The following is a 72,089-nucleotide window of genomic DNA, read 5'->3' on the forward strand; positions in this document are numbered from 1 at the left end:
ACCATCTAAGCTATGTAGGGTTACTTGTTTAATTATAAATAGGGATAGAAATAATAAAGACAATGTAGAAGCAGATGACTCATTTTTATTGAACGATACAAAGATTAACAGTTCTCTATTTGTTTTATGTGTTTCACATTCCTTGCTTTTTACCAAAGCCTATAATCATTATATTGTTTCATTAATAGACTTCTAAATCTGTCTGATTAGGTTCCAAATACAATGGACGTCACTTGTCCTGCGTTGTCTTTAAACGGATCTTCTAATAAAAAAAAAATAAAACTTAAAATTAATATTCATTCGATCTATAGATATTGACCTCTCCTCCCATCAAACCATGTAATAAATAAAGCCAACGTTGTAAACGACCTCGGAGTAATAATTAACGTGAACAAAAAAGAAGACAAATTGAGTTAAAGGAAGAGCAGTAAGAACGGAGAGCGCTTTTGGTTGTAGTACCTCTTTCGCCATTAATATCGCCAGTCAGATCAACTGCCACGACGTTCAGCCTCTCTTTACACTTGTCAGTACGAAGCACCTTTTTCATACCGTACTTAATTAAGCTTCTTGTCAGCCACAAAAAGAAGCTATCAATCAATGTCTCGTCGTTCTATAGCAACGGGTAGTTTGGTCATCAAAGATCTTTTCCTTTGCCATGAAAGAAACTCCTATAAGTGATGAAAAAGAGCGAGAAGTGTTCTTTTCTTTGGAGATCCAAGTTTTTCCATAAAACTATTCACGCGAATACCAGACGACAAGATAACGAAGGACATGAGGGATTTTCTTTGACAGAATAAATCGTGTCGTTACCCTTATATAGATAAGTCTGGAAGACAAATATAGAGCATTCAAAGGAATCGAATAGAAAGATGCCGGAAGTTTTAAATATTTTCCAAGACAGTAACTTGATAAGTAATCGTCTCAAAAAAACGAGGTCGTAAATGGGATTTAAAAAAATAAACAATTTTTAACTAACAATTAAACTAGCATATAGCGAAGAGAGAGAGAGATCATCAATTTACTGCTTCGTGTTTTCAATATTGAGTGAATAGCAACATTTTTGCAAACTTTGGACAGTGGTAGCTATCGTATATATACATAGTATATCATTACGTCTAAGCCATCTCCATCTTTTGCTTTGGCCTGTTCCCACAAACCTGGCGTATCAAGTGGGTATTATTGCTATCTTAATGCATTTTGCGGTATTACCGTTTCTATTCGGAAGAAATACTAGCTGGTATTTCTTACCGATTTAGATGACTTTTATCTTCCTGGTAAGGTACCTCTGTTTTTTCTTATTGGGATGCTGAAGTGACTGTTTCCATTTTGATTCCACAGAAGGATTTCCAGTTTTCTGTTTCTCCCGCTCTTATTCAGTATAGGAGGGTGACATCCTTCGAGGGTATGCCTCACATTTCAGGAATCAAGAACTTCCCTGTTCAAGGATACGGCAATAACGCGGTTCCACCGACTATTGTCTAGATAGTTACAAGACTAACCCTGATGTGAACGCATCAGGATTTTCGCGACGACCTGTTAGGATAAGTCCTGGCCATTGAGGGATTGCTCACTAATTTGAAAAGAATCTAAGTATAGTGGTATGTGAGAGCGCTGTAAATGTCGGGCAATGGCCTGATTTAGTAGGTATTTTCTGTTTTCGGAGGGGAGGGGGGTATGTCTTCCAGGTTGCATGCCTATACTGTTTAATTAACTCTTCCCCATCACCAACCATGAAAGGCATCACGTTGAATTACAGGTATACTGCATATCAAAAAACTTCCCCCAAGAAAACAATAATAAAAATATAAAAAAAACAAAAATTAAAAATATAAAAAAAACAAAAATTAAAAATATAAACGTTCTACATGACATATCACAAAATAAAATTTTCATACCCTCTACCAACATTCTTACCTCAAACACAGATAACATGCACCACAACTTACACAAATCAACTTTACCTGCTATTTTAACATCTGAAATGAAAGTCAGCCACAACTTGTTCACTTCATCTATCCAGACTTCGGTCACATGGTTGACGATTTTACATTCGTCAAATCTGATAGCATCTCAGAGAATGCCAGACTTGCTTGGCAATGGTGCAAAATCAGAAGATATTAGTATTTTCTGGTGTGATTACTGCTTCTGCTTTCCTGATCCAAACACCTGCTCTGATCGAATAGATGGAATCATGGAGACCACGGAACCACTTCAAGACTTTGTTAATCAACAAATGTGCCAAGATATTTCAAGAATTCAATTTCGTAGAAATGGCTCCAGACAAGAATTCCAATTTCATATTCGTCCTACACCACAGCGTGAAACAGCTGTAAAAAAGTCAACAAATCCAAATTAGACTTTAAAACTTTCCTCCTTTCATGATTCTTTACCAAGAAATGCCAAACTTTGCAACTTTTGCGATTTATTTTTCCACGTCTCATTTTATCACACACGTGATGGTAGCATCGTGACCTAATCCAAAGATAAATTGACGATTCAGCAAATCCTGGTACCTCCACCTGCTCGATAGATGACCAAGAAACAAATCACCTCCCACCATATCAAGAACAACTCCGAGCGTAGTCCTCAGGTTTGCCACCAGAAACCCATCAGAAGAATCCCGATAGTCCCAATATCAATAAGTTCTTCTGGTTCTGGTGATACCCTCCCTATGTACTAAAAGTTGTATTTTTGAATTGACACCCATTCTGTATTATATTTTAATCTCCTATACTTATTTATTATTATTATTACATGACACCTCCAGGGAGTCTTAGGACTCATCGAGGGAGGGTACCTACTCTACAGCTCTGTTTCCACCACTCAGTCCACCAACTACACCAACGCCATCTTCTACTTCCCACCACCACTAGTATTTTCACAGACAATCACAAACATCCATGCCCACAGCGGGATTCGAACCCGCAGCCTTTTGGATGGAGAGCGGATACGCTAACCACTCGGCCAACAAGGCCGGCATCTACTTTATAGCATGAAAGCCTATATTCAGCCCATTCCAATAAAAAAGTTATCCAAGTCAGCCATCAAACAATAGTTTGGTAATCCTCAATTCATTTATCTGAAGGCCGACTAGCAATACACATTTCTCCATAGCAGATCCTACCTATCACAACCCACATTTGGACACGATCCGCAGAAAACTTGGAGAAACTCTGGCTATTCGACATTTCTCAGTCGTTTAATCAGGTCGTGTACTGAGACAACACACTGGACAACGGTCTTATGATCGGTCTTCTGACCTTTGCAATTGGTTCGTCAGGTACCTCTATGATTATGTACTACGTGACATGGTGGATGGCTTCTTAGATTTCTCCAAGAATGCTGGAGTACCTATACTTTCCTGTAAGTCTATAAAAACGCTGGGACGACATCTATTTACTTTTCAGATTCAAATCTACCATATCCACTTTTCAAGTACAAAAACCTACAGCTGTTGAGGAAATACATCAAGAAGTTCTTTCCTTTAAGCACTTTCTCGCACGGAACTGATGCGTTACAGAATTTGCAACCTCTTGTTTACATGGTAATATCAAATGTTAATATTTCGATATATTTAAAATGCAGTATTAAAAACTTCTTCCATGTTTAATTTATTCACTCTGTTCGCGTATAAAAATAATGTAATCACATTTTACGATTTTCACTCACTCTAATTACCTTCTTATCAAGTATAACTCGAGAAATATTTTATCGCTCTTCACTACTGATGATCTGTTCTGTTTTAATTTAGTTTTAGGGGCAAAAAAGAATCATCTGGTAATTAAATTTGACTTCTATGTAATATGTTTAAAGGAATGATTAGTTACGAGAGAATCTGGAATCCTAGAAAGAGAGAGAGAGAGAACGAAAGAAACTTCCAAAGTTGTCAAAGTTTGAAATCTCTGTAAAACTACTGAAGCTCAGTCTGTTTCGGAAATCAAAAGGAATTAGATGTAAATGTACACATTTGCTAGTGCAGTTCATTTAAATTCGTAGCCTGTTGGTTAAATAAATAAAGCAGCTCAGCTAATTAAAAGTCGGCTGCTCATGCATTAAAAAAAAAAACTGACATACGTTTAAACAAACAATGCATACATTATTTGTAAGGATGCATCAAGATATTAGCAAATAATGGCTTCATATGTATGCTGTGTCGATTCTAAATAATTTAAGTCACTACTTATCAGTAATTTGTCCAGGAGACTCTAATTTTAAAAACGGCTTATATGCTTTACATGTAATCTGTTGCTTCATTTTCAGAATTTTAGTACAAATATGCTTTTGAATAATAATTTTTTTAACACAGTTTATCTTTCAAAGAAATTACATGAGTGTGGGGTACATTTTGTTACATGTTACTAAAATTATTATGATTAGGACCATGTAATACTATAATTAATGTTAAAATTAATTGTAATCCTAACAAAAACAATTTACAGTTAGTTTTACATATAAACAGTTAAACAGCTATTTTTTCGTTTTAACATTTACATTTAAATTTTACGTTTCATTTTTATTCACAATTCACATTAACAATTACTTTTATTATTATTATTATTGTGCTTTATGCATTCATTTCACTTTTCACAATAATAATTAAAATATAAATATAAAAAATGAAGAAATAAAGAAATAAAAAATCGACAGCTGCATCAATGACAATGAGGCTTTAAAATTTTACAACTTTAATAATAATTTTATTTTTTTTCAATGCAATAAATTATTTATTTATCTATTTTTTTCTGTTGATCTCGGATGAGATGTAATGTCTAAGCTTGCATCTTCTAGTTTTTTAATAAGCTTATCTGAGGATGACACTGGTTAGATATTTTATTATTTTTTTTTATTGATTTGATTGCTGTGTTGGAAGTAGGCTAATGTTTGGGAGGTCAAATGAATGATCTGAAAGGACTGATCAAAGTGAAGTTCCCGATATATTCTGGTGTTGTTGCATCTGTCTTGATGCTTCACATTCTTTTTATTGTGGTCTTTTTTGAACTAATTAGGAGACTTTTTTTCACTGTGGCAGTCTTTCTTGTCTTCTGAGCCTTTAATTTGTATCGGCTTTGAAGTTTGCGACTTCCTCAAGAATATCTTGGCATCTCTGATCCACAAAAATTAGTAATTTTTTTCTGTTTTTGCTTTTGTTGCTTGGTATAACATATTTTGGTTGAATGGTGTTAATATTCGGATAGGAAGATTGGCGTATTGTCTTGCTATGCGTTCAAGTCCTTGGCAACTGTTTTTTCTGCCTTCTGGCTTTTATGAGATTGTCTCTTGTGGACTTGCTTGTAAGACGAACTATGACTGGTGCAGGTCGTGGCAAGCCTTGTTTTTTGCTCTTCCTAGGAATCCAATTTACAGTCTGAATGTTGTTAAGCTGTAGTGGGGGGGATATCTATTACATGGCCTAATTTTAAAACTACTTCTCTGAGGTTTTCTGTATGTGCAGTTTCAGGAAAACCGTCTATGACAAGATCTTTATGTTGCTGCTGATTTAAACGTTCGTATTGTAGTTTTAGAGAATTAAGTTCTTGACGGAATTTGGTTGTCTCTTTCATCAGATTGTGTTGCCTGTCATTTTGTGCGTTAATGCTGATTTTAATGTCTTTTTACCGTTTGCAACACTTCTATCACTGCTAAATTATTATGTTTGACCAAATCTTCATATTCGCTAGATTTGTTTGTTATTTGTTTGTCAAGGAGCCTTTATAGTCTCTAGACTGTTTTCTATTAGTATATTTAAAGCGTTGAAATTATAGTACTCACCTGCATTTTTTTGTCTGTTCAGTTCATCGTCTGATTTTACCTCCGGTATAATCGGCTGCGTCGTAGGTAGCTGCCTTAGGTGCGTTTCTTTGTTCTTCCTGCAGAGTACACACTTCCATTCCTTGCGTATTGCATTGCATTTACGTTGCCATGTTTCTGAAAATCCGGCACATTTTAAGTGTAAAATCCTACTGTATTTCGTACAGGTTATATATTATTTTCGTCGGAGGATAAATCCTCCAGTCATTTGATACACTTCATGACTCACCTTTCTTCCCTTGAGCAACTATGGTGTGATTGTAAACATGGCGACGTCCTTTGTTTTTTGCTCGTTTTTGACTGCGGTCCTTTCTGTTCACTTTTCAACACTTCACAATTTGGTTTCTTCTTAGCCGATTTCGGTGAATTTTATATCACTGTCTTCGGCGCGACAAGTAGTTACTTGGGAATACTTTCACATTAAAAACAGGAGTTTGAACCACTTTAAAACTATGAAAAACAGGCGCAACGATACACCGTGCCTTCGTTCGTATGCCTTATGCCTACACAGCGCCCTCTATCTATCTATCTATCTATCGATCGATCGATCGATCATTATTATTATTATTATTATTATAGCCACTAGGCTAACCGCACAGTTAGCCTAGTGGCTATGTGCTTTGCAACCATATGCCTAGCGAAGGAGTGTCCTAGGTTCGATTCTCGTCGACGACGTGAGGAGCTCAAGGATCTTCCTCAGCCATAGCCAAGCTAGCCGGTCTTGGGTGTGGACATCAGGGTTTTTTCCCCCAGTTTATCCTGGGGTTTTTCCTCCCGCAAGCATAGGGCTACTCACCTCATCCTCAGGACGGGTATGACTTAAGAGCTCGATTCAGCTCTGTAACAAGCCAGTAGGCCTAATACGTAGTAGGGAAAATAATAATAAACCAAACAAATTTTCTTACTAAACTTCTAAAGTTCATTTCAACATTCAGTATAATTAGACCTTCAGCGCTTGTCTGTAAATGTAAAATAATTTATAGTCACACTGCAATACTCTGTCATATGAGGTTTTAATTGCTATGATACCATATTTGTTAATCTAGAATATCGATTCGTAATCACAACTTAGACCCCTTCTGAATTTCGGACTATTAATTATCTGCGTTATTCCTACGGTAATGCTGTAGATTCATTAATTACTCCGAATAAATTATGTGTTATCCCATATTTGGCATTCGAATTGCACATTCAGCTGAAATAAGGATAACTTAATAATAATAAACTGAGTACTTTTCTTACCGAAGTGTATTTTATTGAATAATGACTATATCCATGATCCGAAATAAAAAAAAAAGTGGTTTCACACAATGGTGTGTATGATGACGTCATTGATTTTCGAAACAAGCGAATGAATTTATATTGTGCCCTTTCGCTCAGACAGACAATTTGTTTCGTCATTTGTAGAAAGTTTATTTTGTTTCGAATCCTTTTGCGAAATTTAGTGACTAAAATGGTCAGAATCCAAAATTTGAGCAAAAGTTACTAAATGTAAAATTTCATTCAAATTCATTCATATTTAGATGATTTATATACATATTGCAGAGAGAGAGAGAGATGAATAAAATGATTTAAATATGACTAATTCATTTTGCATGCAAACCGCACCTAAAAACGAATGTCATTATGTGAATATCTTTTACATTCTTAAGAATGCATGAATAAAATGCATCTGTGAAAATTATTTCTAAAACGTGTGTCAGTTTTCTTCAAAAAAACTAAATTTTCCTCTCCAATGTAAAGCAGACGAAAATGAGAAAGAATATTTGAGTGAAATAATTAATATCGGATTGCTTTACAGGCGTAATTAAAGCCAACAAATGAACAGTCGTCGTTCTGTTATGAATCTCTAATAAACTATGCGCAAAGTTAAATTTCCAAGAAAGCGATTGCAATCTTCGAAATGATGCGGGTTAATGACAGTACTAAGACATTCTACCTCGAGATATTTAATTTTATTCGATTTAATGCTTGCATCTTAAACTATGAGTATGCATGAACGGACGTAATTAAAATTCTTATATTCTGACAATCTTGAAATTCTCTGTAGTTAAAATTTAAAACGCGTATTTTAACTTTATATAAATCGCATTTTGTTTAGAAATATTTCTTAAATTTAATGTAATGTAATTAACTATTCTGAGAACAGCTGTTTCAGAAAGTAGTTTTAATTATGCGAAAATACTGACAAGAAAAACTCATTTGCTCTTGTAAATTAATACAATCACTGATGAAACACTTTTCGATATAATTTAGGCCCATATTTAATTTATATGATGATTATAAAGAAATTATACAAGAAATGATATTTGGTTTAATATTTTATTCAAGTGTAAGGAAACAAAGTTTGCACATGAAGTATCTTCACTTTTCCTATTTGTACAGGGTGGCCTGTAAATCATGCAACATGCAGTAGAAAGTGCCTGTCTTTGTGAAGCGACTGCACGAGATTTTTTAACATCACTAGATTTTTTATTAGTTATGAAAAACCGCATCACGTAAATACCTTCCATTTTCGGCTTCACAAAAACGAGCCCTTTCTACAGTATTTTCCATGATTTATGGCTGACCACTATGTATATGGCGAAGCCATTGACTTCCCAACAATTGCCTCAATATCCCAGACCAATTTCGATCTTTATTAAGGTCCCATCAATGAGAGTTAGAACCAGAAAGATACCAAGGTTTAATCAATGCATAAATCACATATTTCCCATATGCAAGTAGTAAAACTGTATCACTGTGTTATAAAAACTCTGGATCAGAAATAACTTTAGAAAATTGCACTACCGGGTAATAAAGTACAATATATTTTGTAAGGAGTTTTTAATAATATTGTGATCCACTTTACTACTTGTATACATATATAGAAAATATATGTTTTTGCATTGATTTAACCTTGATATTTTATGGTTCTAGCTTGCACTGATGAGACCTCAATAAAGATCGAAACCGGTCTGGGTAGTGGTACTTCTCATGTTTTTGCATTATGGGATACTGAATCAACTGATGAGAAAGAGAAATTAATGGGCTCGGAGAGTAGTCGTGAAGATATTTCTTGCGCAAATATTTTACGCTTGGGTAAAGGATTAAACAAGAATATAATTTCTTGTCAAGCATCAAGTATAATATACAAGTTTAACACAGCGATAATTTTTTCTTATAATTATATGAGGATGTATTTCTCAAGTGCGTATATTCCTAGCGTCAAAGTAGTGTGTGTGTGTATATATATATATATAAAGAATGAAAAGAGTATATGACTGAACTAGAATAGTGGGAAGAAAAAAGAAAAGATTTGTTTTGAGAGAGCAAACCAATTTTTTTCTCAAGAAAAACTTCGTTCAGATTTCCTTCTGAATTTGAAACATAATTAATGGGTTTTTTTTTAATTTTGTCCAGTGCTGAGATTGACAAAAGATTGGTCAACTTAAAAACTTGCGCATTCTATTCTAGTTCGTGCATCTAAGCAGCTTGTTTGATGTTGCGGCATACTAGGAAAAGCCTGTCTTGGAATACGATAAATATTTATGAAGGCAAATGAAAGAACAATGTCGAATTCCGTATGAGGGATTAAAAGATTTTCAACGTGGTGCCGTTGTCATATAATTAAGAGGTTTTTCGTAAAGAGAAGGCGGTTAGGAAGTGTCATCATGGTAGATAACAGATGCGATGAGGATGTGGGCGTTTCTAACGCATTTCTATGGAGGATTTCTGTATACCGCTGATGCAGATAGAAGGATACTTCGGAGTTCTTAACTTCATGAATAATGGAAACGAGTACTCGAAACAGTCTTTTAAGGTTTTTGTCGTGTGTCATGCAGAACTCTGATTAAAATTCTTCTTTCCATTTCAAATGCGACACGGTAAAACCCATTGAGATGTTTTGCAAAACTTCTGTGATCGTGGGTGTTGTTTTTATTTCATTTTTTTTTCGTTTCAAATTAAAAGATAAGCCGAACCAGTCACGTATCTCTCAGTGGTTTCATCTGAATACAAAAAAGTTCTTTTTTAAAGTAGCTTCCTTCAGTTTGTATGTGAAAGAAGCATTCGTTAAAATAAAGCTTCCGTGAACTATACTCAGAATCAAGTTAAAGGCGAACGAATAGGCCAAGATAAGTCCAAGAGTGACCAAAAATACCTTCATAAAATCTCCAGAATTTTATCATTTGTTCGAAATAGTTTATTTTATCACATCTGGCTAAATGAAATTGTAGCTCCTTTTACACGCATTTCCTAACGTCAGTTCAGATCATCGTCTTAGTTTGCCTAAATACATGCACATTATATGTTCAGGTCTCGCAAAGCGAATGTTGGAAATTCTGTTTGAGATCTTCATGAAACGTTATAGACCATAAAACATCCATTATGTCAAATCCTTTTCTATTAGTAATATATAGACTATATCATTGCTTTGTGTGTGATGTGATTGTTATTAATGCATATAAAACCACTCGCCTCCTACATAAAAATTTCAACAGGTCGTGTGAAACAGATCCCAACATTTATTAATAATTACAGTTGTCTGTTATATCGAAACTACTTCTGTTTTCCAATTACCAAGTCCTTTAGTTCCAACAGTAATTACAGTCATTGACTGTGTTCATATATCCCACTCTAGCACATCGCATATATTTTTAATTTCGTTAAGATCCAGAAAATGGGGAAATAAGGGAACATAACTATCTTGTTTCTGCTGGTCAAGGAAAAGATTGATTGAAATAGTGTCATTTAAGGTTTTTGTCGTGTGTCACGAACAATTCTGAAATGATCATAGTTTGAAACCTTGGATTCAAATCCCACCTACGATGACAAGAATGCTCAAGGTTTTTTCCAACTGAATGAGAGTTATTTAGTCGCATAGAGGTGCCAGGATTTTTCCTGCGTGAACTCTAATTTTGTTTTATTCCACTAAATATGCAAACCGGCCAGAAGAACACAAGATTCGTAGCCTTAGTTGTTTCGAGTAGAATTTAAAAAAAAAATCACTGCAAACTTGTCAGTCATTGATCGATTGAAAGTCCATTGTGTTCAGCATACAAATGTAACATTGTAAGGTACATCCAGTAGGAAATATTGCTTAAACACACAACTAGTAGCTTTTCTGCTATCTAGTTAATGTCCATGCCATATGAATATTATCCTTCATTTCATTTTATGCATTTTGCATTATTGTGGAATGAGTGAGAAACAAAATATTTGTCATCTCATGGGGTTGTCGACCCCCGTCATCTGTGTCGAGAAACGTAAACTTTGATTCATTCACTCAGTCGCAGTACTTGGCTCTTCGCCTTATCACATTTTCGTGGACTCAGCTGGTCCTTATTTCTAGTTATGAAATGCTTAAAAAAAGGGGGGGGGAACGATTGCATTTCATACTTCCCTATGCATATCGCAAGCAGATAACTGATATCAGCGTAAGCTGTCTCTCACTCAATAGCTAGACGGTAGCATGACAATTACGCTCATTTTCTTCAATGGATTTACGATGGAAAAAAATTCGTTATTTATATATAAATAAAAACAGACCGAATGTGGATAGTTTCCAAACTCTGGATAAATATCAGTGAGAAAGCTACATCAATATAAGCTGACTCCCAACTAGCCTTCGGATAACTGCCTTATAAACCAGGAACTGGTTTGTTATCTAGACAGTAAGTTTCATCTTATGATAAAATTAGATTTGTTGAATCTCATGTATTTGGAATGGTGACAGAGCCAGTATGCTAGCCGTTAAATCTAGAACTCGGAGAAAGAGCAAGATAAGAGAAAGCAATATGAAATCACGGGTGTATGCAGCAGTTATTTGATATGCCCTCCTATTTTTATATTGAACTTCCTTAAGTATTTCTTCTATATGGTTTGTCCTTTGCGTTTTTTTGCAATGTTTCGTAATGTTATTCCTGAGACACCGAAATTCTTCTTTACCTTCTACTGTCTTCTTCTTCTGGTTTCCTGTTTAAGTGTCCTATTCGTAATCCACGGCTTCCGCGTTTGTAATCTTGTAAATGCTAACACTTGTCTGATATTGTATGTCCTTTATGCCCATGCAGCCTTTCCACTGTTCATCTTAAGCATGAAATCTGTTTCTTTTTTTAAAACCTTTTAAATATTTGAGGTCTTTATTATTTCGCTATTTCTCCAATATATAAGTCAATATATTCCTTGTGTTACTATTGCATCTTTGATTCCGTATTCTACATTTTGTTTTACTTCACATTTCGCGACAACAGTTGAGTACTGCATGTATAGCGTCTCCGTTTTGGTGTTTCAGAAAAGTATGTTACCAGAATATAAAACCATATTTACAAAATGTTGAAGTTAAATAGTTTTTGTTCCGTGAAGAAACGTTTTTAATGAGTCAACTCAGAAAAATCTACCGTAGAACACGCAGTAATGTCATGTTTTATCATTACTGCTTTTATCATTAGCCGTTATATCCCCACGTGCCCTCGAGGGTACAGAGGTCTGACAGGCGTCAGTTTACAGGCCCTGTGAAAATGGCCGTTCCTCAGCAGAGTGCCAACAGCATCAAACGATTAGTCCTCTTCCAACTACTAACCACGCTCAAACTTGCTTAACTTTTTGCGTGAGTCATTAGTAGCAGAGGCTCTACCAATCGACCAAGCTTTGCTGGCTAGAACACAGTAATATAGTTAGAATTAGGAACTCAAGATAACTGTAGCTCTGTGTTTGTGTCACCTCTCAAGTGCATCGAAGTCACCACTCACTCTGAATGCACTGAACTGCATGAGATAATTAAGAATGGAGAACGACTGCCAACCGATTTCCAAAATAATTTGGAATAATAACCAAGGGTCTCTCTCTCTCTGGAACAAAAAGGATATCAGAGGATTGACTCATTCAGTTTTTATCCCCTCCCCCTTCAGATGAAAAAGTATCCGACTACAGAATTAGGAATTATCTTTTTTTTTTTTTTTCGAGTTCCTCCCTTCACCGTTATTATTACTTTTGTTTAAACTATCAGTTTTTGATCGCAAAATAAATTAACGAATACTAGTAGTACTAGAGAGAGATACTTGAAAATTAGAGCACATCTAGTCGTGAAAAACACCGAGTAGCAAGTGCCAAGTAGTTGATCACGTTTCTCAGCCTTTTTACTAACGTTTGAGTGCAAATTTACAATATACAGTATTTGACTTTTCAGTTTATTACGTGTAGTCCTCTCTTCTACATGATGAGTGTACATTGAATTCGAATTGCGTCACAAAATATTTCAAATCATTTAACTGAAAACTATTTTTTTGTAACAAACTTCTACACTGCCTAAAGCCATAAGAAACCAACTGCTAACTATTTTCAGTAAATCATGTGCAAATCAGCGTGCTAATTGTCGGACATTTTGCAATTTTCGTCTGCTATTTAATGCATTCTTAATAAAAAAATAAATAAAATCGAAAATAAATGTGAGCCAATCTCTTGATTTGTTATGCGAACAAACCAAACTCCAAGTAGTTTATTTGCATTTAATCTGTGAACTTTTCGAAAAGAATTCTTTGATTTATAAATTGGTTAATTGTTCGATCTTCTTTTAGAAAATTCTTCGAGCAATAACTTTTGTTTTTCTGCTTGTACGCATTTATAACGTTTTATGTCCTTGTGTGCATGTGCAAGCGTGTTGACACTGACGTCTTTAAACGCAGAAATGGATTAAACGATTCTCTCTTTAGTCGTATCATAGAACACGGTCACGGTATTTACTCTCCGTTCTCTGGACAAATTAACAGACGGAGGTGTTCGGAAAGGCAGAAAACGAGAACAAAATAAAAGAACGAAATCCGTTGCCTGAAGTAGTTTTTTGTGACGCTTCAATGGTTAAGGAAAACGTAATCACTCCTTTCAGTTGTTGCTGGTATAATTACAACTTGTCCTTGCTTTTCTCTTGTCTTGACAAGTGTTTTTCTTCTTGGAGCGTGTTCGGGTATGGAATGCTCACTAGAGACCGAAAGGTCAGGCCAAGAGAAAAAAGGTTCCAATGAATATTTGAACATTTGATGACCTTTCGAATCCTTGTTTATTGTTAGGAAGAGGAAGGCGAGTACTGTGGTGATGTGGAATGAAATAGTTTAGTTGAAGAGCAGAGTTTCATTGAAAAATGACTCGTTTCACTGAATACCTCCTTTATTGGATTTTTTTTAACTCGTTCTTTCGGTACCGAGTTATATTTACGGCAAGTTTTCCTTTTCATGATATGGTGCTTGAGGTCTCTTGAGATGAGTGGAATCTAAATTAAACTCCTTGGTTTTAAAAATCACCAGACTAGTTTTTCCAAACACAATCCGAACGGTGTTTGTTGAGCAACACAATAAAATGTTTACTGTAGGGTCTCATCATAACTATGTCGTTGATGATGTCCAATAAAAAAATAAAATGTGTCCTGCCAGTTATTTGGTGAAGACGGCAAAAATAAATAAAAATCTTAAATATTTTTACTTGAAATAATTTGAGTTAAGAAACCCAAGTTTCTGAAAGTGATGGCATTATAACTTACGATATTACACTTCTTTTACTTACAAAATCCTGAAATGGACTGTACATGCGCCCAGATCACTTTTTTTGGTTTTTTTTTTTTTTTTTTTTTTTTTTTTTACACAGAAAAGTTCGGCGAATTTTCTCAGCAAAGAATTTCTTCCTACACTCCGTCTCTTCAAAATTCTAAATTTCTTTCAAACAACTGAAAAATCCCGCAGATGGAAATATCTTACTAGAGAGAATGCAAACCACGAATATCCTCTTCTCAAACGATTTCAGTTTCAAACCTCAAGTTCAGTTTTGTCTCTAAAATCATTTGTCTTCCATAATAAAAACACATTTTGTTTCTGTTAGGGAGAACATTTCCTCCCTGCCCAAGTCCTATTATTTGCCTGAAAGTGGTGATCCTCAGCGTAGCATGTCAGGAGTACCTAATCCTGGTAGGGTAACCCTAAGCGTGAAGGCCATTACACTGAGCCTAGCAAAATGCTAACAGGCGAAAAATGGCAAGACACAGCAGTTTTGTTATAAGTTAGCACTGGCATAGAGCTAGTTGATCAGCTTGGCAGCACTAGACATACTTGCAAGAGGAGTAGCCAAATGACGTAAACGGGTGCGAAACTGCAATGCAGAAAACGGGGAGATAGAAACTATTGGACTAATTCTCCAAGCATATTACTATGGAGAGAAAACTTCAAGCCGTGGTCCGGAGTCATTTTAATGGGCAGGGATGGGAAGAAACCCTGCATAATATGGTGAATGTTCATAACGAAGAGATGCAGATGATTTATATTACGTTATCCACAGAAAGAGTGTATATCAGGAGTATAAAAATATTACCTCTGCGGATTTTAAGTTGGAATGAGAACATTGCTTAAATTTGGGAAATTGGAAGAATTAAAAGAGCAACAAGGAAAAAATATGTAGGAATTCCAGGAGTTAAATCCTATGAAAGGGAAGTTGCAGTTATTGGGGTGGAACTGTAGAATCATAGTGGAGGAGAGAAAGGACAAAATGGTGTGGGTTTGTTACTAAAAGAAGTTTGGGGAAGGTAAAGAATCGCACCGCCCATTAATGTAATTCGAAACAATACAAACAGAAATCTTCCTTAAAACATTCAGTGCATATTTTAAATGAAGGTTGTGAATTAACAAGTGTTTCAAAATTGGTTTCAGGCGAATAGTAAGTAAGCAAGCAAGTAGGGAAAAAAGGGTAAAGATGTAATCAAAATAAATAAAAAAATGGAGACTAATTCCATTAAATCTATAGAAAGTTTGTATCTGATAATCGAGTTTTCCGTGATTGAAATCGTTCAGTAACCAATAAACTGACAACTTGAAATAGAAATTTAATTTATAAGATTTGCTGGCTTTTCTTTTTCTGCGAGAAGAACCACAATTATAAGTATTGGAATAAATATAACTGCAATGACCAATCAGATATCTGCATGTTCCCAGATGACAAACACTCCGATGTCATCCTCTTCGAATATTTGGTTTCAAATAAATATTTCTGCTGCTAAAAACCATGTAACTATGCTAGGAAATAATGCTGAAAATAATTAAGTACTGCAAGTACTCGTACTTAATGATTTGCAGCATTAAATTATCTAATCTTATAGTTTAAACTGTTCAGAAGTTTTCTTAGTCTACATTGTTCGAGTTGTTTTGATATTCCAAATTCGTGTTCACAATGAAGGCAAACTATGAATGATACTAACTACCAACAGTTAAAATTAGTTTCTATTTTACGAATTTTTAATACGCTCACAGCGCGTTATCATTTTAGAAAGTGTTCTTTTATTCATAACAATGTCAGTCTCTAAAGAAACTTCAGATTTCCATTTTTAGTTTCAACCAAGCATTTTTGCTTCTTTGCTCCATTTGGAACCGAACGGGAAGTTAATTCAATAAACTCAAGTGAACGCTAAATTTATGTCACAGTCACTTTTCTTTAATATATCGACAACTTTCATCTTATATTTAACTTATCACCCGTCAATTTATAAAATTTTGAAAATATGTTAAGTAACTCAACATTCCCGAGTACATTTTAGTGCCTTCATTTTAATATATTAAATACCCAGGAAATGAAAGGTGAGCATTAAAGCTTAACTGCAGCAACGTCGCTGCAGTCTTTGGAAACCGATAAATTTATTAACTGATTAACTGAAAACAAGAATCTGCTGTTAAAGTACAACATTTTTATTATGCCCGGTTTTCAAAGCTTATCTAACAATTCGAGTGACAACGAACTTTCAAATCCAAGAGAATTCTGAATTTAAAAAAAAAAAAAGTTATTTTATTTTATTTAAACATAGAAATTACAAATCCATAATTCGTTCCCAATTTGTGGTATGTTGTTGAATCTTTCGCCTCGTTATCTGCTCATATTTTAATCTTACGACAACAATGAAGTAATGCTCTTGAAGAAAATACACATGAATAAAAATTAAGAACATTTCAGGCAGTTTTCATATTTTAAAAAATGTTTTTGAATTACTTTTGTTAAATATTTAAAATAGAGCATCCATAGCTCAGTTGGTTTTGACGATACCTTTTGGCTGGAAAGATGTGGGTTTGAATCCGGTCTATGATGGAAAAGAACCTTGTTAAGAACTTCATCTGAAAGTGAATCAGTGGATCTCAAATCGTAATGAGAGTCTTTCTTTTGGATCTTGAAAATAATTGGGTTATCTCACAAAACAGCCAGAAGAAAATGCTCAATATACAAACATAGGAGAGTACACGAATAAGGATTAACCACCCTATTCCTTCGAGTATTTGAAAATGCATCAAGGATGGAAATATTTAAAATATCATTTTGTGCTATTTATATTCAAATAGAGAATATCATGTCATGTTTTTGTGAAATGTCTTACGTTTTTCTTAACAAAATGAAATGTGAAACTATTTCACTTCTTGAAACATCATCATAATGTGCTAAAACATTCAATGATTTACAAACATTTAATATTAAGCTTTCGTACTGCTCTGTCTCTTGTAGGAACAGTACAGATACAACATTACAGTACGCGATTTCTACAAATAACTAACAGGAACTGGAAGAATTCGTTTTGATTACATTCAATGTACATTTCTTATAAATTATCCTTCTAATGGATGATTGCATACAACTTCATCTTTCCTTCTCACGATATGGTTGATAAACCAGATCTAGCACCCCTTAGGATAGAAGACACCGCAAATAAGGCACTGCTCTGAGCAACAAAAAAAATATCATTTTTTCATTGTGCTGCGATGAACTAGGCATACATTTTCTGTAACTTGTTTGGGTCGGCCATCCTAGAAGACTGCATTAGAATCTTGTTGAATTCCAATAGACTTTGCTTCTTCTTCGTATAAATAGGAATGTCTCGACTAAAAAAGCTGTGCACTACAAAATAGGATGATCCCAGAACAAATCCCAGAATAACAGGAAAGAAAATGACCGTCCAGAAAGCAAATTGGTAGAGGACTTCGCTGCAGTACTCTCCACAGTAATCAGTAATACAGTCTGGTCTGTACGATCCAAACATGATGTGAGCCGCTGAAATGGAATAAAGTCGGTAATGAGCATTAATAAATACAAAACCATACACTAGCAATAAAAAAAAAAACGTGTCAACAATTAGATATTTACTTATCGAAATAATTGCGTCTATCGCATTAATAGCATAGTACTGCAGGAAATGGGGGTAATGGATGATTTTCTTTACAGGGTAAAGATATGCGCAATACATCTCTAATACAGAGGCCGCACTGCGTGGCGAAGCGTCCCATCCTTCCAGAGGTGCCCTCGTTTTCACAGAAAAGTGCAGATCTAGACTGGAAAGTCGAAAAATATTCCAGAGGAAGGAAATGGCAAACCGCCTCTGTACCTTGCCAAGAACATTTTATGAACATGCCAAAAATGAGAAAGTACTATATGGTGCTGGATGATAAGACCCCCGGACCTGAAGGCATCCAACATGCAACTGGGGAAGAACAGAGGGCTTCTACAAGTAGAACTCTAGTTTTTATGATGTGTCCAGGTCAAACTCGTAAGGAAGCTTGGTCACGCATGTTGCTGGTTGGAGAAGGGAGGCTCCCTGTTTCACAAGAAACCACAGGATTGAAACTTGGAATGTTAGAAGTATGAACCAAAGAACCGGCTGGAAATAATAAAAATGGAAATGGAGCGCAAGAAGCTGGATATATTAGGAATAGGTGAACTTAGATGGACAGGAATGGGCCATTTTCAGTCAGGGGACTATATGGTGTATTACTCAGGACATGAGACAAGTCGTAATGGAGTATCTTTCTTACTCAGGAAAAAGATGGCTAGGTATGTATTAGGTTATAATCCAGTGAGTGACAGAATCATTTCTCTCAGAGTGAGTGGACATCCAATGAATATGACCATCATTCATGTTTATGCACATACTACAGAGGCATCAGAAGACATTGAATAATTTTATGGCAAGTTACAAGAAGTGATAGATGCAACACCAAAACGAAATTTATGGCTACTTATCAGAGATTGGAATGCAAAAATGGGAGAGACTGAGGAACAAGAAATAACAGGTCGTTTTAGTTTAAGTTTTCGTAACACTGCAGGGACTAGTTGAGTTTTGTGCAGAGAATTCTTTGTTTGTTGCTAACACCTGCTTTAAACAGCACAAAAGATTATACACATGGATATCACCATGGACAATACAGAAATCAAATTTGCTATATACTTGGACAAAGAAGATGGAGAAGTGCAATTCAGTCTATCAAGACTTTTCCAGGTGGAACTGACTGTGGAACAGACCATGAGTTATTAGTGGCTACGATACATGTGAAATTACGGAAACTGAAAACAACACAAATGTCAAATCAGATATGATCTTGGAAACATACCAGCTGAATACAATATTAGCATACAGAATAGATTCAATACACTCAATTTGTGCGAAAGAGAACCAGATGAACTATGGGAAGAGATTAAAGATATAATTAAAACAGAAGCAAAGAATAATATTCCAACAGTTTGTAAGAAGTCCAAATGGCTGTCAGAAGATCCCATCAAAACTGCTCAGGAAAGGAGGAAACTGAAGGCCACAGGAAATTTGCAGGAAGTACGGCATTTGAATGCAGAGTTTCAACGACCAGCCAGAAGAGACAAGGAAACATACTTTAACCAGGAATGCCAATAAATAGAAGACCAAAACAAGAAAGGAAAAACAAGAGATCTTTTCAAAAAGATAAGAGAACTAACAGTGAAGTTTAATGCCAAGGTGACAATATTGAAAACACTAAGGATATCTTACAGAAGCTGCAGACATCAAAGAAAGATGGAAAGAGTATAGAGAAGCCCTTTACAGAAAGAACTCCAAAATTACTGAGAAATTTGAAGAGCAGTATTATGCACAGGAGCCGGTACCACTGGAGAGTGAAGTTAGGTGGGAACTGCAACAGCTATCCAGTAAGAAAGCACCAGAAGGAGATGGAATACCCATTGAGCTGCTCAAAGTCCTGGGAGAAGAGGCAGTTAAAATTTTAACAGCTCTATGTCAGCGAATTTAGATCACAACTACATTGCCTAGGGAATGGAAAAAATCAGTTTATATACCTTTATTGAAGAAAGGCGATGTAAGAGAGTGCGAAAATTACAGAACTATAGCACTGATTTCTCATGCAAGTAAAGTCTTACTTAAGGTCATTCAGAAAAGACTGGAAACATTCATTAAGAGAGAAATACCAGATGAACAGGCAGGATTTCGAAAAGGCAGAGGAACAAGAGATCAAATCTCTAATCTGAGATGGATAATAGAAAGAGCACAGGAATATCACAAGAATGTCTACCATTGTTTCCTTGACTATAGCAAGGCTTTTGACTCTGTAGATCATGTGAAACTATGGAATGTGTTAAGAACAATGGGAGTCCCAGAGCATTTCATTATCCTTCTGAGGAATCTTTATTATGAACAAGAAGTTACTGTCCAAACAGATCGTGGAGAAACTGAGTATTTCACAATAGGTAAAGGGGGTGCGACAAAGATGTAATTTATCTCCGTACCTGTTTAACTTGTAAGCGAATATATTTTAAGAATGGCAGGACTGGAGGAGTCTTCAATTGGAATTAAAATTGGTGGAAAAAATATTAATAATTTGAGGTATGCAGATGATACCACTATACTAGTGGAATGCAAAGAAGATTTGGAGGAACTTATTATGAAATTTAAAGACGAAAGTGCTAAATAGTTTTAAACTTAACCTCAAAAACGACAAAAGTTATGGCGACATGGAAACAATGATTTTCAAGTAGATGGGAGGAAAATGGAAGCCGTTAACAATGTTGTGCTCCTAGGATCCCGAATTGATAAAGATGGTTATTGTACTGAAGAAGTTAGAAGACGATTATTACTCGGAAAGAAAGTAATGCCAAATTTAAGCAAGATCTTTAAAGATATTAGCCTCGCAACAAAAATCAGAATCGTGAGAGCAATGGTATTCCCTGTGGTAATGTATGGATGTGAAAGTTGGACCCTGAGAAAGAGTGAAAGAAGGAAGATAGATGCATTTGAATTATTGGTTTAGAGACTCCTACTAAGAATACCATGGGCTGCAAAGCAAACCAATAAATCAGTGATAGAGAATAAAGCCAGATTGTTCCCTTGAAGCTATGATCATCAAGAAAAAATTGTCATACTTCGGACATATTATGCGAGCAAATGACAGTCTGGAGAAGATGATGCTTGCTAAAGTTGATGGAAACTGGAAAAGAGGAAGACCAAGAATTAGATGGGTGGATGGAGTTAAAGAAGCAACTGGCGTGCGCTTGGAAATTCTGAAGGGCAGGGACAGATCTGAATGGAGAATGTATGTTCATAGGATCACCGGGAGTCGAAAACGACTCGATGGAACATAACAAACTCCAGGAAATAGAGTTTAAGTTTAGAGAACATACTGCTAATGTTGCAAAGTTAGCCCATACGATTACTTGGCTACTGAAAAACACACTAAGAGGTATAGATAAAGAAGTTGTTATTCCTCTTCATAAGGCCTTGTACATCCATATCGAGATTACTGTGCTCAGGTCTGGTCTCCTGAGTTTCTTGGGGATCACGAAGTGGTATAGAGGATTCAGAGGCGACTGACCAACATGGTGAGTGACCTGTGGAATGTTACCAATGGGGGATAGATTGAGGATGCGTGGATTGCAGGAGTTGGTTGATATGAGAAATAGAGGGGATATGATAGAAACATTTACGTTGCTTAAAGGGCTTTATAGGATAGATGCAGAGGAAATGTTTCAGTACTTGGCTGGATGGGGTCAAAACAAGGAGTCATCCATCTCTGGAAGTTGAATAAAGGTGCGAGGACTAGGTTTTTTTTGCTTGGAGAGTTGTGAATGAGCGGAATGGGTTGCCAGAGTCAGTTGTGAGTGAGTTGTCTGTTAATAAATTCAATGAGTGAAAGTTAGTGAAAGACCCAATAGATAGATTGGGTCTCCCGCGATGAGTCTTCAGATTCCATGGAGGTGCCCGTATAAATAATAACAACAATAATAAATACTTCTCTTTAAGGATTTAGTTTTTATTTTCTCTCAGCAATCAGCGCAAAACAGATTGTAAGATTGTAACCTGCTTTACTATTAATATTTGAGCGGGGGGGGAGGGAGTGCACTGGTATACTGTTTCTGATAAATTGAAAAATCAAGTTCTTTTCACATTGTTAAAAAAACTATGAAAAAATGATAATTATGAATTAGGATAGTACGGAAATGAATGGGAAAATAGCATATGTGTTACCGTAACGAAAATGAGTTAAAAATTATTCGGCTAAAACCTTACATTTGGAATTACACATCAGAACATGGAAAAAAACATGAATATGCATCACTGAGATACGAAGGCATAAAAAAGTTTTGCTGCATTAAATTATACATGCATAATACGAAAAATCAAACGAATCATAAAAGAGGAGTAAAATCCCGCATGCCGTGAAGGTTGCCTTTATAATGTCAATTGACCTCTTAGAGAATTTTAATTCACTAAATGATATTTATTTTTACTTTTTCATGGGAAAAAGTAAAAATAAAAATGTAGATTATTATAAGTAGACAAAGCTTCACAAATAGCTAGTGGTGACACCTTGTAGCAATTATTGATATTAATTTTAATTTCACTCTAGAAATTAGCAAAGGAATAAGAAACGGTCAACTATTAAGTTTTGCTATTAAGTTCTAAATAATTTGCTCTCTTTCGACAATTATCGTTTGCATTTACAAGACGATATAAAAAAACGACGGACATCTAGTTGTTCACAATTAATTTACTCTGATTTGTGTAATGTCAGCTGACTGCATTAATAATGGTTATGATTGCGATTCGAATGAGTGTGGACATTTTAAAATAAAACTACAATCGCTTTAAACTCCTACCAGTCACTGAAATGAATGTTCAAGAAATAAATACTGAAATGGGTATGTTTTTAATTGAGCAGCTGTCAAACAGAAAAAGAAGTTATGGATAAAGGCATCCATTTAATTGATTGAGCTAAAAAATATTAAAAAATCTTTCCCTCTGTCTACTCCTTAATGGTTATTCTTACCTTTGGCATATCCTCCGATCAGACCCAGACAAGTGATAATTACGAGACCGGCAACAGGAGCCGTGAGCCGTTTACGAGTTTGACACTCTAAGAGCAAGACGCCCATCAACAACAAACAGACGCTTCCTATCATTAGAAGTTTCGGGATTTTGGTATTAGCTGGGCAGTCGTTTCGATAGACAATCCCTGCAGAAAGAATAACAGCTAATCACACCACGCTAAACAATATTCTAAAATAACTTCATAGGATTGTTTACTAAGAGTCAGATAAATTGTAGTGAACGTATTTCCAAGTTTATAATTTTCTGCGATCGAAGTGACCAGAATGCTTTCAAGTTTAGTCATATTTCTGATGGTTTTATTTCCAACGATATTTAAACTTCCAAATATCAGTCGGATTTTTGTATTTATGAGAAATGCTAGAAAATTTTATTTTAATGTAATTTAATAATTAAAGAAATTGACGTTTTTAATCATCTCTTAACGCGATCAAAAGATTCCCATCTTAACCAAACCATTTCCCAGTAATGGAAGTTACGGTGTGGAAATAAAACGCCGTTAGAATTAATTGAGGGACGTTCGGAACTTTCTACGCTATTTGCCACTCATCGCGGATTACGCCAGAAGGCACATTTCATTAGAAACCTGCCAGTCTCCTCTTTCATTCGATAAGAAGCTTCCTTGATCTAATTATTCATGGTGTTAATGTGATGAGAGCGTTTTCGAGGTATCAATTTTCCCTAAAAGTTTTCTCAACACTGGCTAACTTTAGCTAACAACTGTTTAACGGTTCGTTTGGCAAGCTGGACATTTGATACTGTTACAATTTCCATCCAATTTGATTTCGTTTCCTACGTTGATTGTAGCAGTTGTGCTTCCACTCACACACACCTAATTCTAAAGATCATTATTTTTCTCTTTGGACTTATTTTCTGCGATTAATTCTCATGTGTTGATTTTTCCTCTCTTGAATGTTCAAACGGTTAAATTCACTTCCGAGTGACAATAAAACGTTATTCGACAACTCACTCTGTCATGAGCATATCACACATAACTAGTATTCATCCTTTGCAAGCTTCTCCGTGATGTTCTTTCCTCACTTATTCAAATTTTCCTTCAAGAATGTACGCAATATAAGAACATCAGGACTTTAGAAAGTATCAAATACCGTGGCTACTGAATATTATAATTTAAGATCAAGTTACATTTAACTATCAAACTTACCTATGATTCCCATTGCTATAGGAGCTACCATCAAGAACGTCAGAAACAACCCTGGGGAAAAAAAAGAAAAGAAAAAATTCACTTTGCATGAATCTCTGAATGCCTCGCGAACGTTTTATAAAAAAAAATGCACACTGAAGTTAATGCTCTTCTAGATTACACGCAGTGTTTTGTATATGCTCATTACACACTTAATTTTATCCTGAGTTTCTCGATGTCGTATTGCAGCACTATAAATCCATCTAGTTAGAACGAAACGAAATTTCTCGTCTTTCTATCCCGTATTTCCAATCTGTATCCCTATATATAACGTTTAAAACACTGGATCACAACATATTTTTATTATTATCCCGACGCGCACACACAAGAAGGAATCTTAACTAGTTTCTTGAGGTGGAGGGGGCCGCTATATTTTTTCTTAAATTCATTAAGAAAAAAATATAGGAAAAGCTGTTCCCAAGAAATTATTCTTCTATTAATTATTTTATTAAAAATAAGCCACTATATTCTAAAATATCCATTCTACATTTCGTTTGAGAAGACTTTCCCTAGGAGTACAAGCTGACAACCCCTCATGAAAGTTAAGCAGTCCAGCAGATGTTTCAAGGCAATGTATCGAAAACCACAGATCATTAAAGGCTATTCTTAAATTCAGATTTTTGTTTGATTCTACCGCATTTTTTCTGCTTTCTTCCAGATATCTTCATTGTACTAACTAGATTAAAGTAATTAAATGAAATTAAGTTCAATTTACAAAACAAAAAAAAAATGCTATTTAGCTCATCTGTAATAGATTCGACACTTTGCTCAAAAGGAAACAAATAAGATATCGTTTTCTAAATAAATCAGAAAGTAAAATGAACACAGCACGAATTTGCATATTATGTTATTTATTTACAATATATTTAATTCATTGAAGGAAATTAATTTTCCACATATTTAACTATACACCTTGAAATTGTTACAATATTCCACACGTTAAACTTCACGAATGCTCATAGTAAAATGCACTGAATGAAGGGTCAGATATGTTAAGTCACCTCAATTCCTGAACAATTTGTGTCTTCCGACAGGACACATTGTTTTGTTAATCTACTGTCTTACAACTCGTACAACGCATTTGCGCTCTCCCCCCCCCCCAAAAAAAAAACTTAAAATACGTTTAACAGCATACATGGCCAAAATAGTCACCTCAATCAGTTCCACAAAACTATACTTGCACTTCCGACTGGTGCTCAGAACTCAGCTTCCTCTCCAAAGCATCTCTTCCAACTATATCCTCCTCTTCTTTAGATAAACTCTTCAGCTATCGCTATTCTGTCTTAGATCACTGTAATTTTCTGATGCTGGTTTTGTTTTCCCTCGTTTACTACCGATCACTTGCAGAGAAACTTCTAAGAGGATTAAAAAAAATCTTTCCTTTGAGAATAACGTTGTTGACCTATTGCACTTTTAATCCAGTTAGAAGAGATACCGAAGCATTTACTCAGCACCGATCTTAGACCACTGTCTAAGATCGGTGCGATCTATTTGTATAAGTATACATCTAAGAATGATGCATACTTATACAAATGGTATAAGTATGCACCATTCCTAATTATCGTACCCACTCCGCAAACACCCATGTCTTCACGAATAATCCTTACAGCAGTGCTGTTAACGTAACTTCTCAAAGCTCTTGGAACTAACAGCTCCGACGAACAATAGTTCCACAAATAATAAAATAGAAATCCATATATCGTAAAGAGTTGGCTGTAAATTAAAGTCCTCTCATGAGTGAGGCTAACCGATACTTTTTGCAGTTCACCAGTAGAATATCTAGCTTATGTCAACCTCCTCTGGAATAATTTGGGAAAACTGCTTCCGATATTTCCAAAATATTAGATCGAGTGGAGTTACAAAGCAACTGAAGCCATAAGGCCATTGTATTTAGTGACTTGAAATTAAAAAGGAGATAAGAAATGGGCCTGGATTACATACAGAACATGTGTGCTCGCTTTCCAATCGCTTTTCCTATTTTCCTGGATCAAAAATTAGTCTTTAAGAAGAAAATAACCTGCTACTTCAATATGAGACTTGCTAACTCATCTTCAACTGAAAAGTACTCATAAAAAGGTTCTTCATATTATCCATTTGATGAAGTCTGGTTCAAAGGTTTTCCTCCAGCTCCAGTTTGGATTATGCACATCTAATTTGCACTTCGGTCGCATAGTGAATGTTAAAATTGACAGTTTTTTATCTTTCAACTTCTCTACTAAATGCCCGAGTTCCGTTCTTTTACCCAATTCTTTCCTTCTCTACAAAGATATTACACTATCAACCCAGTTTGTATCTATGTACACTTTCATTTCATTAACGAAACTAATTTTCAGATATAAGATAATGGGAACATTTATGGTATGCTTTCTGAATGCTGATATCCATAAGTCTTATTTGACAGGAATTGGCAAGCTTATCTGCTGTTGCTGCCATACTCTGTCCCTGACAAGCTCACCGTGTGCTCCGATATATACACTTCTTGTTTCAAACAACTGTTGAACTACACTATTTGATCGCACGTGGCCATCTGTTAAGCTTCACAGCCCTTGTGATCCTCTGTCGGATTGTCAGTGTTTTGTTTAACAACGGCGACTGCTGTTGGCTAAATATTTTCTGTTTGTTAGACTAGTCTCCGTACTGCTGCTAGCGAACACCCCAGGAGGGTGGCGCTTGTCTCCCTACTGTGCATTGGTGTGCCGGGCGTCGATTAATATGCAGCACTGAAATCACTTGTGTCTTGCTGTGACACATTATCAAGTTAAACTGCACGTGCGCTCTATCTATTCGTATTCACCTAGCTTGAAACGAACGGCCTGAAACCAACCACCGGATGGGTGAATGTGTGCTCACATACGCAGACTCGTGCTATGAAATACCCAACTGAATTTATGATATACAGATGTGCATCATGCATGAACATTTCGATGTCATCCACCAATGAAGTGAAGTGACGACGGGCTCCACTGCGTACTCGTTGCAAGAACTTATTGAACGATCATCCCAATATCTTCTACTCCGGTCACTTCTCTAATTCTTTCCCTTTTTGTTGTAGCATTCTTCTCTCCAAAGCTGTTTAGGACGCTCGAAACCTGTTCTGTTTTAGCCGTTGCCCATACCATGAAGTATTGTAAAGAGGAACGGGCACAAAAGGAAGAGATGGAAGAACGGACAAAGTAAGCAGTGAGTGGATATAGAGAAGGAAAGGTCACTAAAATACGTTATGGACAGATGGCCTACAAAAGTTTGATAAGAAGGTAGACATCAACTATGGAAAAAAAAAACTGGAAATTTATTGGGAATGCCTCTATATCTAAGCTTTGGATGGAAAAGAACTGAAGGAAATCCAAATTTTACTGCGCCCTGCAAGCTTAATGAGAAATGAAATTTTATTTCTGTTTATATAAAATGCATAGCAATTTTGTTATTCAAAATTGCATGTCTCGATGTATAAAAATGACAGCTAAAATTTCTCGGTGCTCCATGCACAATTAATTTTCCAATAATTATAAGAAGCAAAGTTACATAAACGCAGCCAGCTAAAACAGTAGAACCTAAATCAGAATAAGAGACGAATTTTATTTTTTTGATTTTTTTGTTAGAGAAATTAAAATCAAGTTGTAGCTAAATTATAAACGGCCTAACTACATTTCCCATTCCCATTATTTTTTTTTTATTTGTTTTCGTTATGAGATGAAATTTTACTTTAATTATTTGTTAAAAATTACGTCAATTGTCGAACATTTCAGTTCACAGAAAAACATTTTCAGGCAGGCCAAATCATTTAGTTTTCACACAGCTGTGAAAGAGTGAATAAGTTACTAGAAATGCGCATATGATTGCCTCTCGCAATCTTATTATATAAGCAAGTATGTCTATTTTTGAATGCGACTAAATTCAACTTGAACGGATGACCACTGTCCTATTCTGTCAAGTGTCATCTCCACCCAGGTGGTTGCCTGTTCTGAGGGACGGAAAACCTTACTTCCAAGAGAACAAACCCTCCACCACCGTATGAAACCAGGTAACTCACCATTTAATTGAAAACATCTGATTAAGTTCCTCTCGTCCTAGATGATACTCAAACTTGAGTCTTTCAAACCAACGGGCTCGTCTATACCATGAGCTACGGAGGATCTTAACGATCGCTAGCAATAAGAAACGGCAAAGTATTTTTATATTTATTATTTAATGATATTACATAATGATTGTTAATGGTATAAGCTTCCCTCCCTCTCAGTAAGTGAATCCAACAAGAGTTAACAGCGTAATAATTCTCTTCATGTATATCCCACAAAGTAACGTTCGGACAATAAAAAGAGCTAAATAAACTAATCCTCGGCCTCTCAATCAATAAATGCCCCGAGATAATCTCATCTTTCTGCAACTGATCGAATTTTTAGATATGAAGACAGATGACTGGAGGAATTTTATTTTTAGAATATAGAAAAGTACAAAGGAAGTGCTACAGGGAATGAAGTTCCTTCCTATAATTATCCTTCATAGTAATCCGAAGCAAGCAGATCTCGACGAGCAGCGCAACATTCTAGCCCATGCACTATTTATCCCAGTTCTCGGGAAAATAAAAATGCACAGCACTCATTAAAGTAGTAATGACTAGCTTCCGCTGCAATACGTTACTTCAGATGATCAAATGAATTCTTAAGAGTAAGGATATTTCAAATTTACGGCACACTTGCGAAATTAATTATCATTAAAAAATAATTACCCTTAAAAATGCAATGTTAATTGCAGACTAATTTTTAGTCATAGATTTAAAGGAGAACAGTGCTTACCTGACAAGAAATATTCTACACATGAAGCCATTCTCGATGAAGGTTCCTTTACAGTAGTACCAGTAGCAGACTCACCACGTGCATTGATGTATGGGGAATAGAGCCAAAGAGCAGATAAATATCCGTGGGGTTTGTTGTCATCTGAAAGAGTGGTGTGTTCTGAATAAATTTAAAGTCATTCTTGAATATATATGAAGCAATTGCTAAAGAATCAGATTCCGGTTTTCACAGCACAAAAGTAATTTTATGGACGCCTGATACCTCTTTCCTCACAGTTTGTCAGATAACGTCGTGAGTCGGTCAAGTGATTAATTTAGGTTGCCCAAAACACAATCTTTGCAGATTTTTCAACTAGATATTCATATAAATACAAATGTATTTATGAGGCTAATGATTAAGACAGATCGGAGACGAGAACCGATTTTATCTGAGGATTTAGAAAAACGAATTAGATAAAAAGATGTTTTCAGCATTATTTTTTTTATAAAAGGTGAAAATGAATCTGTTTCTAGAAGCAAAAAAAAGGCCCTTAATTATTATTGTATCAGATCTGCTGAAATAACAACCTTCCTGGTGTATATTTTGATATTAAATTGTATTCACTCGTTTCTGTGATAGTGTGGAACTTGTCCGGGTGGTTTAAGTAGGTTTACCCACTAGTTGCTAAGCAACATCAGTAAACTATGGTGAGCCAATGAAGCTAAATGCATTTTGCTTTGCGGCTATTTTTAAGATGTATATGTTGGAATGTTTAGAACATGACCTTTGTCTTTAGTTCAGCATTCTTCTCTCCAAGACTCTTTAGGCCACTCACAACCTGATAAAAATTCCCCCCCCCCTTCCACACACAAAAAAAAATTGCTGAAGCAAAATGATTCACTGAAATTATATGAATATGTTGTTTATGGGACGCACACGAATGGTCTCGTTGATTTAAAGACAATTATCTCACTCGGAAGTAGACACCAATCTAGACGATCAATACATCTGAAAGGAGTAAACAATTTATTTTGAAACTATCAAACAATAACTGAAGGCAACATAAAAAAATTCTAAATTTTAACAAAACATTTGAACACAAAGGACGCTCTAAATGAAGTTGGCGCCTACAGAAGAGAAAATTTTTATTTCCGGTATCTGATCCTTCATCCGTTCTCTTCAATAAAGACACCGAGTCATCCCAAAAATGGATTTTAATAAATCTTCAGTAGAAGGAAGAAAATTCGTTGCTACAAAAGAGGATTTACTTCGAAAGAGATGAAGCTAAAGAACGAAGTTCCGGAATTCAGAACAAATTTTACTCAGACAAAAAATAATTTTGTTTGAGTAACACAAAAAAAACCTAGTTTCATGGTGCTGCACTACTTTTTATTTATTATATCCACTTGTGTCTCACGACAAAAGGTCACTAGTTCGCCTTTTCTACACCCACTTTTGACCAGGTAATCTTTAACCTTTTAAAATGTCAATACGTTTCTTTCATTTCATCTCAACTGTAAATGTGAAAAGCGCCGACTAGTCTAAAATTGTTTCATTTGCTTGTGAATCAAGAGAGCATCGAAGTTTGTTTAAGTAGGTTTTATTCGCATACACCCACATGCCTCATTTGAAGAACGAGAACTCGCAATTTAAGATAGCTGATTTAGCTATATTTGAAGCTTAGACTGTTTGAAGAAAGACTTATATAGAAGGAACTCGGTCGCGTAAATTGACAAAACTGTGGATATGGTTTGCCGTCATTGAGAATTGATCCTTAATTAATGTATGTATCGCTTGAAAAGGACAGAAAAAATAAACAGTAGTGTTCCGGCTCCATTCGAATTTATAGAAATGTATAAACGTTTACAGAATAAATAGAAATGTACAGACCTGACTGCAAGAGTCAAATGTTCCAAGAACAACAGCCTGGGTTTTCGTAACCTTCTCCCTGACTTGGGTCTACAGAGGCATGTGAAAGGAAAGAATTTTCTGTAATAAAAGTTGGCATAATTCGTGCTGTTGTAAGTTTTAAATTATAAGGTATAATGACGGAATTCTTTTCGTTATCTTTGTAAAGCCCTAAGCAACATTTATAACGCCCTAATATATAACACAAAAACTTGTCTCCCTTTAAAAATAGGTCAGAATGGCACCAGATTCCAGGATAGACCTGTAGTGTATTTTAAGAACTATTATGGTAGGAGTTTCAAGACTTATTACTGCTAGAATTATATTTCAGTACTTCTATCGAAGGAAAGGTTTCGATCAAGAGAATGAAAGCAATAGTTCAACGAGAGAAAAGACCAAATAAATTACGAAGACTATCCCATTTGACATCGTTAAAGTGATAACCGTTATTATCACTTTAACGATAAAGCCACAATGACAAACGTGGTCGGTCATCTGTTCTACGCTTCGCCACATTACTATTAAGAAAAAGAATCTCAAATGTTTTCCTCTTAATAATGATAAAATCATACCGGCAGGTTAATTCTTTGTAATTTGGACTTCCATAAGTATAGAAGTCCCTCCATACATCAGTAAATTGCACCAAAAGTCCAGCTAATTAATGGAAAGCTATTTCTGTAGTGGAGAAAAGATTGAATGCAGTAGAAGAATGGCGATTGTCCATTATTCTTGTGTGTGTACACGTAATCCGTGGGAAATAAGACTGCTCTATTTATTAAAATTAGGATCATCTAAGGTATATAAAGAAATAATTCTACAGATAGAATGACAACCAGCTCTGCCTTTATTAGAAACACCTGCGTTTGATCCCAAATAAATAAAACTTTTTATACTTGTTAACAAAACCTGGGATGTTAAGGTTTTGTCTCCCTCCTTGCCTAAAGCTCCCTCAGAATCTAACGCCTAAGGACACTCACAGTTCATATGCTCTCCCCGTTCAAATTGTTGGCTCTTAATACCTCGGCATTAATTTCGAAAACGCAAATCAAACTAAAAAGGAGGTTAGTGACATTTTTGTATTATTCTAAATTATTCATTTTCTTAAAGTCTAGAATATAATGACTCTTATATTCCTGCAACTGATACATAATTTGACATTTATTACACCTCCAGCAGCTCTCATATAGTGGAGGTGAGACAAAGGATCCATTACTTCATGCTATATTCAATCCTATTACTACCTTTATCCAAAGGTCACTAAAACCAGCATAATTTCTGTGAAATAAATGGTTGGCAACTGCTGAAATTCATATTTTGTATCTTGTTGACTATGATTCAGTTAGGCATTGAATGATTTCTGCCTTATTTAATACTGCCACTTAACAATACCAGATTGCTAGAACTCCAAAAGTTTTTTTGCCTGCTAGCTCTGCAGTTTCCTCTGCAGGATTTGCTGCCGAAGTACATCTAGAATAGAACCCTACTTGCCTATGAGAAAGATCGACTAACTCGGAGAGAACGGCCGAAGAAAGACTTAGGAATGTTGCTCTATTCTAGGTCTTTCTTCAACCGTTTTCCCGAATGAGAAATTTAAGAGCCTTTAACCTGAAGTTAGGCCCTCTGTATACAGCGGTGACGGGACAACCAAGCTGACTCCGTTTAATACACAAACCGTATGCAGTATGTGCTTAGGCCAGTGAGTGGACAGGATTAATATGCATTTCTAAATCTAGCAACGTGGTATTTTCATTTGTTTCATGGAGTAACAGAGATTAATATGCAGATTGTTTTACTTTGGTCTAACTTTTTGCTAACGTATTAGATGTAGCAATAAATGTGATTGTTCTAAATTTGAAGAAAATTGGTGAAAAAAAAAAAAAAAATCAAGGTTTCATATTTAATTCTCCATAGATAAGCAACGATGGTCTTCGTCTAGTCGCCTAACTCCTGATGAAGAGGTACATAGTGAAGAAAAATGTCATTCAACTTTTAATACAGTCGAATACAACAGTTTCATGAGCTTCGATGAAAACTAGGTTAGTTTAATGAAAATAATTTAATTTTTCTGATGAAGAGACATATAGTTATGATCATCACATAGGACTAACGCCAAAAAATAAATAAGGTATAGGGATAATTCTTATATTTTCTACCGGCATTCAAAATATTTAAAAAATATAATTTTTCTGTTACTTTCAAAAGCTCCCTAGGAATATTGATATTTCTTAACCGAGTTTGTTTTTATAAGAATTTTTTTATAAATTTTGCTGTCAATTTTTTTAAATGGTGATCTATCTTTTATTTACTTTGATTACTTATACTCGTTTTATTATTCTATATTTCAAATGTTAATCCTACTTAGGATAGCCTATATATGAAACGATATGCCGTGAAATGTAATTTAACTCTGCTCTGGGGGTCAAATGTGGACCTTTGTCAAGCCACTTGTGGATTCCGAAAAGTAAAATTGTCTCGCTTGGTGTAATCAAAGTCATCTACCGCAACAGCTTTCATAGAAATCCACGCCGGTAGTGCAATTCGAATCCACAACCTGATGAGAGCGGGTACCATATTCACTAAGCTAACCAGACTGAGAAAAAGAAGAGCAAAATAATCACTTTCCCCCGCATTTTTCATTTAAATATTGAAAGAGTCATTGAAGGCTTGTTTTTCACTATTAAATGCTCCTCTCTTAACTGGTTTAGAAAACAACCCCGTTTTAGATAATACTAGTGATCTCTGCCATCTCCGTCCTCATTCGCTCCTTCCGGACATACTTCCTTGTTATATGACAGCCATGACACCAATATTACTGATAAACGGCGTTGAATCGGGAACATCGAACCATTTTCCGACTGTTTACGTAAACTGGATTAACTGCACATATTATGTTGATAAATATATTACGATACACCACCTTCTCAAGTTTCGGAATGAAACATACTGATAGGCATCTTCCAGTCGACAGGAATGGGTATAATGGTATACCGCTACATGAAGCGCGCAAATAATATTTCCAGAACTTATCGTTTTTGCATATTTTAAATGGCATATTCACATTCAAGTAACTAGCACACAGCGGCTGACTACATTAAATAACTTCCTTCCTCAAATGGTTATAAAATCTCTAGGGGGTTGGTTGGCCGGTCTGGTTGGCGAGTGGTTAGGTCATCCGCTCTCCAGCCTTTTGGCTGGAGAGCGGATTGAGAGGGGGTTCGAATCCCGTCGTGGGCATGGATGTTTGTGATTCGTGAAAATAGTTGTAGTGGTGGTGTTCGGCGGTAGATGGCGCTGGTCGGGATGGAAGAGTTGTAGAGCAGATGCCCTCCCTCAATGAGTCTTTGGACTCCCTGGAGGTGTTATGTAATAATAATAAAAATCCTGAACATACTTGTTTCATGCCAGTGTATATCATATAGGTTATCTTAATTATTTCAAAAAAGCTGCCCGTTATAAGATTCCATATCGGCGTCTTCTCTGTAACATTGGTAAAGAATTGCATTATCTAATATCAGCTGTACACAACATCATCAGCTTAAAGATGGACGACGGAGCTGCATCCATCGAGATACTAGCGAAGAACAAAGGGATTAAACGGTGCTCTGAAAGGCCGTGCGGAATTTCAACCGTCCAGTATAGAAATGGCTTATTAAACTTCAGCTTAGTAACAGTATACTACGGAAAATGCTGCGCAGTCTCGGTTTCTGAGAAAGGGCTCATGTAGATAAGCCAAACATGACAATTGATGGGTCTGTAAAACGGTATTCCAATTCTCTGTGGGTCATCCCATGTAAGAGTTTGAGCCCAGTGTATTTTATCTGTTAATTGCGTGTGTTCCTCTGAAGACGATTTATTTTGCCGAATGAAAAACTGAAGTTACCAAAAATGGGAACGTCCATCTCCGTATGGGGCCGGTTAACTCACTTTGATTGAAATTCGAATCCACGTATTTCCATCCAAAATGCATCATCGATATCGACTGAGTTACAGAGGCTGTTCTCAACGGAGAAGTTCACGGAGTAGATAGTTTGTGATATCAAGACGAATTATCTTACGTCCCTTTCCTGCTAATCACGATAGTTCTCTGTGAGTATGACAGTTGGCAAGAACCGTCTTATGCCGAAGTTCATCATTCCAACTGAAAATGTCTGAAAGAAGAGGCGTGATGGTCTGGTATTAACGTTTAACTTTTGTTTTGGTGCTATGAAAAGCGTACGCCAGAGAGAGACGCCGCACTTCTGGAAACAGGGCGCTGTCGTGTTGAAAGAAACTCTGTGTCATCCAGGTGCAACCGCGACTTGGTGTGAGAAAATTATTTGGGAAACTTGACTGGCCTACATAGAGTCGGTTCTCTGCCCAAAAGATATCTTTTGGGATGAATTAGACAATAGGTGCGACCCATCCAACAATGTATACATAGACTAGCTATCATGTTAAAGGGAAAATGGTCCAAAATACCCTGCTCATTATCGTTATTGGTAGAAAATGTGTCGAGAATAACAAAGCATGAATGGAGGGGGGGTGGACCCACACCTAGTCGTGTTTTAAGTTTTTCTATGGATTATAGCACTGTTCTAATACTTAATGGGATGTAGACAAGAGTACACTACGTAACGATGAGTTGTGGAATAGAATTGAATATTTTCATCCGTTTACGAAATTGAAAACAGGTGGAAAATGTTTCTATATCCTTGATTCAACAACTTATCGCTAAAGAGCATGACATGCTTTTTTTTCTTTCACAATAACTGCATTGCAGTTTTGGATAGTTTCATAATTTAAATGCTGCAATGGCATCGTTACTGACAGGTGGGGGGAGGGGGTATGACTAAACTTTTTATTAATACTTCGTATGGGGACGGGCCGATTCATGAACTCATCATAGCCATTGGGAACATTTCACATCAAAGGTGTTAAACCGTTAGCCGACTAATTGCACAGGTGACAATTATGAAGAAAACTTCCAGCTTTTAAATCCAAATGGCTACTACCAAAGAATTATCATTTGGATTGACATTTTAGAATTTCGATCGACTGCGCATTAGTTTTTATCTCCGAATATGATTGAATCATCCTATTTTCGCATCCATTATTTGTTGCAGTAGCAATTTGTTTTTCTATTTAAACAAATCGTATAGAAATTAGAGTAATTTAACACAGTTCAGCATAATGATCACAATGTTTGAGATTACTCTGCTTATGAATTTAATTAAATTCATTCAGGATGGCTTCTTATATTATCTGAATTATATTGTATTTTGTGCTCTTACTTTATCGAAGTTCTTACTTGTTGCTATTGGTTTACCATCGCCTTTAAACTGAAGTAGTGAAAAAACCTTAGAACTTCGAAATAACTTAATGTCCAGATAAGATGATATTACGTAAACCTTAATTGGGTTTAGGCGCATTTTAAATAAAAGAAACCCATCGATCATGACATGTCAGTGTATTGTTAAATTATATAGTTGGATTTTTAAAAAGGTCAGTTTTGTCAGTATGAAAACCGAAGTGTATCGGGGGGAGTCAGTTATTTTTTCTAGACTGATTAACGCAATATCGATTTTAAAAATCGATAGGAAATATCTCAGTCAGCCCTGGGATTTCAGTTCTATGTCCTTCGAATGGAATATTCGGGTTGCTGTCAACAACGTATGTCATGAAGGCCCATAAGGCTGTCAATAATCGACTAACAAGATCATCTATTGTTCCATTCCGGTGGCTCGCAGCTCTCATTCATCTGTCTACCAAGCACGCATTCACCTTTTCAAGCATCACAAATATTATGAACAGCGCTTTGAACACGCTGTAAGTCATGCACTAAAGTTCTAAATATAGCAATCGCAATGCAGAAGAGTGTGGATTAATCTTACGAAGAGGTGTTTCTCTTCACACCTTCATGGCCTGCAGCACGATTTTATAGATTTTCATTTACTAGCATTGACGCTGTAAGAGGTTAAACCGTATTTCAAGTAAGCAGTTAAGCGCGCATAACAAAATTTAATTATTTTAATGCTTTATTTAAAACGTTAATTGGGAAAAAAAAACAGTTACTAAGACTACCAGAACTTGTTCCATTCTTCCACTGAAGTGAACTTAACACAGTTACGGGGAAGTTTTCATGGTTTGTTTTTTAATAACCAGAAAAACGTAAAAATAACTGCATGACTTGCATTTATTCGCTACTTTCTACTTCCATGTTAAGTTTCGTGTATTTATTTTTATATCCAGTAATTCCTTTCAGTGTCATTCATCGCAGTAATTGTCTTTTGCGTTTATCAACTTCTCGTGTGTGTGTGTGAGAGAGAGAGAAAATGACATACATTTAAGCACTATTAAGAAGCTGTGTTATCTTTTAACTTCAACTCTATCATCTTTTAAAAAAATCAACAAGCTACTGCTGAAATGTTATATATATATATATATATACACACACACACACACACACACACACACACACACAGGTAACCCTCGTATAACGCGGTACTTATACAACGCGGTTTCGATATAACACGGTCTACAAATTGTAGAATCCTTTATCTTTTCATATATTTTTCACCGCGCGACTTAAAAATCAAATTTTATCTTCGTTTAATTTGCGTCTGCCCGTATCGCGCAGATAGTTTTAAATAGCGAATATATATTTGGGGAAATACTCTTTGGCACCGATGTACGTGCACCGGAAAATTCACGAGACAGTTGGATATTTATTTACTCCATATTATTAACTTAATAAAAAAAAAAAAAGGTGCAGCATAGTGGTAAGCAAGGTCTTAATGACTTCTTGATAACTAAACCAGCCGAAGTATGCAATGAGAATTATACAAATGATGTCCAAGAGATTTCGAGTGATGACGACGTCCTACCACTCGTAAATATAGAACATCTACGAAATGTTATTTCTTAAGACAGTGATGACGACTAAAATATGCACTTTATTTTATTTTGCCTAAAATATTTATGCATTATGTGCAATGAAGTTTATGTACAATTTGTAATTTTATAAGTTTATACTATGTATTTGTTTCATAGTTTATGTTTTCTAAACTTACATGAATTACCTGAATTAAATAAAAACGATTTCTGAACATAACCCTACTTTTTCTATGTGATCTGAGTCTCGCATAACGCGATTTATATAACGCAGCATTTGTATGGAACCTGACATCTGCGTTATACGAGGTACCTGTATATAGTTTTTTACTTTGGGTATATTATACGTTAAAGATACCAAGTTATTTTAATTATAAACCTGGTTTTAACCCATTCATTTCCCAAGTTTGCGCCTGCAAGTCTTAGGCAATTCGTGGTAAAGGTGGAATAAGCTCTGATCACTATTCTTAGTATTTACCCTTAATGCTAAGCACATCTCCTTGAGGAGATGTATGATGCTATGCATTAAAGCCAAGGGGCCACTACCCAGACCGGTTTTGATCTTTATTGAGGTCTCATCAGTGGGAGCCAGTCTTAGAAATACCAAGGTTTAAGTAATACAGAGCTTATAAATATTTTACCAAAAAAGCACCTTTTGGTAAAATATTTATAAGCTCTGTATTACTTAAACCTTGGTATTTCTAAGCCTGGCTCCCACTGATGAGACCTCAATAAATGTCGAAACCGATCTGGATATTGGCCCCTTGCCTTTAATGCATAGCATCATACATCTCCTCAAGGAGATGTGCTTAGCATTAAGGGTAAATTCTAAGAATAGTGTTCAGAGCTTATTCCACCTTAACCACGAGTTGCTTAAGACTTGCACTACGTGCGGGTCACCCAGACTTGCACTACTTGCAGGCGCAAACTTGACTTACTTGTCTGTTTGCTTACTTGGGAAATGGATTAAAAACAAGTTTATAATTAAAATAGCTTGGTATCTTTAACATTATATATATATATATATATATATATATATATATATATATATATAACCTCTCAACCTGTATTTTTCTTTTTATCTTCTCTTGTCTCTATTCGAACACTTACGAAATCATTTTTCTATTAAATTGCTTTCTAGCATGATCTTCCAAAGTCGTTACAGATGCTAACTTTGCTTTACTTGCGAGTTTTTGGTCTAAACCAGGGGTCGGCAACCTGCGGCTCTTTTCGTTATTAAACAATCTATTTTTGAATAATGCAAAATTAATGTTATTATTAAATTAGAAACTAAAAAATCTAAATTTAGCATTTGCAAAAAATTAAGGACATTTTACATTACGTCAAGGATATTTTACAATTAAAAATAGTACATGCGATGCTGAAAAATTTAATACTTTCATGTTTGAACTCTTTAAAATCATACGTGATAATCCTTCTTTACATTCTATTTACATTTTACAAAAATTCTACTTTATGGTGGATATGACTTCCCATTTAAACGCACTAAATAAGAAACTACATGGAAAGGGAAATACAGCAGTTTTGCTTTTAGAAGAAGTGATTTCGTTTGAACAAAAACTATATTTGTTTGCGACAGACTTAGAGAAAGGCACCTTATTACATTTTCCTACGTTGAAGAAATATAAAAAAAAAAACAAGCTGATAATTCCATAAATTTAATCTTTTTCAAAGAAATTGTGGTAAATATGCGATCTGAATTTAATGGGAGATTTGAGGAGTTTAGAAAGAACAAGGCAACTATGTCATTTTTATTGCGACTACTTGAAATTAATCCTGCCGAATTAAATTTTTCACCTTTTGCTGGAATTGATGAGGCTGCATTTCAACTTCAGTTAGAGGACCTGAAAACCCAGGATTTGTGGAATTCAAAATTTAGAAATCTTAAAGCTGACCTGGAGGAGTTGGAAAGACAAAAATCTACCTATGCAATACAAAAAAATTGTCTGAAATAGAAAATCTTAAAAAGCAAGAGCAGATTGTATTTGACACGTGCAATTGTTTACTGGACACTTACATTCGGTGATTTCAAACATACGCATTTGGACTTCTATCGATTTTCGGATTGACATATTTTTGTGAGCAAATATTTCCTAATATGAATTTCATTCAAAGTAAGCTGAGAAACCTACTAAACAACGTGAGTCTTTCGTCATGTTTGAAAATGAAAATTACTGCGTATTCGCCGCATATTGAGAAACTATCCCAAGATGTTCAACAGCAAAAGTCTTACTAATAATATATATTTTAAATTTAAAAAAAATTTAAAAGAAATAGGTATGTTATTGAATTTTATACATATGTTTTCGTAAGGAGAAGCAAATCTTTGTTTTATTATTTAATATTTCAAAATATCATATCATTTAGTGTGACATGCCACCCCTGTATTTTACAAGTATGATAACGTGTTACTAAAAAACTGAATAAATAATTTAATTATAATATTTTTCAATGTAGTTTCTAAATTTAAAGCGGTGATGAGCAATTAAATAGTAAATCAAATACTCGGTTCGATCCGCATAAAGAATATTTTTTTTTCTTTGATAAGAAAGTATTAATTTATTTTCCATTATTTAGGTATATTTTAATTTTTCAACCTGCACAAATAAATCCACATGTAAAAATCAACATTCATAAAATAGATTTTTAATTAAAATATACTAATTCTGCCGTACAAAACGAACACCGTGGACCACACAAAAAACCTGAGAGGGCCGCATGCAGCCCGCGGACCATTGGTTGCTCATCACTGCGTGCGGCTCCGTAAATTTATTTTTTTTTAACAGATATAATTTTAAAAATTGCTCTTCAATCCAAAATGGTTGCCAACCCCTGGTCTAAACTACTGGGATAAAATTCAGATTTTGTTTACAATCTTAAACTAAGAGGAGTTGGTTGATAATGGCATGCTTATATTTAATCACTTTTTGACTGTTCAGAGTTTTTAGTTCAACTTCACTGAAATATATTCATCATTGGAATATATTCCAAAATTCGAGACTTATAATCTTCCTCTTTTCTTCCCCCCCCCCCACTGCTGGGTTCAACCTTCCTACTTATCTTGGTTCGGAATTTCATTACTGTGATGAATTGCTGCACGTCTCATGTGACAGAGTCGAACATGATTCAGCGCCTTACTGAAGTCCGGGTTTAAATTACTGGGTTGTTGTGAAAGTGACTGCCTTATTGGGGATATTTTTAGCAATCACTGAAAGCGTGAAGATGTTTCTTTGTTCTTAACTGCTTCGCACCACACAATCATGCACTGGAAGGGTCACGTTTTTTTTGCTTTCTATTTTTTTCATTGAGGAAAAAAAAAAAAGTGATCCTAATTCACTAGTTCATTTTAAAATGGCTTAAATTCAAATCTTGAATTTTAATATATTAGTTTTCGTTTTAATGCCTCTATTTACAAAATATTATCATGAGTCATTCCATCAAGGCTCATTCTATTCTATCTTAATTGAATTTCTTTGATCAACGGGTCCGAAGTACAGCGTATGTGTCGCACTTCGCCCACTGCTAAATTTTACCTTTTTCTTTCTTGTATTAAATGCACAAACAAAAGTTCTTCAGTGAATTAAACTTAAGTTTTTTTAATTATTATTTAATATTGAAATCAAATTTTAAAAAAATCATGAACTGTTAGTAAAATTCCAAAAAATTTTCATTACTACTGCATTACATTTATTAGCAAATTAATAGTTATAATACGTGTATGGTGTTTCTGAACGTGCAATCAAAATAGTTTTGTTTAATGAAATGCCACTAAATAAATGTTTGAAATTGACGAGAGAGAGATCTAATGCAAGGGAGGGACAAAGGTTTAAAAACTTCGTCCCTCCCTTGCATTAGATCTCTTTGGATGTTAACGTACGTGTATGCTAGCATAATAAAGGTCATCTAATATTTAACTGAGTATTCTTGCAAAAAAAAAAATACCAGGAATAATTAAAACGCGAATTCCATTACCTTTTGCTGCCAGTTCATCCGGTGCATTCAAATCAATTGGCGTCAGAGCAAGTCCCTTGTATGTGGTAGGTGATGGCGATACTTCAGGCGGTGGCACAAGTTTTGGAAAGGTGGTACCCGAAGGGTCTTGAATAGATTCGGCCTTATGATTCGTCATCTGACATCACGTGCAATAAATAAATAAAATTAATAAAATAAAACTGAGAAAACTGGAATTCAGCTGTCATATGTAGAGCGATGTTTTACGATGTAGCATCCATACTAATCTCAAATACGAGAATGAAATAAACATACAAACACATTCTACCAATTGCTGTCCATAAGGAACTTAGAACCAAATAACAAAGATACGTTTTAGGATTTGTGATCAGTATCTTGTTCATGAAACGGATTCTGATAGGCAAATTAACAGAATTAAGTAAATATTACCATAATTTTGATCACTGGTGAATCCAGACTTGCGTTTTTAAGGAGGATATTAAAAATTATTAATGATAAATTATGTAAGTATTTCTTAATGTTTCCCGTTTTATTAAATGCAATTACAGTAGTTTTATTACAAATTTTAATTTGCATTATAATTTAAAATTTAAGTTTCTTTAACTGTAAATTTACATTGTGTTGGTAAGTCACAAATCCCTGTTTACCTGCAGCATTTTAAAATTAAAGATTCTTTTTTACCGTGAAGTACAAGATGCAAATTGAATGCTGACACGAAATTATTCTCTGAATGAATCTCTCGTTCTCTTATTAGATATTCAGAGGACAAAAATGAAACGACAGAACAACTAAGCGAAATAACTTTCACAGAATGAATTCAGAAAGGAAAATTCGCTTATTACACACAATTTCCGGTTAGCCTTGAACGTTGTTATTAAAATAACTTCGGAATGTTGAGCTATGCTAAACGGCATAATACAGAGCAGCATATGTTGGTCTCCGTCACGTCATCTGGGTTCCAAAATAGCATGACTTGCAAGAAGATTGACAAAAAAAAAAAAAAAAGTGTTATCTTAAATTTGAATTTTTAGCGCTTCGGTTTTTTTTTCATTAAAGTATCAATCGAATACAGCTTTCAATTTTTTTTTACTTGGCGCTAATAATGGAATGGTTTTTACGCAACAAGAATTCTAGAATAAAGAAACACCAACATGTAACATCACGATTCATTTAATAGAATTTTTAGAGAGGTGGTCAGCGTTCTTTATTATCCTGCGCTGCTTTTGTCCAAAAAACGTATGCTCTAACTTTCCCTTTTGCATAAGGCATTAAAATTTTGAGTGTTCTTCCCCATCCAATGATCTCTTCGGACTTCACTGGAATACAATTGCTTCGGGATACTACAACTCCCCCCCCCCCCCTTGTAATGCAATTACATCCATATTAGAAGCTGAAGTGAGCACGAACAAAACTACACCTGATCTGTTTTAAGTTCAGCATCTGTTTGAAGAACTGATTAGGATCTCAGCTGGCAGTACGGACTCACTGACTTGTCCAAGAAAGAAAAAAAAAAAAAACACGACAGGGAAATAATGTTTTCGAATATGACAAGATGAAAATGATCTGACAGTTTGCATTTATAATTTGGTTCGATATTGTTTCACTTCATGTGCTCAAACAACGAACCAAATTTTGACAGTGTCTATGTAGTCAGGTATTCTGAAGAAGTTTAGCAGGCAATCTACGTAAGAATAATAATCAGCTGTAATAGCTACCACAATAAAATAGATATTTTGAATATTTATTTATAATTGGTGTTCGTTAGCAATTTAAGAAATCACTAATATCAGACAGTCGAGATAATACTGTATTAAGAAACAACTAGAATCATAAAAAAAACTTTTTTATATATTACAACTCAAAATTTATTAGTATGAAGTATTACGGAAGATGAGTCTGGCCTTACAAACAAAACTCTGAATGAATCAAGTGCAGCGACGTGTACTTGCATACGCAATACGAAGACTTAACTTCCGTCAAACAAATTTTATCACGTTGTTGCTATAAAATTAGAAGATAAGACAGGGGAAGATACTGTCGTCTTAAATATTAGAAAAACTTAAGAAAAAGAAAGGTAGAAATTGACTTGAACAATAGTTTATTTCCGAGCACTGCTAGCAAGAAGTGAAGGCATACAGCGGTTGAAAATTAACTGCGTCTTTCAGAGTTATAATATTTGGATTGCAAGTTATAAATGAAAAATTAATTGAATAGCATTGTACCGTTTTATAGAATAGCATAAAGATGCTTTTAAAAAAAAAAAATAATTTTTGATTCAACTTATTCGCTTATAATTTAAATATACTTACAATGCATTTTTGCTCTCCGTAGAAGGTTGAATGTGTTACTTCGATAATAAATTAAAATCTCATTCCATTTTTAAAAAATTCCATGGTCTCTGAAATTTGTGTCCTGCTATTTATGAAGAAGGAAATTTTGTTGTGGGAATTCCTATCTGTGTATTATATTCAATTTTTATGTATACTAGACTATCATAAATAACATTCTGTATCCAAACGCTGCACTATGCTATTAATCTTTAGAATGCAGGAATAATATTTGAAACAGATAACGAAAAGCAAAATAATGCTACGCTGATTTATAAAGAAAAAATAAAATTTGATTTTTATTTGTAAATTTTTTGTGAATTGTAATTTTGTCCTTATAATTGCAAATCATTTTACATGTTATCATACCTTCTCAATTCACCTGTGTGGTCCCCCATAATTAAGACAAATTAATTAATACAAATAAAGCATAACTGTTTTTTTTTTTTTTTTTTAAAACTCCAACCTATTCATATCAATCTTCAGACTAAAGTGAAAACATTTAGTTTGTAAATAATATCAACTGCATTATATATTCGAATTCACTTTACACCAATATTTCATAAAACTATCAATCACCTAGGTTTCTGTTATTGTCGAGTTAAATAGCGTTTAAAATGAAAATTCAACGGCAAAACACTTTTGATCAATTCTTACCTTGGATATCGTGAGAAATGCTCATTTGTTTCACATATTGCGTCACGTCTTCGCTATACTGATCGACAGAATATCCAACTGGTGTTATGACAATAATTATAAACTCTGTATTATTTCTCTGTTTAAGCTATTCACGTCTTAATTCCCACACTTCATCACAAAAACAGAATGCCTAAATACATCTATATTTTGCAGCGTTTTTGACTCTTGTATTGCTACGTACAACGATTACTCACCTAACTGTACCTTTGCCACGTGCGTAGCAGGTGCGATGTACCTGAGCAGTTGAGAAATTAGATCTTCCCAACGAGGAAACAGCGCACCTGCTAACGTAACACCTGTCACGTGGTATTGAGCATTGGTCTACATGTACGTGCCCGTATCAGTCGAAACACACGCGTACATCCTGCTATTCCCCCCATCCCGTCAATTGGAAACCTAGTTACATTATGTAGGATCATTTTGGAATAGATATAGTATTTTAAAAAAATAATAAAAATAGGCCTCTTGTGATCATCTGAAATAACACGCTTCATATTCATATCAGTTTGGATGTGTTATATTACCTGATGATATCAAAAACTGTTTTCATAAGAAGATGACGTTGATGGCTCATGATTTTTAACGATTTCCTTGAAGAATCGAAATATTTTTCATGTTTTTTAAGTTAAAATAATTAAATTAACCAGAAAGTGTTTGTTTTTTTAATCTGTTATTAAAATAGGAATACAATAATGCATAAATATTCCCCTGTCGTCTTTTTTTTTTTACCCACAAATGTTTTCCTGGTTCGAATCCTACTGATTACCAGAGAAATTTTATAATGTTTACTTTCATGTACCGAGTTATCGAGTCAAAACTACTTAGAATTTCCCTTAAGTGTGTGTGATTACGAGACGTTTTGTCACGGGAAGGAAGGTAGAGAGAGAACGTATACTGCTTTTACCCATTTTACCAAATCTTCATTGCTCCTGCCTGAAACATAATGAAGTGGACGAAATATTAACCTAAGCTTCCGTTGTACGAAGTGGCGCACGGCAAATCCTACCAAATGGGATTTGTCGGTATTAATTATAATTAATAAAAAATTAAAATTAAATTTAAATAAATTTTAAATGAATAAAAAAATTAAATATCTTAAAATGAAAAACCAAGAAAAGTCATTCGAAATAATATGATTAATGAAATCTAAATATTCGGATTGGAAATAATTGCTAATATTATTGCTACAAATATTTTCTATTTCATATTTCATTCAGAAGTTATATAAAATAATACCTAACCTTCCAATATAATAAAAATAAGTATTGTCGTCTCAACTCTGAGCAGCAAGGAAAATCGCATTCTCCTCTCACAGAGGACCCTCTGGAGAATACGACTCATTACACAAACACAGAGCTGCCTGAGAGATGGGATAAAAACAAGTGCAAATTAGTGATTTATGAGCAAAACTGTATATTTTAGGAGATGTAGATTAGGGACGGATTAGTTATCTTAGCAAGGAAGATATGCGTATCAAACGTTTGTGATGTATTTTTTTCCTGTAAAGGATTGGGAAAATAATGGGTATAATTTAAATTCTAAATTCTTGTGTAAAACAGTATTAAAAGATAGTTATTATGTTCAAGAATATTCTAATTGTAATTAAAGTATACATATACATTTATTATTATTCGCATACGGCGAGTAACAGAACTTTTGTAGTGTAGTCGCAAAGATGTCACGATTTTTATTCTTCGTGAAAATACTTGATTCAAATCCCATCTAGAACGCGAGAAACTTTTATAGAGACTAACTAAATATGAGGCAATCAGTCTCATACGGAGGGGTTGCTCTCGGAAAATCTCCGAGAGCAACCCGAATAGACTAAATAATGCATACTTTTAACAGACGTAATACACTAGTGCCTCATAACTTAAGTTGATTTTGGCTAATTCCAGTCGACTCAACCCAACATTGAGTAACCATCGTTGTTCTCCATGGCCTGGCATTAGTTCGCCACATTCCTCTTGATCAGTCGTATGTTGAGTTTCACACTATCAATGCGATTACACGTGCGATTTTTACATTTTTCCTTAATCCTGTCCACTTTATTATCATGTGTAATGGTTGAAATCTGGAGGATTGAAATACAGAAGGTGTTCTTTAACTACTAAGTTAATCTGGAAAGGATGGTTCGAAAACTCTAAGAGGAAGTATGTGCATTGCACCATTTACGTAGATGCTCCGTGGAAGAATCAATTTCAGCCTACACCATAACCGTTGTCCTGTAACCCTTCTTTTCAATAGATTTATTTTTAATCTCGCATAGCATGCAAACCCACTCCAGAATACTCTTTATAGATATGATACGCTGGCCTTAGAGCCTTAGTTGCTTTGGCTTAATCTGAAAAGTCTAGAGATGTTCGAGAGCAAGTCAAAGTGGATAACGACTTAGTGTTAGAAGAAAAAAAGACAATATTTAAGTACCTCACCAACGTCAAAGTGGACATCATTAAATGATGTCACACTCTTGGGGAGATGTTGGAACGATATGACACTGCGACGAGGCGAAGGGGTATTTCTACAACTATGTCAAAGTGCAGTCAGTCCGAAAATGATTGATGTATTCTTATTCGGACCAGGAAGAGAGCCCTAACCTCAGAAACAGGAAGAGAGTTTTCCATTCAATCCCTCAAACGAAAGGTTGGTAACCTGTAGCACTTAAGTACCATGAATTGACTAAGAATTAAATACAGTAATCCCAAAATCCTCTCTAAACACCAAACTTGATAATTTTCCAAACCCTCCACTAAAGAGGATAATAGTTTCACACCAGAGCAATAAAAATAATCTCCAACAACAGGGCACATTTGCAAAAGTATTCCTGAGAATCGCCTATCATCTCACAATAAATCGTCCATCATCCGACTGTTATTAAAATCTTTGTAAAACCTTTACATTCCTCATAGCATAGGTGCTTTTAACATTAGTTTATTCACAGGAAATTGCAATCCATAGTGTTAATCAAATACAATAACACAAAATATTAATGTATTTGATAAACATATCCTGTATTGTAAATGTTATTTTTCTTACAAGACGTTGTATCGTTAATATTAGTAAACAGTACTTTAAATAAAACACAACATACGCAAAGACAGTTTTACAAAGACACCATTAGTTCCATGTCCTCTGTTAAAAACAAACAAAACTAAATAGGCGACAGTTGCACTTCATGAAAACTCTTTAATAAAGCGTTCTGTTAACTATTATGAAGAATGTTGTTTATTTATCTTGCTTTGAACAGCACCACCTACCTGTCCGTTTCGCTTTGTTTCCTACTATTGAAGCTCCACTATGTTTTACATCGATCAAATGGCACCTAAATTTTCATTGTCAGTAAATGGTAATTTATGCTGCACAGTCGGAGCAACCAGCGCTGAAAGTTTTCAGTACTTAGCTTTGTTCCGCTGTATTATCTGTAACCTTACAACCGCGCTAATATCTGACCAGTGTTATCTCTTTATACAAACACATCTTACCCTTCTCCATGGAAACAACACTGAATAAGCCGTATCGTAGCATGAATAATAGACGACTACTGCATGAAACTAGAAGAAATGCTCATTAAACAACAAAACAGTAAAATTGCAATAAATTACTTTTATTCAAAATGCTTAAATATCGTCAAGTTTTTGTGGATCAAACATGAGACAATTTACTAAACTACAAATTTCTCAGGTTCAGCTTGAATAAGCTCATTTATTTGTTTCGAAATGCCTAAAGTAGTCTTTGTGTCATTGTGTTGCTTAACGAAGTGACATGGTTTCTTTCCGCATGTTATTTTATTGGTTCTTTTGACAAGAATTTTCTAGACCGTTTTCAGTCAGGGTGAGTTAATGAAGTTAATCGGTCTTAGATATAAATGACAAAGTTTTTTTTTTATTCCTCAATGCGTGCAACCTTATTTACAGATAAATGCACCAGACAGACTAGTAAAGAAATGTATATATTTCTTTTAAATTATTATTACGTGACACCTCAAGGAGTCCAAGGACTGATTGTGAGAGGGCACACTACTCCACTACAACTCACCGTCTCCCTTACTTAATACGCGACAGTACTATCATAAATACACAGCGCCATCTATCCCACCACCATCCCTAGTATATATTATCTGTTCTCATGGCCGATTTGCCTGTATGCGGGATGAAAAACCCGAGTTTCCGGGAGAAAAAACCCTGCCACCTCCGTATGAGATCGACTAACTCACCTACCATCGAAAAAAAAACATATAAAGAATCCTCTCATCACCTCGAAAATCGAAGCTAGTTCTTTTACAATTGAAGTATACAATGTACCGTCGTTCTTCCAGTTTCGCTACGGAGGTGCAAAAACGCAGGAAGAATTTCTTCAGAAATATTGTCAGTAAACACGCGCACGATTCAGTACAAAAAGGAGATGGTCCCTTGTTCAGTTAATTTTTTTTTATTATCGAGTAAAAGAAATTACAAGAAATATGTACCTCCTCTGATTTACCTTGCGACTACTCAGATTGTACATCTGATATACTAATTGGGCCCAGGGATGACTATCCCTTGTCCACATTAGCTGCTTGTGAGAATTTTTAGAGGCACAAATTTCTTTTCTAGATATTTTTTTTTTCTAAATTGAATTCATTTTAAAACGAATCTGCCTCAATGTTATAGCTGCACATTGTATTATATTTTTTAACTTCAACTTAGAAAAAAATTGAAATCCGCCACAGCAGTGGCCATTTTTTCTCTTGCATACTGACATGCTTTTAATAAAATCGGTTATTGATACTAGAATATTCTGTTACCAAAAAAAAAATAAATAAATAAAAAATCTGAAACGTAATTTAAGATATATTTAAGAATTCATATGGAATTTTAGACAAATTCATTGCTTTAAACTCAATAAGTTTGTTCCAGAAAGATATTAAAAATCTATATTTATGATCCAAGCGAGGCAAAACAAAACGTTTGTGCCAAAAAAAAAAAACAGTGACCCATAAGTTTAAGCTGGCTTATTCCCATTTAAGACCATTTTAGTAGTAAAAGCGGTATTAACAGCTTACGGATTTTAGATTATTATTAATCTAAAAGAACCAACTCACGATGAGATCGTATTTCTTTCATTAGGTATTTTAAGGCCTTATATAAAGTATGTTGTGCTACAAGGACATCTCCACTGGAGTAAATACATGCAAGATTTCGACAAAAACTTGATTTTCTAAGAGCCCACTCGTAATGCATATACACATTTTTTTTTTATTATCTTTGAACTAGCTTTCGTTTGTTGCCAAAAAAATAAAAATAATAAATAAAAAATAAAAACAAATAAAAATATTTTCTTAGTTTCTTGTTTATTTATTTATTTTCTACACATCAAAGCTATATTTATTATTATTACTATTATTAAACTGCTTTTTAACTTTTAACTTTCAATTTGAAAATTCTGAACTTCTGAATCTACGTTGCTCAAAAATTAATCATATTTCGAAATAACAAAGCTTTTCTCTGTAGTTGCAACATTTGTTCAAGTTCGATATTTATTTTTTCCATTAAGAAATCTGTATTTATTGACGTGATGTTCGGATTTTAGTTGATAAGTGTCTTTTTTAAAAAAATTACCAGAATGCATGAAATCTCAAGATAATTAAAGCTTATTACAATAATTAAAAAAATCATTTTAATTCAAGCATAGTAGATAATTTATTTATAATATGGCGAACGATGTCCTTTGATTAGAAAAACTTGGGTTTGAATCTTCTCTAGGACCTGAAGAACCTTTTCATGCCAGTGTCATGCGGAGGTCGAAAGATTTTTCATCTCGTAAACTTGGATTTTTAACCTTCATAATAGGCAAATCGGACAGAAAAATACACGTAATTTACCGACATAAAAAATACTGACCTCATTAGCCTTACTAGTTTCGGCAGTAAATCCGAAAGAAACAACTTTAGATATTTATTTATGCAATAGCCTTCTTCAGCCAGCTCTGGATAGCCTCGGCAGAATTTAAAAGCTAAATAGACGTAATAACCAGTGTTGAATAACCAAAACTTTCTCACCAATGAGTAGTGAAGTTCTCTAAACATAAATTTTGGAGTACTGTATTTGATTATAAAGAAAATTTTGCATAACCGTATTTTTGTTGTTGGTTGTTATTATTGTTGCTGTTTATGTCAGTTGTATCGAAGCCTTGATGCTTCCATAAATTACTTGACATAAGTAATTTATATCTGCATTTTTGAATAGACTGTAACACACCTCACTGAAAACTGCCTTTTGGAAACATACATGGTTTTCTGACTGTGACATACTGCGCATGTACAATATAATCTTATTGCTTACTAAACCGGAGAATCATATTAACTCCAAAACTTCCACAGGTACATCTACGTTTTTATTTTCTGCTGCAGTTACTCGCACATCTTTTAGAATTATTCAAGCACACACACTGAGCTTCACCTAACAAATTTATGACAATTTATCGTGAAAGCTGCATGAAATAACCTGCAGCACGATGAATGCTAAGGAATAGAGAACGAGGCTCGCATGTGCCAAAATAAATATGTAGTCAGGCATAGATGAAGTATTGAAAGAGAATGCATAATTTAATATGTACAAATCGTATGAAAATTCTATTTTTCATACGACACGAAGGCAATGGGGAAAAAAAACATGTACGGAAAGCACAAATCTGTTTTTTTGTTTGTTTGTTTTTTTGTTTTGTAAAATTCTCTTTCAGCCTAGCTATCATTCGAAAGGAATCTACGCTGTGTTTGAATTGGTGCTTGATGTAGTGGAATGGTAATATTACTGAAGTTAGCCGTGTAGGTGGAATTATAAATTAAATTTTTTTTCTCCATTTTTCCTTCCGAAGATAAACATAAAATGACTTTTCTTTTCAGGAATTGTAAAAGCATTTTACGTATAAATGTAAAAATAATTTGAACACGCCTCGTGTAATTTCTAGATGAAAATATAAACAGGGAAAAAAAAATCTTTTTTGTGTATTTTTTTTCTCACTCGCTCGTATTAAATGAAAGTGGAAAATGTTCTAGAAAGTACGTAGTTTTTAAAACTTGGAGGCTGAATTCACGTTTCTAAATGCCCATGGGAACAAAACTAGGAAAACTTTTGCTGTACATCGTCTTTGACAAATGTCTGTATGTCCCAGAATGGATCTACTGTGGCATTTTAAAGGGAACCGTGTAACGTTATTGTAAAACATTTCGAACAACACAAATGACTCAGTTATTGAACATAGCACATGTTTTCTACCAAGCCACGAACATAACCGAAGAATTTCTACTTTTCTGAAGAACTAAATGTGTAGTTTTGGATGCTTTTTCCGTTATTAGGTAATAAATTCACCGCGTTTTGGTGTTTCTTAGAGATATTTTTGAAATAATGATCAAAAATAAAATATTAAAAAAAAACAAGAAGGAATAGAAAATGTTAATTGAATATTGGTTAAACAAACTATTGTATTCATATTTATGAATTTAGGGACACAAAAGACACGTGTTGAAAAGATTATTTTACTGGTTAATAATAAAATAATAACGACGTTTCGACCCCTGTATTGAGGTCATCATCAGAAGGATACATGTGTATAGGAACCAAGCAACATGCTGTTGCACTCTATACAGGTAAATTACATCTACGTTGTTAACTAATCTTTTTTATTAGCCTGCCCTGTAGTGATTAAAAAAAAGAAAAAACTATTGTATTGTATTGATAGCTAGCTGTTGCAAACAAAAATACGAGATATAAAAAAGTATAGACTGAAAATCAAAATGTTGCGCTTAACATCTTAAATCCCTTCAAAGAACGACTTTAATTACATGCTCTATGCTGGACCAACTATTTTGTGTTTCTCTAAGCCTTCTTTTTATTTCGTTTGTTTGCTGACGGCAATAATATCACATTATTTGTCTTCCAAAGTTCTCTTAAAGTTAAAAATAAGATTCAAAAGGAGCCATGTTCGTGGATCGGATTGAGATATAAAAAAAATTTAAAATTAAATAATCGCCAGTGAACACAGAGTAACTGTAATAGACAATGTATTCTGTTTATGATTGCAAGAGGAATTTGAGTGTTGTTGTAGTGAAGTTTCCATTAGTTGGATGTTTGTTTTAATACCTATCGGCATATAATACCTATCTTGAAATGTTGCATCTCAGATTGTTAGCTTCAAAATTTCCTAACTCAAATATTATTTAATGGTTTGCACTTGCAGAACGTGCTTGTAATGCACATCATTACGATCACTGCAGAATTTTGTTGGTCAAATCAACCCAAAAGGCATTTGTATTGATTTAAAGGACAGAAACTCGTTCGAAGCCCGTCTAAGAAACGACGAATCTTCCATTCGCAAAAGAGACAAACCGGCTAGAGAACACAAGCAATTATTCGACATAATGCACTTGATTCAAGTGAATGTGAGCTAGCCGGTCATCATGGAAGTGACAGTTTTTTCCTCCCTGAAAAACGCACAATCGGTCAGAATGATACACATAATTAATGGAATAATAATCAGTGCTTCTAATATAATTTCCTCAAAATAATTAGATTGAATATATTCTGTGTGTGTGTGTGTGTGTGTGTGTGTGTGTGTGTGTGTGTGTGTGTGTGTGTGTGTGTGTGTGTGTGTGTGTGTGTGTGTGTGTGTGTGTGTGTGTGTGTGTGTGTCCTAGTGCAAAATCTAACTGCAGTAGGCAGTGGAACCAGAGTGTCGAAGGAGTTAACAGTCGTGCTCTAACCAATGACACAACACACTCTCCTCCGGAATATGTTTAAGTGATGTCGCAAATCTGGTAACGATGTCAACATACATAATTGTAGCAGCTAGAATTATAAAGAATCGTGATCGGTGAACAGGCAAGCTTATTAGTTAACGACAGCGGTTATTAATAAGAGAATAACAAAGTTGATTCTGTTGGTGTTGTGGGGGAATGTCCCACAGTGACTTATGCATCCATGCATGCAGAGGCATCTATCAATTTTGTTTGTTGCTGTTGTGTGAAGAAGGATAAAGGACTCTGATGTATAAGGTTTCCTACTAAATATGTAGTTGAGTATAATGATAACTTTGTACATGATAAGTTGTACATGAGTATAATGATAACTGAAAGAAAAACTCCTTGAGGCATGCTGCAATACTGAATATCAAACAATGCATATATGAAAATGTACTGGTTTCTAATAAACTGTGGACGTAGCTAATACAAGAGATGACAACATATTCCTCTTATGAATTCTAGTGTAATTCACTTTCGAAATGATATCAATAAAATTTATGATTATGCCATCATTTCTATTGCTTTTGGAACTTTTAGTTGGAAAGGCCTAGATTTGAATCCTGTCTGAAATGCAAAATTACTTTTATAATTGCTTTTTCAAAATGTAAGTCACACAGTATCGTATGTATGTTATGGGATTTTTCCTCCAATAAATGCGATGTTTTATCTCCTCGGAATGGAAAAACTGATAGAACACGTACAAGTAATAAATACATACTTCCTTAATGGCCTCGGTTGTTTTCGTATAATTAATTCAAAGCTCTCTAGACTTCTTGTGTCGATTTGGCAATAAAGTTTTCGCTCAAGGTCCAAATTTAGAGCTGTTAAAAAACCGAAGTATTGGGTAATTGTCATCATCTGCTTCTTCTTCTTCTTCTGAAGATGACAATTATTCCCTACTGACTTCTTTTATTCTTTTTTATATCATATACTTATATCTTTATAATCTTTATACGAGTATCATATTATTTATAACATAAAAAATACAAGAAGAAATAGACCAAACAGATTATTTCTTCTTTTATTCTTTATGTCATTTTAGGTTCCCAGAACAGATTTCTCAACATATCTACTCCCAATAATTTTTCTTTTGAATACTAAAGCGATGTAAACATCCACTTTGAACCATATTCAAAACGAACTCAGAATGAAATTGTCTTTTGTTGTACAAGTAAAGATAAATTAATTTGATTTAGGTGGTGTTTTAATAAAGATACGTTTGATGTTCATGAGCATTCTTCCACGTTCGTATGAGACCGACCCTCAGCCGAAAATTCCTTATAGATTTTCCGTTGCCATTACGACAGAAATCGAGCCTGGGTCGTCTTTTCATAAATTCTAAGTAGGTAATAAAATTACCACGAGTAGTTATTGTTGTGTAAAATACGGCTATTCTAATCATTAACTATTGTTGTTTGGTAAAATATGTTTATTTCGTTGGGTTAACTGTATTGATAACCTCTTTAATTTTGTTACTGCTCTCTCGAGTGCATATCTTTAACGTATTCGTGTTAATTTATCGAGTTCAATCAACGCAGCTCGCCGAACAGCTAAATTAAAGTACGCGTGCCAAGGGTAAACCTGAGGCTTATACATGACTGGAATTTATGCTGCATTCGCCTGCCAGTTGAGCTCATGCCTGTCAGTAATTGTAACTTAATAGTAATTTGTGGAGGCTTTACTATATGCTAAAGGTCCTGATCTGCAGGACAAACATATTGGCAGCAGCCCAGTTATAATGAGGAAATTTAGACTAGCCGCAGATCGTGAGGTAATGTCGGTAGATCGAGAAGCAAGTCAGGTGAGTTTTTAATGTTAGCATTAATCTGAAGGATTACTTGTAGATCTTAATCTGTTACCTGTAGTTGTAAGCTTATAGAGCCGTTACTTTTCATTTTAAACAGAAATAAAAATTTCTGCCTTTCTTTCAGATGGAGCTTATCTTACACATTCGGTGTATTGAGAAATCTAGTTTTTGTTAGAATTCATGCTTTAGATATTGTTAATTTAATTAAATTCAGACTGCTGTTGTTTATGAGGGGAAGGGAAATCGCCATCATAAGACCTTCCGTTTTGTTTTATTAATACAAGGGGAAAATAAATAGCCTCGGTACACTCTTATGAAAGTTTCCTGTGGATGTTAGAACTTGTCCATTTAATGAATTATATTTGGTGAAATATGTTGATAGTATCCTATCAACATATTTCAAAAATTTATTGAACATTCTACCTATGAAGATGCTTGGCTTTTTCCCTTTCCCTTTGGTATTATTTCCTATTTTGAATTACTTTTGTTATTTAGTTGTTCATGGTATTATGTCGTTGTTTATGGGCATAAGCTCACCACTCGGCTCGTTGCAAGTGGTTCGTCTCCCGCAGTGAAGGAAGTCTGCAGCAAACTACTTTTTTTTGCATATTCATTTAATTCTTCATCTCATTTTTCAAGCAGAGGTTTATATGTATAAGCTGTTGTTTAAGCTGACATAAATAATGAAGTGTTTCTGAAGAACACGAAACATGCAATGCGTTTTAAGACAGAATATATTGACTTGTTTGTTTTATTTTCTGCTAACTGACTTGTCTGTGCCAAGTTAAAATTTCGTAGAGAGAGAGAGAGAGAGAAGATCAAGAGTGATCAAAAAGAATGTGCACGCGCACATTCTTTTTAATCACTGTTGTTTCCGTTTTCATATCAACTGCATCCTTTTTATTATAATTTTTTTGAAGTTCTCCAAATTCGGGATTTTGAAAGCGTCCGCTTCATTCCCTAAGTATTGCATTAAGAGTCTATAATGGGTCACAATAAAGGGGGACGACGACTATTCAATACCCATTGCGCATTTTATTCTTCGAGTATGATGAATTTTATGTTGTTCATTTTAAACAACTTTTTAAACTAACAATCCCACTACGCTACTTTATGCTGTAGGATGATGTTTTTTAAACTCTTCAACAAACAGGGTAAGTGATGTGGTGATCTCACGCGGGGAAAAGTCATCTTTCAATAAAATATTTTCACAAGCATCTATAGCATAATAGGATTCCTATTAGTAACCTGGGCTTAGAGAGTGAACACGCTATCCTTTCAGTCAGTGAGGCGGCCGAATAAATAAATGTTTTAGATTTATATCCAAATTACTTTGGTATTGATGTTCGTAGTAGTGACGTTCGGTTGTGAAGACCTAGATTTGTATCTTGCCTAAGATGGGAGAATCGGTTATGTATTTATCAAATGAAGGCGAATTTAGTGGTCTGGTAGAGCTGGCATGATTACTCCTCCGGGAAACTCCAGTTTTTACTCTCATAAAACAGACAAACCACACAGAGAACCCGCTGGTTGACAACATAGAATAATACTAGATAGATAGATATGATTAACTATCCTATCGCCATCACTAATACTAGACACATACACACACACACACACGTGTGTGTGTGTGTGTATGTGTCTAGTATTAGTGATGTTTATCTCTCTCTCTCTCTCTCTCTCTCTCTCTCTCTCTCTCTCTCTCTCTCACACACACACACACACACACGTGTGTGTGTGTGTGTGTGTGAAAGAGAGAGAGAGAGATGATGTTGTATTAGCTATAAGGCTTTCTGATCCCGGAATTTAGAGGTCCAATGATTGCAATTTTTACAGACTTCTACAGTATATAAGGTAATTTAAGTATAGTTTTAATTTATAAATGCATCGCATGATATTAAACAAAGATTATGTACTAAATAATCATGTTTAACGAGCCGTGAGTTTTGTAATAATTGGAGCTCATCATCTGTATCGCAGTCATCTAGTGATAAATTTTAACTTAAAATAAGTTCATACTTTATAAATAAAAACAGACGACTATCCTGCATGCGACATATGATCAGAGAGTTTCTTCAGTGACCACCAGATGACACCACTGCTGTCAGTGCAGTGATCCTCCACTAGCTTCAGCCAGAGTAAAATCTGCTGTGTCATCCGCTATTTAATTCAGAGTTGTAGTTTCCGTTACTGAGAAGTAATATCTTTCTAATGAATGATTATATTTTGTGTTCCATGCGATTTTCGCTCACATGTTAAAACTTTTACACTTCATAAAACAGCACGTGTCCAAGTCTGCTTCATACTACTGCGACAGAAACTTTCCAGATGTTATACCTTGCTTTAGGGAAAGAAAAAATGGGCAGAAATGAAATATTTGATTGCTTTTCCAAATGCAACTTTAACTACTGCACTTTGCGAATAGCTTGAAATATTGACAAATTGTTTTATACTGCCAACCTTTAACTACAATCATGTCTTTTTCGAAGACTGTCAGATCACGTCTGTCGGCCCTATCGATCCGACTTCGAATGAACAATACGTCACACACCTCCAGTATCATGTCTACTGTCTTTCACTGTAATATGAGTGCCACCTAGCTTGGTGGAATGCCTATTCTGAATAACGGGGATCATCCTGATGTTTTGACTAGTACATAGCTTGTCAAAGCCTTACTTTCTTCGGCCGAATTACAGTCACTGTGAAGAATGGTGAATGATGCAACGATGAGTGCATTGTGAATCCTCGTTCTCTCAACTGATCCACTACGTGTCCACTGCGTGATGAGATGAGAGGACTGTGTGAAACAGCGACTATAAGACATCTGCAGCTCTTACGATCATGTCAGATCTACAATCAGAAGAGAAGTTCCAGGGAAAAGCTCACTATCTTTTATGATTCCAGTTGGTCAACTGAACTCATTGTTCTTCAATTTTTTTTTTAATCACTCCCACCTATGAATGCTTTTGTAAACCTATAGCACATAACCATCGTGGGTAGGCTAAGAATTATCTTTCATTTTTATTTTTATATATCTTCTGTATTTTTATATATTTTTACATAATCCGGAAACTCTGTTCTAGAAACCAAGCACAGAGCTTTTTCACGCCGTTTCAGGCCTCCAGTAAGCGGAGAGATTGTATAACACCTGGGGATGAAGTTCATCTCCCACCTAAAGACAATCATAAGCATCCATGCCCACGGTGGGATTCGAATTCGCAGCGAGTTTGTTGGAGAGTGGATATACTAACTACTTGGCCAACGAGACTGGCCAGAATTTCAGTTTCTTGTTGAAAGAGAAAAACAGGACCATCGCCAGATTAGATCGCGCGCCCTGAGGCAAACAATTAAATATCCCCTGATGGATTGTAAGACAAAAATATAAGAAAATCTCCAATTGCTATTTTGTTTTTATTACAAGAGAAACATTAATGCAAAACGATTACATAATAACGTTAATTAAATGTTTGCTCTACGGGGATATCGCACAATAAAACTGTTTACAAGCTCTTCTAAATTTAAATTATAAGCTATGTCCGCCTCTATCGATATAGTTACTAGACAACCAATCTTTCTTGGGTCATTGCTGTTCGCAAAAAATTTTTAATCAGTTTAAGCTTGGAAAAATTTCTATCTGCACTTGCTACGCTTAACAGGAATTCTTAGCGTAGCGACGGCGCCTACCGCAATATGACTGAACGAGCTCCCTTATTAAGCCGCGCCGTGAGGCAGGCTGCCTCTATGCTACACCCTGTCGACAGTACTAGAGACAAAGCTATTTAAATAACTTAGAAGTCCAAAGTGGATGCTCTGTAATATTTGTCAATATCTTCATAGGGAAGACTGGGAATATATTGACACATTGAAAATAATAAGCAACAGAAAAGAATCACAACAGGGATGAAAAACAACATGGATCTTTCACTATTTTAATTTTGCCAGTTAGTTGTAAGTAGAGAAGTTCGCACACAGTTTTTAGTTTTCTGTTTTAGATAGTGTTAATGTGTGTTATTTTGCGATTTTTTTTATTATTTGGGATTTCACTGCGAAATGAATAGTGACCATACTGAAGCCAAACTAAGTAGCTGACACCAGAGCATAATTGAGATTTTTTTTTTTCACGGTAAAAATATTTCTATCGTTTTTCTTAAATGTTTTGTTCTGCATGTATTTTTTTTTTAATTTTATTATTTAAACGTATTATTTTCTGATTCTCTCCTCAAATTTTTATGAATTAATATGAAAAAAATATGAAACAGGAAAAAAGTTCCAAACGTTATCAAAGTAATGAATAAAGAAAGAAAAGCTATCATAAGTAGGATAAAGAAGCCAGGAATTCTGTTCGAACTTTGGCCAAATAAAGATCGGACAAGAATTCAGATAAAGTTATTATCTGAGTGTTGTTATACGCCAGCCTAATGGAGTTGGCACCTTTGTAAGACGTCTAAAGATAACAGTTATTGTTTCTATCATTTACTAAAATTCCAGCAATTATTGAAAAATGGCCTCAGGGGCTCACTTTAGTGAGCGGGCGTGGCAAACCCGAGGTACCTGATGCTGGACCATGCCTTACTTCATGTAATATACATCTATTATATCAGTGCTTCCCAAACTTCTGGATGTCAGGGTCCCCTTTGCAAAAATTAAAATATTTCACGGCCTCCCTCGAAAAAATATCGTAATAGAGAGATATATTATTATAATATTTATTGTATTTATATTCAATACAAAATATACACAGCGAATATTGCAAAAATCAAATGCATATATTACATTTTTTGCCTCTTACCGTTTGGTTCGGAAGACGATGCGGGCTGTTCTGGTAAAATATGAAATACTGTTCTTTTTTTTTTAGTCTGTTTCTGCTTCTTCTGATTGTTCGCGGAATTTTTTTTTTTATTTTTTATCAACCACTTATCCATCTCAGGGTTAAATTTTTTAACGTAGAATAGATTAAATAATATCACCACTTAGCGATACTGGCACACCACAGACTGATAACATGAAATTAGTGAATATTACCTGAATAAGGGAAGCCCCGGACCAAGAACATTTTTCTCTTTTGTGACTTTTCTCCCTTTACGGTAATTAAGCCTAACGCGAAACAGACAGCAAAGGCAGGTTATTAAAACGTGCATATGATTGGTGCGGTATTAACAAAAGATCGCGCAACCGAAAGTAAAAGCATAGCTGACAATTGAGTTGAAATGCTAACTCTCTTCAATCGAATTCCATATGTGAAACTGCCATAACATTCATTATATATATATATATATATATATATATATATATATATATATATATATATATTAACACGTTCGGTTGAATTTTATTGCTGCCTTGGGAAATCGAACTCATACACATCTAATTAATAACAATAGTTTTTAGTTAGATACTGTGTTTTCCCATGCAACATATGGTTTTGTTTCAGTCTATACAGCATAGTTTCTGTATGAGGGGACATGTGATTCATTAATTAGTATGTTTTTATCCCAGTTGTCTCTAATTGCACTATTTGTTGAGAAATATATTACACAGACTCCCCATACCTTATTCACCGACATAATAAAAGTACTTGTTTTTATTGCCTATGCAGTATAGTGACTGTTAGGGAGTGCCTGTTGTTTACCACTGCAATAGAGTTACTATCTCCCCACATGAACTTGTTTAAGCTTTTTTTCATGTGTGAAGTATATGCGAAACTTTTATTGGTAACAGAAAACTAGCTCGGATGACAGTGATAATATAAAACGAGTTTTGATATGTATATAAAGTCAATATCAACAGTCCATGATGAAAGGGACAGGAAGATTTGGAGCTTCCCTGGAGAGCATTGGAAGTAAATATAATTAACCACTGCTTTGAAATCAAACATATGAATAAGCAATATTTACTAATATTCATTAAGCGCCGAAATACGCAGGAAGCAAAGTTTGTGAACCAACACCAATGTGTGAATTTTTCTATTAAAATATAAAAAATAACAAAAAAGAAATAATAAATAATAAAAGTTAAATACGTTTCTTTTAAAATAAAAAAAAATCTACTTAGTCTTAAAACATTTTAAATTTGTTTTCATTATTTCACCGTCCCCTCAACAAACCTACAGCCCCCAAGGGGGCCGCAGCCCACAGTTTGGGAAGCGCTGTATTATATTATCTGTAGACTGGTTCCTCCTCTTCCTCCCTTGCTTCTTTCTTTCTTCTCGTCTTGCTCGTTCCCCCGAATGCTATTAGAGTATTCGAGGGGAATCTTTCCTATTTTGCTGTGTCATTTCGTCTTGTGCTAACAGGTCATTATCAAACACTGTAACAAGATCAGGCCATCAAAAAATGTTCATACCGCATCGTCCGTCGCGTGGGTTACCAAGGGACACGTTCGGGTTTTAGGCAGAGGGACCCGTTCGAAAAATATGTTACAGTCTCCCTTAGACACCATTCCTCAGCACTCTGCTAGAGTAAACTCCATCAATGGGCCCGCTACCCGTTTGGGGAGGTGTTTAGGGGCAGTGCAAAGAAATGGTTCTGAAAAAGGATGGAAATGATAACGGCACCAAACTATGGCTTTAGGCAACTGGAACATCTTCTCTCTGACATGGAAGGAGTTGGAACTGGTTGAGGAAGCCAACCGCTACCGGCTAGACTTAATCGGGCTTTCTTCGACCAAGAGGAGAGACTTTGGAACTGCCGACCTGGATGAGGGGTGGAAGCTCTACTACTCTGGTGTGAGCACGACAATGTCTGCTCAGGCGGGTGTGGGGATACTCACAAGCCCCCAGCTGTCAGACTGTGTTGCTGAGTAGATCCCATTAGGGGGAAGGGTATGTGTGTCAAGGCTTCAGATGAAAAACTATGATTTGGCTGTGGTGCAAACCTATGCACCTAATCTGGAGTCAGAATACTCTTCCTTCCTAGAGGAAGTGGATGCTGCTTTTGACAGAGTGGAAGACATGGAATCAGTCCTGCTAATGGGTGACTTCAATGCACATGTTGGAACAGATGACCAGATATGGGGGGGTGTGGTTGGGAGGAACGGCGCCCCTGACCTTAACGCGAATGGGTTTAAATTATTGAACTTCTGCTGTACTAACAGCTTGTCCATAATGAATACCTTCTTCCAGCACCGAGAAGTCCATAAGTATACCTGGTACAGGGATACACTAGAACAAAGGTCTCTGATTGACTTCTTTATAGTCTCAGCAGACCTATTTTCCTCAATTTTGGACGTTCGTGTGAGAAGAGGGACAGAACTGTCAACTGACCACCACTTTGTTGTATGCACTCTACAGCTTCAGAAACCAGATGCTACCATCAACGCTGGTAGGCCTAAGCAGCTATACCGCGTGAAATGGGAGACATTGGAAAATGAGGCTGTGAGGAAGAATTTTGCAGATGACATTTCCTCCAGGTTCAAAGAGATTCCCAAGCATACTGCAGATGTTGAGGAGGAATGGAAGCTGTTCAGAACAGCTGTCACTGCCTCTGCACTCTCATGGTGTGGCAGAAAGCGGCTCGGCGTGGCAACAGGCAGTGAGAAAAGGACACCTTGGTGGAACCAAGAAGTCCGAAAAACTGTCCGGGCAAAAAAGGAGTCCTACCTAATATGGCTTAGAGTCAGGTCACCTGAGATGCGTTTGCGGTATGCTGGGGCACGAAAAGCTGCTGCTAAGGCAGTAAAGACAGCAAAGCAGAAGGCTTGGGAATCCTTTGGAGAAAGATTGGACTCATCCTATGCAAATGCAAACAAAGCATTCTGACAGACCATCCGCCGCCTTCGAGGGAGGAAATCGTGCACAGCAAGGGCAATTAAGGCCTCTGATGGTGCACTTTTAGCAACCGAGATGGATATCCTCCACAGATGGAGGGAATACTTTGAGAGCCTTCTTAACCCAGGTGGCCCAGCAGTTGTGGACATCCAAGAGGTGCAGATCGGGACAATGACTAGTCTCACAGCAAAAAAAGGTCCATTTAGCAATAAAACCGCTAAAATCGGGCAAGGCTGCTGGCGATGATAAAATTCGTCCTGAAATGCTAAACGCCTTAAATCGAGACGGTGTTCTCTGGCTGACTCGAGTGTGTCAGGCTGCTTGGATATCTGGGCGAGCACCAAAGCAATGGCAGACAGGCATAATAATGCCAGTCTTCAAGAAGGGAGACCAGAAGGATTGCAGTAACTATCGTGGCATCTCTCTTCTCAGCCTGCCTGGGAAAGTGTATGCTAGGTGCTTGGAAAGACGGTGCAGGAGCATAGTTGAGTCAAAGTTCCAGGAAGAACAATGTGGCTTTCGTCCTGGTAGAAGCACAACTGACCAAATCTTCACTTTCAGGCAAGTCTTTGAGAAATCTTGGGAATATGCCAAGAATGTCTACACATGTTTTGCGGACTTGGAGAAAGCATATGACCGGGTTCCTCCGGATAAGCTTTGGCAAGTAGTACAGGAGTATGGAGTGGATGGCCAGCTATTAGCTGCCATGAAGTCCCTGTATGAATGCCCATAGTTTTGTGTCAGGGTAAACAGTGCAAAGTCTGAATCTTTCACAGTCTCCGTTGGCCTCTGCCAAGGGTGTGTTATGTCACCCCTCCTTTTTATAATATTTATGGACGGGATTGATAGGCACAGCCGAGGCAGTGAGTGTGTCAGAATTGGAAGATGTAGCATTGGACGTCTGCTTTTTGCAGATGACCTAGTTCTGCTTAGCTCTTCCACAGATGACCTCCAGCAGATTCTGGATAGGTTTGTAGCTGTTTGTGCAGACGCCGGAATGAAGATCAGTGTGGCCAAAACTGAAACATTTCTGGTCTCAAGACAACCATCCTAGTGCACTCTACATGTAAGTGGAGTCCCAATGAGGCAGGTGGAGAAGTTTAATTACCTTGGGTCCATATTCACGAATGATGGAAAATGGGACGTAGAGCTAGACACTCAAATTGGCTTAGCAAGCTCAATATCGCGGGAGCCTGGCCGTTCGGTAGTATTGAAGCGGGAGTTAAGCCAGAAGGCAAAGCTTCCTGTCTTCAATACAGTCTATGTCCCCATACTCACCTATGGTCATGAGAGTTGGGTAATGACCGAAAGAATGCGGATACGAATCCAAGCGGCTGAAATGAGGTTCCTTCGAGGGGGTTGCGGGGCTGACAAAACTCGACAGAGTCAGAAGCTCTGCAATTCGGGAAACCCTCGATACTCAACCGCTGCTTCTCCATGTTGAGAGATCACAGTTACGTTGGTATGGGCGCCTGGTCAGAATGCCACAAGAGAGGCTCCCTCAGCAGGCCCTCTTTGCCAAGCCAGAGGGTGGGAGGCCACGTGGAAGACCAAGGACTCGCTGGCTAGATTATATCTAAAACCTTGGGTGGACACGTTTGGGAATCCCACAAGAACACCTGAGCTTGGTGGCAGAGGATTGTGACCATTGGAAGTTTCTCTTGCAGCTGTTGCCCCCACAACCCAATTAGAAAAGGTGGGCCTTGAGCATGTATGTATTGAAAAATCTGTTATTGTTGAAAACGTTTATTATTAATTTATAGTAGTGCAGCACAGATCTCGAACTTTAAATTTCTAATAATGTTAAACGTAAATCAGCATATTTGTACGAATTTATATTAAAAATACGATTTATTTATGATCAGTATCAAAAACTGATACTGATCATAAACAAACGATAATTGTGTAGTATATAATACAAGTTTATATTTTCATTTGACATCTGAAAATATATAAAACTTTTATCATATAAAAATTGTTTCATTACATTCAGTCTTGCAAGCGTCTCTGTTGGAGACTTATTGAACCCTCACTACTCATACGGTCACCAAATAAAAACTTTTAAAATGACTACAGGTGCTGCCATCTATTGTTTAGTTATGACAATACAGATTAGGAAGATCGAAATTACAGAGCCCCATGATTTATAACAGAATAGCGCTCAGTCTGTATTTTACTTAGATTTTTTGAACATATAGAATTTTAAACTAGTTTCTTTTTAGAATTTTTAACTTGTAGATTTTTGAAATTACATTTAGATTTCGGGTTTTTTAACTTAAAACTTTTGAAACTAGATTTAGATATTTTTTTAACTTACAGATTTTTAAACTAAGTTTAGATTTAGATTTTTAACGTATAGATTTTTTCGAATATTTTTAAAATTTGATTTTTATAAACTTACTGCCCCTTTGATGATGTCATATTATTGTAGTTTAGTATGAGTTTTACACACGATAAATAATGGCCATCAGTTAATGTAGTCACCAATTAATTTTCTTTGAGATTTGTCACTTCAACAGATCAATGGACACCTGAAGCAATCAAGTGAAATATGAAGTGTATACGAATTTCTAGTCCACGATGAAAAAGTCTCTGCAGAAAAAAAAAACCTGGAGATGGAGAGTTCCATCATTAAACCATATCTAGTATATCTAACTTAATTGCGATTGTAGAAAGTCCAGCTTCGAAGATTGCATATGAGATTGCAATTGGCCACACGTAATGAAAAAAAAAGTAATTATTCCGTCAATAGCATGCTTCTTAATATTCTACTCTAAAATATGCAATGACACGCAGACGATAATTTGTGCGCTTTTGTATTAATAGGAAAAAGAAAATCAACTACCTACTCGCAGTAGAACCTTAAGCTGCGCCCTCTAATAAAAAACGTACCCTTAAACAACTCATTTTAAGAATTCTTCTCTACACTCTTCATAGTTGAAAACTTTCAAACTTAATAAGGTTTCTGTGATGCACGCCACCACACAGATTTCTCAAGAGAGGCTAGAATTTTCTAATAGATTGTTACTGAGGAACTTAACTTAAAAACAGAGCCTGAAGTAAAATGTAATTGTGATGCAAGTGCATATCCGACAAGGTTTTTGTTGTTACTGTAAGTTTTTTTTTTGTCAAAGTGACATGCAAATATGACCATCTTCGTTTGTCCTTGTTTTTTTCTAAATAAACATAGGAAAAAATTTATCCTTCCTTCCTTTATTTTATATATATTAAAATATTCATTTTCCCAAAGATGTAATTCCCACGAACATTCCTGTTTATGATTCAATTTATTTGTATATGTATATATATTTCTTTATTTTTGTATACATAACGAGCATGTTAATTACCAAAATATACATCCGCTAATTAACAAGATTCACCTCTCTAGGCTTCTTCATACATCTGGAAAGAACTGATTTAGAGCACCCTCCAGGACGCTCTAGAGACCAAACAGAACTTTTTCAGCCATCAGGCTTTCCCAATAAGCGGGTCGGAGGTGAATTTCATCACCGGGTGATGAAATTCATCTTCCATCTAAAGACAATCACAAACATCCATGTCCACGGTAGGATTCGAACCTGCGACCTATTGGTTGTAGAGTGGGTACGCTAACCACTCGGCCAACCAGGCCAAAGTGCTTCCAGTATGCATCCTTTTGTGGACAGTATTTTTAACATATTTTTAAGTCCTTGAGGTATTAAGTCAAGTAGTATGTGGGTCACTTCTGACAAGATCAAGATAAGATAAGGAATCGTGACGTGATTGGTTGATTATTTGATGACGTCATGAGTTTGTAATGTTAGGAATTTCCCTGAAGGTAATTAATTATACGTGTCAGTGACGTCAGTTATTATGTTTTGGTTCGCGTATGAAATTATGAGTGATGGTAGAGATAAGGATTCGTGTTGTGATTGGTGGTGCACTTCTGACCATATCAAGATCAAGATAAGATAAGGGACCGTGACGTGAATGTTTGTTGTTATCAGATGAAGATAAGTGACGTCATTTGTTAGTTGTAAATAAGTGACGTTGTTGCTTTGAATAGAAAGGAAGATATATTAGTGGATAAGGAATCGTGTCGTGATTGGTGGGACACTTCTGACCAGATCAAGATCAAGATAAGATAAGGAATCGTGCCATGGATGTGTGTTATTATAGAGTTTGGAATATTTGGAATTTCGCTGGGGCCCCTCGTCTGTCAGGGACATCACGTGGTGTATTTCGTTCGCTTAATGAATTGTGGGTAATATTTACATATAAGGATCGTGACGTTATGTGTTTGGAAATTTCTAGGGAACATATGTCTCTCTGTGATATCACATGGTGTTTTGGTTTTCCTGTAGAATTGTGGGCGATGTTTTTGAGATAAGATATCTTGGAATTTTCCCAGGGTGACATACATCCGTCATTGTCATCATGTTTTGTCTGTGGTTTTCTATTGATGGTTGTACTAATTTTTCCATACATTTTGAAGTATTTCTTTCCTGTTAAAGGGTGGGAATTTTTAGAGTAGAGTCGTGATGGCGGCAGTGATTAGGGTTTTCTGAATAATTTAATTATATGTTGGTGTCCCTCAAATACACACACACACACACACATTAGACATGAAAAGTCACTAATGTACCCATGTTGATACTCTAATATGTACCCTGTGATCATTCTTATGAAAAAAAAAAACTATTCAGTATTAGAATTACACTTACCAAAACATACGAGCAGTGATTATTGAAATTGCAATTATCAATTGTTATGTTTAAGCTTAAAAAAATTAACTTACATTTCTTTCCAGAATGGGAAGATCTTGTTTTTTTTTTACTCTCCAGATAACACATATACAAATTTTACCTTTCTCCACACAAAGTTAGATAAAAACACACCAATAGTATATCCAACAGTATGTGAAAACAATTCGTTGAGTCATCTGCACAAAAGGTTCGGTTTTGAAGGAACGGTCAGGGTAGGGCATATAGTAAGGGTAAACAGTACTATAAGAAAAAACCATAGAGTCGAGTCATGACTTTGGATTTAAGGTAATCGTTCATCCACTACAGCTGCTGTTTTGTGTTATGGTGTTTTGTGTTTGGTAATGTAAAAATAATGGGTGAGCCACAAAATTCTTTGAAAGTTTCTTTGTGAAAAGTTCTAATTGTTTAGAATTTTGTAACAGAGTTAACAAAATATAAGATCAGAGCTAATAATCAGTGAAATAATAATAATAATACAAATAACTATTTATTTGTGGTGCCATATGAAGTAATCTAAGAAGAAGAAGAAGAATGACGGATAACGATTATGAAAAATTCGCAGTGGGTGAAAAATACGATTTTTCAGTTATCATTTGAATAATTGATTGTCAATTTCTTTTGAATAAGACTTCAAATTCATTTCCTAAAGAAAGTTGTATTTCTGATGGAATTATTGTAAGATATGCATCGCCAAAATCACCTTGTAGTTGGAAAGAATTACCTGAAAGAGTTAAAAAACACAATTCTTGATTAATAAAATATAACCATCAGCTGAAGTGGGAAATTGGTTCACTATCTCCAGACAAACTAAGAACTTGGAAGATAGAATCAACATGCAAATATCAAATATTACTCCCCAAAAGAAGAGAAAAATCAAAAACGTTAACGAGGTTAATAGGGAGGCCTGTTTTTGATTTAAATGAAATTGGATGTCCAAAACATGAAAACATACCGTGTACTTTTAAATGCTTTTGGAAACATAACGAAAGATTCTGTGCTTTTAACCACGCTACAGGCCAAGACGTCTATAGAGGTTAAGTTTATCATGGATGCGAAGTGCATATTAAAATTGTAATACCATTGATATTACATTGATATATATGATGGATACGAAGCATATGAGGATACGTATGTGATCCATAATGGCCGGTGAGGTGGTTAATAATGTTCAGAAATATATGTATTGGTTTCAAAAAAATAAATATGCAACCCTTAATTTTACTACAATAATAAATTCCCAACGATCACCAAATGAAAATTAACTTTCAGATGAGAGTCACATTTTCAAAAACCACATGATGGCAATTCCACAAGCATGGGAAGAACCTTTGAACAACAATGCAAATTTAACAATAAGAAGATTAAGGAACAAAAAAAGATTGTATTTTTCAATTTATTTATTTTCTGTATGTTAGATTCAGTAAATACAATTTGTAAATAATATTTCATTCAAATAAAATGTGTAAATTTAAATGAACAAATTGAGTGTCGTTGATGTGTTATACAAATTTAAGTAAGACCATAGCATTTGTTCCCTTGTGAAATTTCATGCAACAAACTAACCAGAGACTTTTTTTTGACTCAGTGAATTAAAAGTCTTATTTGTTCATGCAAGCCCTCAAATATTTCATGAAACTGTCAATTCCTGGAAGCAAAACGAATAATCGGGTATTAAATTAATTACCAGAATTTTAGTGGAGAAGATTTCACCTGAAAAGTCACAATAATGTTAGAATTTGGTTATTTTACAAAGCCATTAGATATTTTAAACCAACATGTTACTAAAACTCTTAAAAAGATTGCTTTAGAAAAAAGCTATCGTAGTGTGCTGATAAAATCAAGTGAATCAACATGCATATATCAAATAATATTCATCATTGGAAGAGAAAATAAAAAAATTAAATCATTAACAAACTTAATTGCCAGACCAGTTCTTCATTTAAATGATACCAAATGATGAAAACAATATTTGCATGAATTTCAAAACTGTGAAAAAGCTGATGAATTTCTTATTTGCTGTGATCATAAATATTTGTTTGAGGGTAAACATTTGTTTTCTTTCTTTCCTTCTGAGCTAATTTTAATTTGAAATAAGAATAAATAATTATTTATTTGTATTGGAAAGAATATCTGATATAATAATTGTATTAATATATATATATATAAATATCCCTACTGTGATCGGGCTGAGAGGACAACAGTCAATTGGGACTAATGGAAATGAGTTTTACATGATTGAACTATGTAAAAACCATAGTTCAACTTGTTTTGAAATGTCACGTGGAGAAAATTCACGTGAATTATACGTAAGCACCAGTGGGAAATCATAGACTATGAACATCAGCGCAAATGTGAAAACAGAAGAATAAGGGAAAAAAATACTATCTTTTTTCACTTTATTTAATTTCTGTATGTTAGATTCGGTAAATACAATTTGTTAATAATATTACAGTCAAATAAAAGGTAACATAGAAATTAACAAAGTATATATATTACAGAGCTAATATTCATTTGAAATAAATTCCAGTGTCCTAGCTACACAAAACGTAAACAAACAAACAAGCTATCTACTTGAAAACAATAAGTGTATAAAATCCTTAATCAGGAATGAATAATTTTAGGATGTGTGTCATAAGAATTTTACACTAGAAAAACAGTCGTACTTCCCGAACTATTAATACCACACAAAACATCAAAGGGAGAATATGAGTCATGAAAAAGTTGACGTTCGAATTGTCGTGTGAGAAGTATTATCAAACCCTCAAGTAAAACCAGGAGAATTCCAATCCCCCCCCCCAGTCAGAAAAGTTCACAAGTAGACAAAACAATTACCAATCGCTGGCAGATATATTAGTCAGCAAAAGACAGTTTGATGTTACACTCACCACCCTGGGAATAAAAACATAGTATGGCCCAATGCGAAGGAATTAACAGTGTACCAAATGGATAGAAAATCTAAGGAACAAAAGAAAAATAGCTTTTCAGGTTATTACAGAAATTTCGTTCTTTCAAGATTGTGTTTTTTGTTTGTTTTTGTGCTGTGAATATATGTTAGCCCCAGTAACCTATAATGAAAAAGTCAACTGCATTTTCAGACTTGTGTTTGTTTCTGTGCTGTGAATATATGTTAAAAAATCAACAATTTGGAATATTCAGAAAACCTAGATAGTACCAAGATGTTCCCATTCTGGAAAGAAATGTAAGTTTTTTTTTAACTTAAACATAATTGATAATTGTAATTTCAATAATCACTGCTCGTATGTGTTGGTAAGAGTAATTCTAATACTGAATAGTTTTTTTTCATAAGAATAATCACAGGGTACATATTAGAGTATCAACATAGAGTATCAATATTAGCAACTTTTCATGTGTAATGTGTGTGTGTGTGTGTGTTTGAGAGATACCAGCATATAATTAAATTATTCAGAAAAACCCTAATCACTGCCGCCATCACGACTCTACTCTAAGAATTCCCACCCTTTAACAGGAAAGAAATACCTCAAAATAAAAAAAAAATAAAAATAAAAAAAAATCAGCTAACGCCTTTTTATTCCCGTATACGGGGAGTAGGCGAGGCCATTTAGCCCTATCTAACTTTTGGAGACTGAGTGGGCAGTTCAATCAGTACAACCATCAATAGAAAACCACAGACAAAGCATGATGACAGTGATGGATGTATGTCACCCTGGGAAAATTCCAAGATATCTTATCTCAAAAACATCACCCATAATTCCATAGGGAAACCAAAACACCATGTGATATCACAGAGAGACATATGTTCCCCAGAAATTTCCAAACACATAACGTCATGATTCTTATCTGTAAATATCACCTACAATGCAATAAGCGAACGAAATACACCACGTGATGTCCCTGACAGACGAGGGCCCAGCGAAATTCCAAATATTCCAAACTCTATAATAACACACATCCACATCACGATTCCTTATCTTATCTTGATCTTGATCTGGTGAGAAGTGTCCACCAATCATGACACGATTCCTTATCCACTAATATATCTTCCTTTCCATTCAAAGCAACGTCACTTATTTACAACTAACAAATGATGTCACTTATCTTCATCTGATAACAACAAACATTCACGTCATGATCCCTTATCTTATCTTGATCTTTATATGGTCAGAAGTGCATCAGCAATCGCAACACGAATCCTTATCTCTATCATCACCCATAACTCCATACGCGAACCAAAACCCAAGAACTGACATCACTGACACATATGCCCCAGGGAAATTGCTAACATTACAAATTCATGACATCACA

General features: G+C 35.2%; 1 protein-coding gene across 2 annotated transcripts; it reads right to left on the reverse strand.

The window, feature by feature from the left end:
* Positions 1-17,251: 17,251 nt before the first annotated feature.
* On the reverse strand, positions 17,252-48,121 carry LOC150104718 (uncharacterized). 2 transcript variants are annotated; one of them, XM_090395897.1, is made up of 6 exons: positions 47,970-48,121; positions 41,687-41,843; positions 28,937-29,077; positions 24,105-24,155; positions 22,881-23,066; positions 17,252-17,850 (listed from the first exon to the last, which is right to left on the reverse strand). In XM_090395897.1, exons 2-6 carry the CDS (start codon positions 41,841-41,843, stop codon positions 17,567-17,569), a joined length of 819 nt encoding a protein of 272 aa, XP_090252023.1. In that variant the 5' UTR covers positions 47,970-48,121; the 3' UTR covers positions 17,252-17,566. The 2 variants fall into 2 exon arrangements, with proteins under 2 accessions (XP_090252023.1, XP_090252022.1); XM_090395896.1 differs by lacking the exon at positions 47,970-48,121 and adding an exon at positions 44,671-44,944.
* Between the last annotated feature and the right edge of the window lie 23,968 nt (positions 48,122-72,089).

This window comes from Typopeltis vanoorti, chromosome 7 (genome assembly GCF_054136105.1).
Source record: "Typopeltis vanoorti isolate ZY-2024b chromosome 7, IOZ_Tvanoo_1.0, whole genome shotgun sequence".
In the NCBI taxonomy this organism is placed as follows: Eukaryota; Metazoa; Arthropoda; class Arachnida; order Uropygi; family Thelyphonidae; genus Typopeltis; species Typopeltis vanoorti.

Excerpts from the sequence above, each read along its gene's own strand:
- LOC150104718 (XM_090395897.1), bottom strand. The coding sequence starts at position 41,843 with ATGACGAATCATAAGGCCGAATCTATTCAAGACCCTTCGGGTACCACC. Across the intron at positions 29,078-41,686 it reads GGATGAACTGGCAGCAAAAG|ATGACAACAAACCCCACGGA; the intron begins GTAATGGAATTC and ends CCACTCTTTCAG. Across the intron at positions 17,851-22,880 it reads GATCGGAGGATATGCCAAAG|CGGCTCACATCATGTTTGGA; the intron begins GTAAGAATAACC and ends ATTCCATTTCAG.